The 70,607-nt window shown below is 50.4% G+C and overlaps 2 protein-coding genes and 1 pseudogene across 3 annotated transcripts; 2 read left to right on the top strand and 1 right to left on the bottom strand.

The window, feature by feature from the left end:
* The first annotated feature begins 29,368 nt into the window (after positions 1-29,368).
* SFRP5 (secreted frizzled related protein 5) lies at positions 29,369-35,527 on the top strand. The gene is made up of 3 exons (XM_042908860.1): positions 29,369-29,888; positions 32,001-32,078; positions 34,052-35,527. The coding sequence occupies exons 1-3, from the start codon at positions 29,369-29,371 to the stop codon at positions 34,396-34,398; spliced, it is 945 nt and encodes a 314-aa protein (XP_042764794.1). The 3' UTR covers positions 34,399-35,527.
* A 2,106-nt stretch (positions 35,528-37,633) lies between these two features.
* On the top strand, positions 37,634-37,744 carry LOC122202935 (annotated as a pseudogene).
* A 3,845-nt stretch (positions 37,745-41,589) lies between these two features.
* Positions 41,590-63,195, bottom strand: ZFYVE27 (zinc finger FYVE-type containing 27). Of its 2 annotated transcripts, none has more exons than XM_042908019.1 (12): positions 63,020-63,195; positions 61,580-61,777; positions 57,306-57,376; positions 55,529-55,715; positions 52,598-52,693; positions 52,140-52,252; positions 51,279-51,418; positions 50,623-50,694; positions 48,715-48,859; positions 44,606-44,652; positions 44,217-44,298; positions 41,590-43,215 (listed from the first exon to the last, which is right to left on the bottom strand). In XM_042908019.1, exons 2-12 carry the CDS (start codon positions 61,774-61,776, stop codon positions 43,151-43,153), a joined length of 1,215 nt encoding a protein of 404 aa, XP_042763953.1. In that variant the 5' UTR covers position 61,777; positions 63,020-63,195; the 3' UTR covers positions 41,590-43,150. The 2 variants fall into 2 exon arrangements, with proteins under 2 accessions (XP_042763953.1, XP_042763954.1); XM_042908020.1 differs by lacking the exon at positions 41,590-43,215 and adding an exon at positions 43,222-43,627.
* Between the last annotated feature and the right edge of the window lie 7,412 nt (positions 63,196-70,607).

The raw sequence follows: 70,607 nt of genomic DNA, 5'->3' as shown, positions 1-70,607 counted from the left end.
GTGGTAATGGTCACATAACATTATAAATGTACTTAATGCCTGAATCGTACAGTTAAAATAGTTTAAATGGGTGCCTGAGTGGCTCGGTTGGTTAAGCATCCAATTTTGGCTTAGGTCATGATCTCAAAGTTCGTGGGTTCAAGCTCTGCACCGGGTTCTGCACTGGTGGTGCGGAGTCTGCTTGGGATTCTCTCTCTCTCTCTCTCTCTGCCCCTTCCCCACTTGTGCTCTCTCTCACTCTCTCTCAACATAAATTAATAAACTTTAAAAAAATTTATATTATGTATACTTTACCATAATTTTAAAAATTAAAAATTAAAAAGCATTTTTTAACCCACTCACCAGTGCCCATCTCCCCTGCCACCACGCTGGCACAAGTGACTTCGATTTCTGGCCTCTTATAACTAGCCTCCTGGTGTTCCCTCCTGTCCCCTGCACTGCATTCCCCAGAACCACAGAAGTTAGGTAACCACTTTCTTACTTGAAGCTCTCCAGTGGTGTCTCCCCATGCTCTTCAAAGTGCGGGCAACAGACCCGCCGCCACACAGGCCTCTCAGGGCCACAGCCCAGAACATCTTGTGCCTGCCAGCAACTGAGAAGTGGCCGTGTGGCGGACGCAGCCGGCTCCCCCCGCCACCACCCTACACCAGCCTCCCTCGCAGCTCTCCTTTCTTCGTCCGCTCCCCGGACCAGAAGAGCTCATTCCTGCCCTGGACTCCTTTCTGGCCTCCTTTGCAGCCAAGAGCGATCTGATTAATAAGGAGTAAGCAGAGTCTGTTTATATGTAGATGTGATGCCTGGAGTGGCTGCAGCCACTGACAAGCAGCAGGCACAGGCCCGAGAATGTCAGGCCAAACATCACTGAGCATGGAACTTGCTGCAGGCTTCTTTCCAAGTAAGAAAAATAAAAATAAACTTCTATTTGTTTAAGCCATTGGTGGTCTAGTTTTCTGCAACAATATGTATTTCTAACCAATACAACCAGGTCCCCCATGGCCCTGAGAGTAAAGTCCAAACTCCCTGCTGATTTCCACAAGACTCCTGCGCCCTGCTCCTTCCTGGCTCTGTCTCCGTCTCATACTGCTTGCCCCTCGCCTCACCATGCCCTGCCTCCAGCCAGCCCCTCCTCACTGCCCCTCACCCATAACTCTGCATGGCTGGCTCATTATGTTAGCGAGTGTCACCTGCTCAGATGGCCCCTCTCTGCCAGCTCCATCACCTGTCTTACTGTATTTGGAAAACTGAGCACCATGAGAAATGACCATGCTTGTTCATTCGTTGACTTGGTTATTATATGTCTCCCTGCCCCGCCCCACACTACAGCTTAGATCCCACAAGGGGGACCAACACAGAGAACTTGCCTGCTCTGTTCATTGTTGTATCTCTGGTCCGTGGAAGAGTGACCAGCACAAAATAGGGGCTCAATAAATCACTGTTGATTGAACAATGGATGAATTTACAAATACTTGTATGTCTCTTATTCAGTTCATTCTAACCACAACCCTGTGATGTAATCAGGACGAAAGCATTTAAAACCATTTTGCCAATGAGCAAAAGGAAGTCCAGAGTGGTAAAGTGGTTTCCAGCTACTAAACGGCATGCACACCCATGCAGTGGACACAATGGGATGCAGTCCCAGACGGGACCCTTTGCCTGCTGCATGACCTTGAACAAGTCACTTAAGCCCTCCCAGTGCAGTTTCCTCTTTGAAAACAGGACTGATGTTTCCTTCCTCATGAGATGAAAGGAGATAGTTCATAGAGAACATTTGGTTCAAAGCCTGGCACACAGAGTAAGCACTGAAAACAAATAGTTATTCTCACTGTTAATTCATCTTCATTAATCACTGATGTCTACAATGATAGTGCCATAATTATTACGTTAGCTTAAATGTTACTCTCGGTGATAAGGAATGCCACAACCCGGACGGGTGCTTGGGTCTGCCACCAGCCCCCACTGCCCCCTAGCCACACTCCCCACTCTCCCTCTCTACACCCCAGCAGCCCATGAGCTGAGGGCAGGCAGGGGCAGTGCTGTGGTGGGGAGTCAGACATATCCCGAATAGTGGTTCTGTTGGCTTCACTTTGGGCCTTCCGGGCCCAGCCCCACCTGCCTGGTTCTGGGGACTCACTCCATTCACACCATGTGCAACCCTCCCCAGCAACAAGTGAGTCAGGCCTTGAATGCTGGCTAACTCAGGGGAGCCTGCTCACGGGCCCCTCAAAGCCTCCCTGCCTGTGGCCGAGGTGACTCCAAGAATGCTTCACTTCAGACTGGGGCGACTCCTCCCTTGGGCCCCCAGCACGTGTCCCAAGATGCAGCTGAAGGCAACACTCATAACACCGCATGCAAGCCCACATCTGCGTCTCTGTCCGCACAGGGCAGGCGGCAGGGAGGTGGCTCTCTGAGCTCTGGAACTACGACGGGCACGGCTGAAGGCAGCCGGGGCTCGAGTGCCCACTCTGAGTAGAGCCAGTTTGGCCCTGCTTGCCATGTGGCCTCAGCTGGCCCACTCTCCGTTCCCTCGGGGGAACGTCTCTCTTCACCTAGGGTGAAGCACAAGCTTTGGCCAACTGCAGAACCTTGGGCAAGCTGCTTAAACCCCGGAAGCCACAGAGTATGCCTCAGAATCCCCTGGCCGGGAACCAAGACAGAGGCAGGCCTCCACCCAGAAGCACAAGGAGTGCCACTTCCTGAGCGCCAACTGCATGCCGGGCACCACTCCCCATGCCCTGCCTGGACTGGGCCACACTGCGCAATATGTACTATTATTATCTGCTTTGTGAAGATGCGGGAACAAACAAGACAAAAAGGTCTTGTTCAATGTCACACAATTAAATAAGTGTGGGAATCAGGTTTGAGCCCAGGCAACATGGTGCTCAAGCCTCACCCCTCCTCCCTCTGGCTCCATCAGAACCCACTGGGGTGAGCACACCATGATCTCCCTAACTGCCACCCCCTGGCAGGGACCAGAGGCAGAAAGGGGCTGGGCCCGGGTTCTTTGATCAGCCCTGCCAGACGAAGCATCTGCTGCCCCAAAGGTCAGATGGGCCCCACTTATGAGGTCCCGCCAATGGACACGGGAACCGCTAATGAGGGCATCATGACAGACAGAGGCCCGCGTGCCAGCTTCTCAGGAGATGGCTCTCACGTCAGGGGCACAGTGCAGGGCCTTGGGGAGGGGCAGGGGCCCCTGTGAGGACCAGGTGTTCTGGGTCCCTGCCTCACCTCTCTCATTCCTTGGAAAGGTCTCTCCTGTCCCCTTTTCCTTCTGTCCCTTCTCCTTCTCTGGCTACCTAGAGGCCAATGACCTTGACTCTAGCTGTATAGTGATTCCCTCTAAAGTCAGAGAGGATTGAAGAAGCAGACATTTGCATTCCCATCCTTTCCCCTCTGTTTGCCCATTTGACAGATGAAGTTACTGAGACCCAAGCATCATAGAATCACAGGCTCTCACAGAATGCCACTCTTAGAAAGGACTTCAGAATCTTCTCGTCCAGGGGTACCCAACAGGGAGTAGTAGTATCGTCCCCTCAGGGCAGGTAGAAAAGAGTGGAGTTTTTTGGGTGGCCACATGCCTAGAGATACTACGGGCATGGCGCAAGGATGTTAAATGCCCTGCATTGCATTAGAACAATTTTGCACAGTGAAGAATTGTACCACCCAAAATACAAACAGTGCCCCCTGCCCACCACCATCCATTTCTATAGAAGAGGAAACTGAAGTTCAATGAGGAAAAGTGATTCAAGGTCAAGGTCAAGTCAAGGTCACTGTGGCAGAAGCTGCCAGTTGCCTACCAACCTCCCTTTTCCTTGTCTTCCTTAGAAAAAGAACCCTTCAGGGGCGCCGGGGTGGCTCAGTCAGTTAAGCGTCTGACTTTGGTTCAGGTCATGATCTCATAGGTCGTGGGTTTGAGCCCCGCATCGGGCTCTGTGCTGAGAGCTCAGACTCTGGAGCCTGCTTCAAATTCTGTGTCTCCCTCTCTCTGCCCCTTCCCCACTTGCATTCTATCTCTCTCTCTCTCAGAAATAAATAAACATTTAAAAAAATTAAAAAGAAAAAGAACCCTACAAACAGCCAAGTGCCAGCCAGCTCAGAAATTCCATCTCCCCACTTCCCCGGCATCTCCCTGTGAGCCATATGCAGTCAGGCCCACCAGATTAAACAGGTGTACTGGGCGGGACCACCGAGAAGCCTCCTTGAACAGGAGGGGTGCCTTTTTCCTGCTCCCCACTCCTCCTCCTGCCTAAACCTCAGATGGAGCCGTGAGGCAATGCACAAAGGACGGAGAAGCAGCAAAACAGAAGGCATCCCAGGTCCTAAAAAAATGTGGAGCCAACACCCAGGACCCAGCCCCCCTGCCTTCAGATGTCTGCTTTAAACTCTTTTAAAAAACTACTGTTATTGGGGAGATTTTCCTAGTGTTTACAACTAAATTGACATAGTCATGTAACTTGCTCAGATTACTATTCCTCATAGTTTGAGCATCTAAAAATTTTCTTAACATTTATTCATTTTTGAGAGACAGAGTGTGAGTGGGGTAGGGGCAGAGAGAGAGGGAGGCACACAGAATTGGAAGCAGGCTCCAGGCTCTGAGCTGCCCGCCCAGAGCCTGACACGCGGCTCGAATCCATGAACCGTGAGATCATGACCTGAGCTGAAGGCAGACACTTAACCAACTGAGCCACCGAGACGCCCCTGAGCATCTTAAATGTGTCAAGCAGTATTGTGGGAGTTTTCTGTCATTATCTTGGGGGATAATCTTAGGAGATCTGATTTTTAATCCCCTAATACGTACAGACCATTTAGAAACCAAAGGCCTAAAAGAGGAAATAACTTCCTTACCCACGGCAAGGAATAAGCAAAGCCAAGACTGAAACCAAGTCTACTGACTCCTTTACTCTTGCTACTTCTGCTGCTAGCATGAGAAAAATTGGGGCCAGGACAGTAACTCGTAAGGATGCCACTGCTCATCCTCCGTGACTAACACAGAAGTGTTCTTGGCCAGTACAGGCTCTTTGTGATGAAAATAAGCCCAGGAAGGTAGCAAAGCCTCCTTTAGTGAATAAGGCCAGGTTTGCTGTTTCTTAAGCAGGAAGGTCACAGTCACTCATTCTTCATGTGAACTCCTGGTCACAGTGGACAGAGTAATTCAGGCCAGTTCTTCACTGAGGACAATGAACAGCAGGTGGGCCAAAACACCGGACAAACGTCTTCTTGAAAACACCAAAGATTACAAACTACCGAGGAATTGCGGGGCTAAGATCTGGGAGAAGACAAGAATTCAGAGATGTGCATAGCCTACAAAGCTGCTTTTGTGCAGACGACATTTGCTACCCTGGAAGAAATAGGTACTGGAACAGGAGCTGGGCTTGGAATAACCTCAGTCCTAGAAGTTATTTCCTCTTTTAGGCCTTTGGTTTCTAAATGGTCTGTACATATAATGGGATTAAAAATCAGATCTCCTGAGATTATCTCCCAAGATAATGACAGAAAACTCCCAAAATACTGCTTGACACAATTAAGATGCTCAGGGGCACCTTGAAAGTGAAAACAAGGGCTTGTCATAGGTGGTAACTCTGAAAACCCCTGCCCTGCACAAAATTGGGACTAAAAACCCTAGATGGGGCGCAGAACAGGTGAAGAATGAACTTGACATAAACCAGCCCTCACACAGATTTATATACCCTGATTTCTTACTCAGCAGCATCAAGCAATGAAGTTGAATTGTAGTGGTCCCAGAATGATAACACCCCCAAGCTCTTGGCTGAAGCAAATAAAACTACTCTCTGGATTTTGAATCCAAGACTTCAACACACTATTTCAACCCCCATGAGAAGAACCAAAGAAATAAGAGACCATAGAAAGAGACCCAAAAGTACACAAAGTATTGGTATCATCAGACACACACTGAAAACAATTTTGCTTACTGTGTTCAAAGAAAGAAAAAAAAAACTTGAAAAATCTGGCAGAGAACTAAAAACTATAAAAAGTGACAGAGCAGATTTGAAAAGAACCCAATAGAAATTCCAACTCTGAAAAAAAAAATTAAATTGGGATCTCAAGGGACAGGGCTGACAGCAGATAAGACACAGTTAAAAAGAGAAACAGTGAATTGGAATGTAGATGGAAAGAAATGACCCAAAATGTAGCCCGCAGAGATTAAAGATGGAAAATACAATAATGAGAGTGGGAGACATAGAAAAGAGAGCAAGAAGGAGTATCATACTTTTAATAGAAGTCCAAGAAGGAGAGAACAAAAAGCATATGACAAGGTATTCCTCACGTGAATTTATTCTGTGCGAGTTCGCTATGGTGATGAAAGTTTTTGCCCTTAAGTAAGCAGAACACTGGTCACAAGCCCCGGAGAAAAAGCCTAAAGTTTGTCAAAGCCCTCTGCTAATTTTCAACCAACCAAATCCTGAGCAGAGAGAATCCCCCCTGACATCTGACTGAAACCTGAGATGGGAGAGTTTTGCAAGACACGGAAAGGAGACTGGAGTCGGGACTCTGTTCTCCTGAGGTGGGGAAGACACCTACAGAAACCAGGGTGGATGCCAGACAGGGAGCAGGTTGAGAGGTACCAGGGGTTGGAAGGAGCCTGAGGGAGTCTGGGAAAACAGAGTGAAGTCCTGAGAGGGGTCTCCAGGAACACCTCTGAAGGGTTAAGTGGCCCTTAACTCCCTAAGCATCTGGTTTCCAGTGGTCTAGTCATACTGATCCTTGGGTGGGGGCCTATCACCAGGGTGGGCCTCTCAAGCCCAATCTAAAGCAGCTCCAGGCCCCCTTTCCCTCATGCACAGCCCTCAGGGGTCCACAGGGAACACACACACACACACACACACACACACACACACACACACAACCATAGATAGGTGGACCATCCCAAAGCAGACCTTTGTTTCCTACTCTTCACTCTGCCTTCTCAAGCTGAAAGCCACAGATTCACCTTTAGAGTCCTTAGATTTATATCAGACATGGCCTCCTGGGCCCCCCACCAGACCCCAGGAGATACATATCACATTCCCCTATCAGTCTCCTTGAAGCTCACTTACAAGGTTTGAGGTAAGGGAATCCCTCCCTCTGGGGTTGGGCCCTCAATTGTCCTAGGGATTGGGACTCATAACACAGCTTTCTACAAAGAACTCCTCTCAAGGGATGTCTGGGTGGCTCAGTCTGTTAAACATCAGACTTCAGGTCAGGTCGTGATCTCCCAGTTCATGAGTTCTAGCCCCACATCGTGCTTTGTGCTGACAGCTCAGAGCCTGGAGCCTGCTCTGAATTCTGTGTCTCTCTCTCTCTCTGCCCCTCCCCTGCTAGTACTCTGTCTCTCTCTCTCAAAAATAAAATAAACATTACAGGGCACCTGGGTGGCTCAGTCAGTTAAGCATCCAAATTCAGCTCAAGTCATGATCTCAAGGTTTGTGGGTTTGAGCCCAGAGTCAGGCTCTGTGCTGACAGCTCAGAGCCTGGAGTCTGCTTCAGATTCTGTTTCCATCTCTCTGCCCCTCACCTGTTCGGGCTGTCTTTCTCAATCTCTCTCTCTCTCTCTCTCTCTCTCTCTCTCTCTCTCTCTCTCTTTCTCTCTCTCTCATATAAAATAAAACATAAAAAAATAATAAAATAAATAAAATAAAATAAAATAAACATTAAAAAAAGAAATCCTCTCAAAAGTCCCCCAAATCTCCAGTTCCTAATCCTCTTTTGCCCTCAGTATAGATGAGCCATCTCACTGGTTCTCAACCACAGTGTCTGCCCTGCAAGTCCTTCTGTACGGGAATCTTTGTCTTCACGCCTCAGCCAGAACTGCTGAGTTCTGCAGTAGGAAGAGTACTGGTTTTGTTTCTCATTATGTGTATCTACAACTAAATAGAAAATTCTGGAAGGAGACATAATACAACACTAACAACAGTAATCACCGGAATTTGGAGTTGTGGGCGAATTTAGTTTTATTTCACTTTTATGCATATTTCAGATTTTCTAGACAAATTGTTTTTCAGAGAGAAAAGACATCTTATAGAAGAAGGAAGGGGGGGGGGGAGGAGAGAAAGGGGGAAGAGGAGGAGGAAGAAAATGTGGTTCCTGAAGCAAACATTGTTGGTTACCCACCAGCCACTATTTCCCCATTCCATCCTCACTAAATAACCCTTCAAAAATTTTTTTTCATGTATCAGGCAGCCTGAGCTTCAGAGGAGGCTGGACTCTCTCTTCTGCTCCAAAACTGACACTTGTCCAGCACTTGTCAGTCACTTTCCCCTTGCCTTAGGAAGGAACATGTGACACAAAGGGATAAATTGTGACACATCCATGCAATGGAATATTATTCAACAAGAGAAAGAAATAAGCTATCAAGCCATGAAAAGACATGGAAAAAATTGAAATGTATATTAATGAGTGAAAGAAGCCAACCTGATTCTAATTCTATGACATTCCGGAAAAGCAAAACTATGGAGATGATAAAAAGATCAGTGGTTGCGGGAAGTCAGGGAGGAAGGAGGTGAATAGTTGTGAGTCGTTGGCACACAGAGGATTTTAGGGCAGTGCAACCATTCCGCACGTTACCACAACGGTGGAGACGTCATTAAACGTCTCTCCAAACCCACAGAACTACAGCACCAAGAGTGAACCCTAATGTAAACTACTACGGATTTTCGAGTGACGATGTGTCGACATAAGTACATCAATTGTAACAGATGTACCACTGTGGTGGGGGATGTTCATAGCGAGAAAGACTGCGGTGGGGGAAGGGGGGGCGGAATCTGGGAACTCTGTACTTTCCCCTCAGTTTTGCTGTGAAACTAAAACTGCTTTAAAAATAGCCTATTTTGGGGGCGCCTGGGTGGATCAGTCAGTTAAGTGTCCGACTTCAGTTCAGGTCATGGTCTTGCAGTTCGTGAGTTCAAGCCCCGTGTCGGGCTCTGTGCTGACAGCTCAGAGCCTGAAGCCTGCTCCGGATTCTGTGTCTCCCTCTCTCTCTGCCCCTCCCCTGCTAATGCTGTCTCCCTCCCTCCCTCCCTCCCTCCCTCCCTCTCTCTCTCTCTCTCTCTCTCAAAAGTAAAAAAACATGAAAAAATTTCATAAAAAAAACAACAGTGTATTGAAAATAAAAAGTTTTGAAAAGATACGAGAAAAGAAATAGTTCCCTTCCTGCCTGTTGGCAAGTCCCTGTGAGATGCAATACAGCACCCAGTGCCACGCAATGGAAAGACAGAGAATACCTGGCTTGTTGGCAGTGGGGGACCAAGGGCAGCAGCGCAAGGGGTCCCCCCAGTGCAGGCAACAGGGGTGCAATGACAGAGAATTTTAAAACATTAGTAAAACAAATCAAAAGTCAGTCGCCTCATTATTATCACCAAACAGCAATTTTACGCTGTATTAGTGACAATTCTTCCCTAAAAAAAAAAAAAAAAATCTCTTGTCGGTCTAAGTTCTAAACAAGTGCTACAGTTCCTGCTGGGCTTTAATACACTGGCACTTCACACACTTTCATTACTTAGTCTTTAAAAAGCACCATATTCCACGTGACCGCTAATTCAGAAAGCTCCCAGGTATTCGGCCAGCCCTTCATACAGGCAGACCTAGCTACACATGTGATTTTTTTTTTTTAATTAATAGCCTTCATTTTCCAAAGCAGTTTTAGGTTTACAGAAAAACTGAATGCACATAGTCTCCCCTATCACTAGCATCTTGCATGAATGTGGTACATTTGTTGAATTGATGAACCAGTGTTGATACACTGTTATTAACTCAAATCCACAGTTTACATTAGGGCTCACTCTTTGCATTATACCTTCTGTGGATTTTAACAAATGTACAAATTGTATTCACCATTTCAGTATCATATGTGATAAAAAAAATATCACTACCCTAAAAATCCCCTGTGCTCCACCTATCCCTCCCGGAACCCCCAGCAACCAGTGAGCTTTACTGTCTCCATAGTTTGGCCTTTTCCAGAATGTCACCGAGTTGGAATCATACAGCATGCAGCCTCTTCAGACTGGCTTCTTTCCTTTAGCAACATGCATTTCAGGTTCCTCCATGTCTTTTCATGGCTCAATAGATCATTTCTTTTTCTAGCTGAGTAATATTCCATTGTCTTGGGGCGCCTGGGTGGCTCCGTTGGTTGAGCATCCAACTCTTGATTTCAGCTCAGGTCATGATCCCAGAGTTGTGGGATTAAGCCCCACATTAGGCTCTGCACTGAGTGAGGAGCTTGCTTAAGATTCTCTCTTCCTCCCCCTCTGCCCCTCCCCCCCATAAAAAAATTCCATTGTCTGGATGCGCCATAGTTCATCCATCCACCTGCTGAAGGACATCTTGCCTGCTTCCCACCTGTGTGTTTCTAGGGTGAGTTCCTAACTGGTAAGAATCATTCAGATGCAATCTGTGTCCCCAAACACTATGATATTAGACGTTCCTGCCTTTTAACAATAAATTCAAAATACAGAATGACTGGGGTGCCTGGGTGGCTCAGTCAGTTAGGTGTCTGACTTCGGCTCAGGTCATGATCTCATGGTTCATGAGTTTGAGCCCTACTTTGGGTGTACACATTACTTAAATAAATAAATAAATAAAACATTTTTTTGGTAGCGGGGCAAACATTTTTTGGTAGCGGGGCAACTGGGGTGGCTCAGTTGGTTAAACGTCTGACTTCAGCTCAGGTCATGATCTCGCAGTCCGTGAGTTCAAGCCCCGTGTCGGGCTCTGTGCTGACAGCTCAGAGCCTGGAGCCTGCTCCGGATTCTGTGTCTCCCTCTCTCTCTTCCCCTCCTCTGTTCATGCTGTTTCTCTCTCTCTCAAAAATAAACAAACGTTAAAAAAAAATTTTTTTTTTAAACGAAGAATGACAGCCAACCGAGTATGAAAACAAACAAAACAAAAAAATAGAAATTGAGTTCCTTCAATTCTGTTTTTTCTCCAGAACAACTTGGAGGTTTGTGTTTAAAATCCAAAACAGTGTTGCAGAGCGAGAACTGACAAGTGGAATGCTTTTGTTTGGTTAAGCACAGCATTTGTTTATATGTGAAATACATTACTGAATTTGAACAGTATCTTTAAAAATGAAATTCCTTCCTTTTGCTTGTTCCAAAATTGTGGAACAAATTAAGAAAATAATTATTGCTGATTATGACATGTTTGTTAGCCAAAAGAACTTCATTATGTTCATATTCTAAGATGGCCTCTTAAGCTTCCTGCCACCTGGTGTACATGGTCTGAATAATCCCCTCGCCCTGAGTGCAAGTGGTACTGGTGAATATAGTAGAATATTACAATCAGTTGACTTTGAGTTCATCAAAAGGGAAATTATCCTGGGTGGGCTGACCTAATCAGGTGAGTCCTTTTTAAATTTTTTTTTTCAACGTTTTTAATTTATTTTTGGGACAGAGAGACAGAGCATGAACGGGGGAGGGGCAGAGAGAGAGGGAGACACAGAATCGGAAACAGGCTCCGAGCCATCAGCCCAGAGCCTGACGCGGGGCTCGAACTCACGGACCGCGAGATCGTGACCTGGCTGAAGTCGGAAGCTTAACCGACTGCGCCACCCAGGCGCCCCAGGTGAGTCCTTTTTAAAGCAGGTAACGAATCATTTTAAAGAAAGGTCTCTCAGGGCACCTGGGTGGCTCAGTCGGTTGAGCAGTTAAGCATCCGACTCTTGATTTTGGTTCAGGTCATGATCCCAGGGTTGTGGGATCAAGCCCCACGTGGGGCTCCGTGCTGAGCTTGGAGCCTGCTTGAGATCTCTCTCTCTCTCTCTCTCTCTCTCTCTCTCTCTCTCTCTTTCTCTCTCTCTCTCTGCCCCTCTCCCCCGCTCACATGCATGCTCTCTCTCCCTCAAATAAAAATAAATAGAAAGGAAGGAAGGAAGGAAGGAAGGGAGGGAGGGAGGGAGGGAGGAAGGAAGGAAGGAAGGAAGGAAGGAAGGAAGGAAGGAAGGAAGGAAGGAAAGTCTCTCCTGCTGGCCTTGAAGATATGGTCTCCATAAATTCCATAACTACAAGGAAATTAATTCTGCTAAATACTACATATGCTTGAAAGAGGATCCCAAGCCTCAGAAGACCCCACTGCCAGCTGACACCCTGACTGCAACTTTGTGAGACCCTGAGCATTAGCAGATGACCCAGCTAACCCATGCTGGGCCCTCCTGACCAACAGAAACTGGGATAATAAATATGTGTTGTTTTAAGCTGCTAAGTCTTGGAAATCTGTTCCAGCAGCAATAGAAAACCAATACATGTGCCTAAGGCCTCCCAGCGGGCCAAAGATTCACACTGTGCAGGAATCTTTCTCTCTGCTTGCAGGTGCCAAAACAGAGAAGTTAGGTGTCGTAGCCAAGATCACAGAGAGAGTGAGTGACCAAGCCAGGCTGGGAGCCAGGCCTGTTGACTCCAGGGCCCGTGGTGGGTTTGCTCCACGGATGCTCCTGCAGGTGGCTGATGGACTAAACGCCCTCCCCGCTGTCACTGTCCGGTTGTTATGGTGACTTGCAGCGGTTTCTGGTGATGACAGGAGCCCGCCGCCAGGAAGGGTGTTGTGCAGGAGGCAGTTCCACTCACAGACTCACACACTGCTCCCCTCAATCCCCCCTGGTCTCTGGGTGAGTGGAGAGGCGGGCGCCCAGCCGTTGCCTGTCTCAGCCGTCTGCTCATTTCCTTTGCAGCACATTTGCAATTACTCCATGTGTACATCCAACCTCGTCCCAGGCTCCCCACTGGAAGGTCAGTGCTGTGAGAGTCCACATCAGACTTGGGCCCCCAGTGCCTACCAGGGTTCTGGGCACACAGTAGGCTCTCAATGACATCTGCTGAAAGGATCACAGAGTGAAAAATGAAAACTTCTGTTCCTCCTCTGGAGCCCAAGGGCTGCAGGGGTTGAGATACACTGGCACACAGAGGTCCAGGAAACTCCATCCTTTCTCTTCCTTTCCCACGGCCATATCTCCTGGGCTCTAGGGCTTTGGACATTGCTCCCTTGCAGGGGGTGGGGGGGGAATGAAGCCCCCACCCTTGACAGCTCTGCTCCAACCCACTCCTCTCCACTGAACCACCCACCCTACTGAGGGGCTTCCTGGACAGAAGCAGCCCCTGCCAGGCGACCTGAAACTTCCCAGGTTCCCAGACACGGCACCTGCTCCCTCTGCTGGCAGAAGTGGGCAAGTGTCTGGAGATCCCACCAAAGGGGAGATGTGGGGGAAGCGCTGGGAACACCTGAGCCCAGAAAGACCCCGCGTAGGAAGGGGCTGGGGGAAGTCAGTAGCCCGGCCTGAGTCAGGCCAGGCCCGCAAGCCTGAAGCACCCCCTTAGCTCAGTCCCACTCCCAGGGCTGGGAAAGCAGCAACATGCCTCCGATGTGCTTTGCCAAGCAGGGGCTGGACAGGGGACTCCACACCAGGAAGGGGAACATTGCTGCCACCAGGAAAGCACATCATTCACAGGAGAGGCAGCCCTCTAGCAGCCCAGCCCTGAGAGTTACCTGGGCCCACCCCTTGATCATAACTATACACACACCCAGCATACCCCCCCCCCCCAAACTATGCTTGCAGCAGTCTTGCCGGGGGAATGCTACTACTTCTACCATAGGGATGAGGAAACTGAGGCACAAAGTAAGCGGCAGAGTCAGAATTCAAGCCCAGGTCAAGGTCTAAAAGTCCATGTTCTTCTCATGTCCTGTCCATGTGTGCCTCGTATATTATCTCTAGTCCTAATCCAAGAAGCCCTCATTACCCTAGATGTCTCATGTGTGGCTTCAAAGCCAAGGCTGACTGGGGTACGGCTGAAGCTGGGAGGGTGCCTGCAGTGGGGAACGGCCTGGTCCCAGGACCAGACAGTGCTACGGGCATCTCCTGGCTGGGTGACCTTGGGCAAATCACTTAACTTCTCTGAACCACTATATTCTCATCTGCAAAAGGAACCTAATTCCTGACTTAGAAAGCGGTTGTGGGGATTAGAGATCAAATGTGTCAAGTTCCCAGCACAGAGCACCTAGGCACAGAACTCCCCCCTTCCCTTGAAGGGGATACTCCCTTCCCCCTTCCCTTGAAGGCGTGCCAGGCTTAGTCACTTGCTGCTAATGAACGGGATCAAGTGGAAGTGATGCTGTGTGCTTCGGAGAGCAGGTAGTAAAAGGCGCATTCCCTCCATGCTTGCTTCTACTTCATTTGCTCCAGAGAAGCCAGCTGCCATGTTGTAAGGACACTCAGGCTGTCCACACGTCCAGCCCCAGCCAACACCTTGATCGTAACCTCATCAGAGATCCTGAGTCACGACTACCCATCCAAGCCACTGGTGAGTTCCTAACCCACAGAAGCCGTCTGTGGGGATTCATAAATGTTTGCCGTTCTAAGTGTGTTGTTTACTCGTTAAAAAGATACAAGCAATACGCCCTAGAATCAGCATCCTTGGATAGCAATTGCTTTGGGGTCAAGCTGCCCCGGGCTCCTTCATAGCTGTGGTCACAGGAAACCTGCCCTGAAGAGGTTCCTAGCCGTGAACGAAAGAATGATAGCTCATATTTACCGAGCGCTGGCCATCTGCCAGGCCTGGAGCCAAGTACTTTCCATTTATCCTCCTAACAAAACCCCAAGAGGCAAATACTATCACCCTCGTTGTACAGATGGGGAAACTGAGGTGCCAAAAGGTTGGGTAACCCACTCGAGATCGCACAGGGCAGGATTTGAATCAAACTCCAAGTGTTTAACCAGTATACTGTGTGCCCCCCCCCCCCCGAAGGCCCATCCCCTGCTCCTGTCCCACCGCACCCTCCCCCAACCACTGCTCCCAGACACGTGCTCTCTCCTGTGTGACTAACACAGGTTCTGGGATGAATCCCACCCAGCCTGCTGTCCCTTAGCCACGGCAGTGCTTCTGCCCTCTCCCTGCTATCAGGGGAACCCACCCCTCGCTCCGTGCTTGGTCACTGAGCATGCTCACGGAGAAAGAGCCCCCGCCACATCATCTCGTCCAGCACCCCCTGCCCCTCCTCCAGACGTAGAAACAGGCCCAGAGAGGTGCCGTGGCTTACCTAAGGAAACAGAGGCACTCGAGGAAGCAGTGAGCTGGAACCCAGGTCTCCCAGCTCCTCTCAGTCCAGCCTGCACATAGGGGCTGCCTTTCCCAGTATCGCCTACCCCAGTGCCCACTGTGCGCCCCGGCCACCCATCTGACACCTGGGGTTGGAACCACAGGCCAAACTTCCCAGCATCCTCCACTGCCCCGGCCCCTGAGGGAGCCAGGAGGAGGGGGCTTATCTCCACCTGTGAGGTGATGTTGTCTCACCCCACCCCCACCCTCCCTGCCAGGCTGCCTTGATTAATGGGCTGGTGCTATCTTATCTCCCAGCTGCAGCAGTTAGGGATTAATGGGTAGTGGCAGGGCCCCAGGAGGACAGATTCTGCCCCCCAGATCAACCTGAGAGGTCTGCAAGAGGGCGGGAAGCAGGAGGAGAGGGCACCAAGGGGTCTGTTCTCCAGCTGCCATCTTGCTTTCCTGCTTGAACTGGCTGAGTCACTGCAAAATGTGTAAAGCACTCAAAGCTGTGCCTAACACTTAATAGGAGTTCAATAAATGGTAACCATTATTCCATTCTCCTACTGTCAGCTCTTGGAGTCCTTGGACCTGTGCCTGCCCTGGGGCTGATCTGCCCCACTTTGCTAGTCAAAGTCTCCACCACTGGACAGCCCATGAGCGAACTTGGAAGTCATCCCCCACTCCAGCCTCAGGTGCCCCATCTATAAAATGGGCCTAGGTTTGGGGTTTGGGAACAGGGTTCTAGGTCTGATATTATTTTATTGAGTGACCTCAGAGTGGATTTAGGGATTTATTTATCCAGCTATAAGGCTTTAGAAAACCCCTTTACACTCAGCCTCAATTTCTTCATCTGTGAAAGCAATATTATAATCTCTGCATTGGCCTCCACACAACATTGCTGGGATGAAACTTCTGGAAAGCTGTTGGGACTATTCCATGTCATACTGGAATGTGGGCTTTGGGCTCCCAAAGGGGTTCAGATACCACACTCTGACCAAGGGGTTCAAGTTGACATATGTTGCTGCTCACAGAACCAATCCCCAAATCCAGGCTCTGCTCTCGAGGAGAAAGACACCTGAGTCACAGACCCTCTCTGGCTAGGACTGAGGAGGAGGGACCAGATGCTCTGCTGTGCCCAGGGAAGTCTCAGGTTACTCCACTGCCTAGATGTGATTGCTAATGGCACCCCCTTCACTCCCCAAGCTGTCCCCCCTTGGACAATCAGTTATGCGGTCCCTAGGCTGGAAGAACAAGGTTCTATCCTCCCAGAGGGACAGAGAGACTCCATCCAACCTTGAGCACATCTGAAGTCAGGCAGTTAACTCCACCAAGGCCATGCAGGGGTCCAGAGGCTCAGAGGACTCCCACCTACCTCTTCCCTAGCTGTCTCAAGAAACATATGGTCACTATGCAGGGGGGAGGAGGGATATGAAGATGAGGGAGGGGTGGGGGGAGGGAGAGTGGACTTTCAGATGAATAGATAGAATAAAGGGAAAATGAATGGAATGAGAAAGAGGGGGAAAAAACAGCTGGGTAAAAGCGGGGAGTGGACAAATAGAAGAAAGGAAGGATAGAAGGATGGAGGGATGAAGAGATACATGGATGGATAGATGGAGAGAGGGATGGACGGACAGATGGATGAGGGGTGGGATAAAGAGAGATGGATGTCAGAGTCTCACTGGTCCCCGTCCCCCATCGCTATGAAAGTACAGCAAACAAGGAGCCCAGAAGAGGATTTCATTTCCAGAAGGACATACAGATGGACTCTCAGGGGCCCCAGAAACTCAGTCTTCCCTCCCCCACTCCAAAGACATTCTTAGGACCACTCCTTTCCCCTGAATGTCTGCCTCTTCCCACTGCCCCTTCCCAAAGGGCAAAGGGCAGCACAGCCAAGGAAAGCTATCTACTATCAGCCCCATTTATCCCAGCCCTGTTTACTCTGGGTCTGCAATTAACAGAGTCTCTTTCCCAGATCAATTAATAGTGGGGGGCCCAAAGAGGGCACTGGGAGCCCCGACAGGTCAGGCTACTCACGCACGAACAATGGGGAATTGATGGAGCCTACTCCCTAATCCTGTTCTGAGGTGTCCCATCAGCCACTCCTTCCTGACTCTCAAAGAGGCAGTTCTTAGCTCAGAAAAGCTGACATGGGATGGTGCTAGAAAGCCCTGCCTCAAGCTGTGCAGGTGCAGGTGGGGTCCTGGATCTGCCTTCATCTGGGCAGCTCCCAGGGTCAGGGTAAAAAGGCTGGACAGTCTCATGAAGATCATCGGCCTAGAAAGGGACCAGACCTGGGTTCATAGACCCATCTCTTCCCACTTAGCAGCTGTGTGACCTTGGGCAAGTGACTTAATCACTCTGAGCCTCTGTCTTCCCCTCTGTGAAATGGGCATGATGGAAAGACAGAGCTCTATCAAGGGAGCTGCAAGGATGGAAAGAGTTAATGGAGCATGTCAGTCACTGGCCACAGCTTTGAGCTCCTTTAGGGAGCCTGGGGCACCCATCCCAGCCTGTGCATCCTCCCAGCTCCGTCTATGCTCCTCTGGGGTCCCTTCAGGTACCAGCAGACATTTGGAGGTTCTATCTCCTCCCTTGCCCAGAAGGATTCAAGAGGTTTCCTGGTTGTCCAGGGCAGTAGCCACCAGCCACATGTGGCTATTTAAATTTAGATGAAATAACATTAATATTCCCCAGCCATTAGAAAGGACCGCAACACTGACGCATGATACAAGCTGAGCGCAAAAGGGCACGCACTGTATGATTTCATTTATGTGAAATGTCCAGAGTAGGCAAATCCATGGAGACAGAGAAAACGGAGAGTAGCGTGGTGGTTTCCAGGAGCTGCGGCAGGGGGAATGGGGAGAAACGGCCTAATGTGTACAGTGTCTCCTTTCGGAGAGACAAAAATGCTTCAGAACCCGAAGCGGCGGCTGCAGAATGCTGTGGATGGGCTGTGTGTGCCGCTGAATTGTTCACTTTAGCAAAACGGCTGATTTCATGTTATGTGAATTTCATCGCACCAAAAATGTTAAATTAAATTAAAAACTCGGTTCCTCGGTAGCACTAGCCAGATTTCAAGTGCCCAGCGGCCACATGTGGCCAGTGGCACCGAACTGGAGAGCACAGATCCAGAACATTTCCATCCAGGAAAAACTGCTGTTTTTTTAAACAATCTTCACCTTCAGGGAGTCAAATCAAGGTGATAACACCTCTTCACATCCCTTCTCTGATCCTGTCGCCAGGATGGCATTATTTCCATTAAGAGATGGGGCAACCCAGCGAGGGGCTGTGCGACCCCATGGCTGCACAGGAAGTGGCAGGCCAGGCACTTGCTCTGGGGTCTTCGGGCATCGGGTCTGGGATGCTCTCTGCCTCCCTCAGAGCTGGGCCCCGGAAGCAACAACTAAAGTGTCTGGCCATCTGGCTGTCCTGCTCACACAGCAGCCTCAGCTTCCTCTCGATCTGCTTTCTCCCAAAGGGGCCCTGGCACCAGTTTCAAACGGGAAAGGGTGTGAAAGTGTGCAGTCTGGAAGATGAAGGGTGTTTGGTTCCTGTTTGCAAAAACTGTGGGGAAGAGGACTGACTTATTGCCAAGTGATTTGGAATTTTAACAAAAATTCCAGGAAGCCAGAGGCCGGGTAATGTGAGTGGAGGGAAAGAATGCACCTTTCCCTGACCCCAAGTTGCCTGGCCACAGAACTCGGTCAAGAGGGCACAGACCTCCGTCTCTAGCGGACCCTGAGCTGTCTTCAGAGTCCCCCCGGGTGGGCTGGGGAGGGGCACATCTCAGGCTAAAAAGGCCTGAATGTTTTCCTGACCATGGCACGGTCTGGACTCCTGGGGAGGCAGAAAGCTGGGAATGTAGGGAGAGTCAAGAGTTTTGTTCAATTCCAACTCCTCACTTTACTGCCTCGGTGACCTGGACTCAGTTTACTTACTCAGTTTACCTACTTACTTACTTACTCAGTTTACTTCCCCTAACCTCTCTGGGCCTCAGTTTACTCATTGGCAAAATGGGGACTGATTGCTCATGTCTCCCTCAGTTGCTGCAAGGATGAAGCAAGATAAGAGACGTGACTCCCAGACACCCAGTAAAGACGAATTATCCCCACCAGGACCCCAGCTGTCCTCTACTACTGTTCCCATGAGGATCTCCCCTTAAGCACAAACCTCTGGAAAGTCGAAACCAAGTCACTGCTGATAATAATACTAATAACAGCACCATGCCAGACTCACTGAAGGGTGATTATGAAATCCCAGACGGAGGGATAGGATGGCTGCCCCATCTGTATTAGAATGTATGTGGTGGAGTCCCATCCGTCTGGAAGATTCCCAGCTGTGTGACCTCAGGCAAGTTCCCCAGTCACCTTTGATTTCTCATCTGTAAACGGCGGTGATAAGAACATCTGCCTCTTGGCATCATTGAGAGGTTTAAATGAGATGATAAAGCACTTAGCACAGCACTGGCCGGCCGAGGAACCGTCTGCTGATGCTGTTATTAATCAGAGCATCAGACCCCTGCGCTGCACGCTGGAGAAGGTAAGGTGGACAGGAACCCAACCCAAGTTCCTCCCCAGGCAGAGGAAGCAGGCTGTGTGAAGCTTCCAGATGGGAGAGTTTTTACATTTCCGCCTCAAGGGGGCCCATGAGCCTTGGAGTGAGGCTGCAACAAGCGGGGAGGGGGGGGGGGTGGAAGAGGGGAGCAGGCAAGGTCCCCTCTGAGTGTCCTCTCTGAGGCCAGCGTTTCTCATCCTGGTCCCCAGGCCACTGCCTCAGAACCACCTGGGGTGGTCCAGTCGGTTTAGCGTCCAACTCTTGACTTCAGCTCAGGTCATGATCTCATGGTTCATGGTTCACAAAGCCTGCTTGGGATTCTGTCTCCCTCTCTCTCTGCCCCTCCCTGCTTGCTCTCTATCTCTCTCTCAAAATAAATAAAAATAAACTTAAAAAAAAAAAAGGACCACCTGGGGTGATGTGTATTGAACTGAAATCTGTAGGTAACTCAGCAACAATCTGAACGTGTATTTTAACCAGCTTCCAAGGTGATTGCTTCCCACTGCAAATTTGGGAACCTCTCTCCTCTCCTGGCTGTGGGTGTGCCCTGCGATGGCCCAAATCGTCCAGCCTAGTCCAGGTAGACCAAGGAAGCCAAGGACAATTTACAACCATAGGAAGTTAACCCCAAATCTCATCTGCCTGCCCACCGTACCTCTCTATCAATTAAACAAAATCAAACAAACCATGGTGCATATGCAGAGGTAAGGCATAATGACAGGCACAGTGCAGACACTGCCTGATCTTAGCAGATGTCCAATGGCTGAGAATAGATGCCCACCAATCAGTCAGAACACCCAGAGCAGCCAAATCGGGCCTAGCCTACACATGAGGCCCTGGAGAGAATTCACACTGGACAGGAGCCACTGTGGGGTCTGGGAATGCTCTGTGGGTAGGCTCTGGGCCCCGCCCCAGCCCTCATCTGTTTTATCTGCTGAGTTCCCACAAGCCACATCGTTTGAAAACAGAGTTGCCTTACTTTAAAAACACCAACGATGAAAAGCATTGATTTATGAGCACTTCTCCACAGGGTCTCTATCAGCCTTTGGGGCAGGACAACTCTTGGTCATGAAGGGCTGGGCTGGACACTGCAGGAGTTAGGCATCCCTGGCCCCTGCCCATTTAAATGCCGGTATCAGCCCCGGGGTTCCTGATAACCAAACCCAGGCAGGGTGGGGCAGGTTCTCCATGCAGCTGCGTACTTTGAGCCTAATGCTCCCCAGCTTTATAGGTGAAACAATTGAGACCTGAGAAGTCAAGCAACCAGCCCAAGGCCACAGTGCAGCACACAAGTGGAGAACAGGAGAGCCACAAAACCTGGGCTGAGCCTCAGACCGACCTAGTCAGGCCTCAGTATTCCAGAAGTGGGCAGGAGGGAAGCAGGGGCCCTTTTTCAGAGAGCCTTGTACGAGCACCTGCACCCTGAACCACCAGCTGGAAGCACTAGGACCAGGTAGCCTGAAGCTAAGCATTGAGCACAGAGGAGCCATTCTGAATCCAGGCAAAGAGGCTGGGACCACCTCAGTGGCCCTCAGGGCAAGCACCCAGCAGTTCCCAGGCCCAGGCCCCAGCTCCCTCCTAACAGAGGACAATTGCTCCATTGGCCAGGGTAGGGGATTGGAGATTCTCTGGCCCTGCTGGGCTCCTCCCCACCAACACCCTCTCCTTAATGAGGCCATTGTTTGCCCAGGGTGCCCCAACAGCTGGCCCCCACCCCTACCACTCCTGCCCTGGGTTTCCCCTCTGCAGTCCTGCCCTCCAGCACCTCCTGGGGGCTTCCTGACTTCCTTTCCTACACCCTGAGCACAAAGGCCCCTGGGGCCTCTCTGACCTACAGTTCCCCTTGCTTGGCCACTCACTTCCCTCACCCAGTCTCTGTTTTTTAAATTAATCAAAGATGCATGGACTGCCAATCTACTCCTGTTCAGCGAGAGAAGGCCTTCCATCCTGAGAGCCTGTAATTCCAGCCCAAAGCAAAGCAATCCGTTGTTTTATTTACGGTTAAATGAGCCGTTCTGTGTTGATTTGGGGAAACGTGGAGAACAGTTTATGAACCTTCAATAGTGCCTTCACAGACCCTGATGGTCAGGAACCACAGGAATAGTGAATAGCTTTCAACTGAAACGTTTTCTAAACCTGGGGTCCTGAGGGCCCGTATAGCCACAGCTGGAGCCGAGAGAGCGGGGGGCCACGCGCAGGCTCCCTCCCGTGATTGCACAAACTCTGACCACTTTCACCCCAGCAGTTTTCAGCACCTTCAGGTACTTCTCATGTAATCTTACCACGCATCTGCAGTAGAAAGTCCTTGTTTGCAGAGGGGGAAACTAAAGCACGGGTAGTCGTGTCTCACCCGAATCCCACAGTCCATAAATGGTAGAGGCGAAGCCTAATAATAGGTGCCTTTGACTCTGTGTCCAGTGCTCATTCTCCTTCCCACAAAGAGGAGGCTTTGGGGTACCTCTCTACATCCCAACCAAGAAGTCGCTGTAGTTGTGATTATAAACTATTCGTGAATTTTGTTCGTTGCCTGGCGGCCCCTCTAGATCTTGAGCTCCCCAAGGGCAGTGGCCTGGCCAGCAGGGTCAAACCTAAGGCAGCCTCAGTTACCTGAGTCCCGTGGAAGCCTCACTCTGGCCCTAGCGCCCTCCTCCTCTGCAAGACAGTTGGGGTCAGTGCTCAACAAGATGCAACTCCCCCCAGCCACTTCTCACATGCAGCCACAAAGGGAAGTCCAGTCTTCAAGTTTTGACTTCTTGGCTGTGTGATTAGAAGCGAGTTACTGAACCTCTCTGGGTCTCAGTTTTCTCATATTAATTGGGGGTAATAATACCTACCTCGCAGTGTATAATTAAATGAGATAATGTATGGGAAAGCACAGAGCCTAATACCAGGCACCCAGGATGCCCTAAACAAGTGCTCAGGAGAGGACAGGGAAAGAGGGAGGGAGGGAAGTCAACATGAGCGTAAGTGCTCGTCCATCACCCCCAATCCCTCAGCAAGCATGAAATGCTTCTCAATTTACTCCACTCGTCCACAGTCACCCTATAGCCCTGCTGATCTTCCCTGAGCCCCCCAAGAATTCTAACAGAGACCAAAACAGCTTAAAGGAAGCTGGCTCCAGCCTGAGCCCGGCTGGCTCCGAAGACTCCCTTCTTCAGCCACGTCCTCCCACCAAGTATTCATCCACCCGTTCAGTCATTCATTCATGCAACATTTACTGAGCACCTACTACATGACTGGCGGTGTACGAGGAACTAGAGAAATGGAGACGAACAAGACAAGCTCTTGCCCTTGTGCAGCACTCTGTCTCTGGGGATGCCCGAAATTGAGAAAATAAACCCAGTACTATGATGACCAGTGTGAGGAGGCCGCCGGAGGAGGGAGGGTGGGGGGGTGGGGGGGGCGCCGGGGTTCAGGTTCTATGTGCAAGCCCAAGGAGGAGGCCTGGCCCACTAAAGTCTTGGGAAGAAGTTTATGCTAAAGGCAACTGGAGCAACTAAGGGTCCTGAGCGTAAGGGAGAGGCCAGCAGGTTAGCAGTGTGAAATGGTCAGTTCTCTCCTGCAGCAAGGAAAACAACGGGACCAGAGGACAGCCCTCAGCAGTGAGGAAAGACAAGTCAGGAGGAGGGAGAGCACAGGCGGATTTAAGAGAAATTGAGGAGCGAGGAGCCACATAATTTGGTGACAGCCTCTGAAGACCATTGTCATGTCAATGTTCAATAGTATTCACTAGCAGCTATATAGACAGCTCTTCCAGTCTGCACTGCTGTGAGCAATTGTTAAATGAGTTCTAATCCTCTATGTACTCCAAAAAGGAATTCTTGTTATTATCCTTACTTTACAGATGAGAAAGCTGAAGCCCAGAGAGGTTAAATAACCTGCCCAAGGTCAGGCAGCATTACTGAAATCAGAATCCAGTCTCATTTCAGAGTTCATGGTCTTAACCGGAACATCTGGCTGCCTCTCTAGCCAGGGTTACCCACTAGCCAGACCCTGGGGGTCCCAGGTGTGCTGGGAACCCAGGGAGAAAAGAAGAGCCTTCTCTCTGTCCCCAGCCCTGTCCTGAGAATGTTAGCAAAGCCCACCTGCATGCTTTCTTTTGCATTTCAGGCATTCTTAGAGCCAGACATGCCCCAGGTCCAAGACGTGCTTGGTCTCTGCTTTTGTTCCCCCGAGGTCCAGGACAACCAGTGTGCCTGCTGGTGTCCAGGGTCATAGAAGGAAGGACTGCGACTTGTCTCCCTGGCCATTTGATTCAATGACAGCGGGCCCAGATCCAGCCCCTCTGCAACCAGGCCCCCACTGCTAGAAGGCACCCAGAGATCCCAGATAGGCCCTTCTGAACTGCTTCCCAGAGCATAGGTTGTGCAGCAGGAAGACTCTGCAGAGCTGGGACTCTGCAACAGATGTTGACTTTGCAGTCAACAAAGCTAAATGATGGAAAGTAAAACAGTGTTATAGGTGTGGTAGGAAGAGCACTGGGCTGGGAGCCAGGAAGGCCAAGTTCTAGTTTCCTCTTCTAGGCAATGGGAGGGGAGGAGACGCTGGGGGACAACAATGGGTCCCTGCTAGCTCTGTCTCAATGCTTTGGGCATCCCAGCCCTCCCGGGAGGCAGGCAAGCCTGTGCCAGCAGGACCTCCTCACAGACCGGGACAGAAGAGGTCCTTGGCCTTGAGCCAAGGACAAAGCCAGCCTCACCTCCATCATCATCTCAACTCTCTTCCTCTTCATTATCTCATTTGATCATCAAGATGGCCCCATGGAGAATGTAAAGCAGAGGTGATCCTCCCCATTTCCCAGATGAGGACACTGGGTGTCTCCCCAGATGAGACTCAGGGTGTGTGGGGGGAGGGGACTTCCTACTGAGTTGAAAACACACAACTGAATCTTCTGAATCCAAGCTTGGTGCACTCCCCACTGTCATGCACTGCCTCTCCCTGGGGGCCTTGTAAGAGACATGAGAGGGGCAGACCTCTCGCTCATGGCTCCATTATAGTACTGATCACAGAGCTACCGGATGCCAGGCACTATGCTGGGTGCTCCTCTCCTCCCTTCCCTCAGTAGGTCTTCACTAACACCCAGGAAATAAACGTTCTTCACCTCATCCTACACGTGAAGAAATTAAGGTTCAAAGCTCAAGAGACGTATGCCCAAGGACACACAGCTAGCAAGTGCTCAGAATTCACCACCAGTCAGTCTGACTCAAAGCCCAGATTCTTCCTGCCACACTACGTTGCCTTTGTGTGTCCACATTCTCCACATGGACAGGGACTGAGACTATTTCATGTATATGCCCAGCCCACAGCAGGCTCTAGTTAAATGTTGGTTCCTGGAATTATTATTCCCAAGACCAAAGCATTAAAAGGAATGAAGAAGGCTATCTCATACAGATGGAAATTATAATCCAACCAGAACATATAGTTGTCATGAAACTTTATGCTCCCAACATAGCTTCAAAGTATATAAAGCAAAATTGATTAAAAAAAAAAAAGGAAAACCCACAATCAAAGTAGATTTTATACACCTCTATCAGAAATGAATAGAATAGGGGTGCCTGGCTGGCTCAGTCAGTAGAGTATGCAACTCTTGAGCTCAGGGTTTTGGGTTCCAGTCCCACCCTGGGTGTAGGGATTATGAAAGAGAGAGACGGAGGGAGGGAGGGAGGGTGGGAGGAAGGAAGGAAGGAAGGAAGGAAGGAAGGAAGGAAGGAAGGAAGAAGGAGGGAAAGGAAGGAAGGTAGGGAGGAAGGTAGGGAGGAAGGAAGGGAGGGAGGGAGGGAGGAAGGGAGGGAGGAAGGAAGGAAGGGAGGGAGGAAGGAAGGAAGGGAGGAAGGAGGGAAGGAGGAAGGAGGGGAAGGAAGGGAGGAAGGAAGGGAGGGAGGGAGGAAGGAAGGGAGGGAGGGAGGGAGGGAGGATGGAAGGAAGGAAGGGAGGGAGGAAGGAAAGAAGGGAGGAAGGAGGGAAGGAGGAAGGAGGGAAAGGAAGGAGGGAATGGAGGAAGGAAGGGAGGGAGGAATGAGGGAAAGGAAAGTAGGAAGGGAGGGAGGGAGGGAGGGAGGGAGGGAGGGAGGGAGGAAGGAGGGAAAGAGGAAGGAAGGAAGGAAATATGTAAACTGGCAGTTCTTAAATTTTTGGTCTTAGGAACCCTTTATACTCTTAAAAGTGATTGAGGTTTTTAGATTAATTAAAGACCTTTTGTTTATATGCTTTTATACCTACCAATATTTACACGTTTAAAATTAAAACTGAGGGAAATTTTATTTATTAGCCCATTTAAAATAACAAAAATAAACCTCTTATATGTTAACATAAATAACAAATTCTGTGGAAAATAATTATATTTCACAAAACAAAAAAAAAATAGTGAAAAGAGTGACATTGTCTTGATTTTTACAAATCTCTCTCATGTCTGGTTTAATAGATTTAGATTCTCATACCTCTTCCTGCATTCAATCTGTTGTTACGTGTTGTTTTGCTTGAAGCATATGAAGAAAATTTGGCCTCACATAGAAATGTAGCTGCAAAATAGAATATTTCAACAGCCTTTTCAGATATTGTACATATTCTTCTTTGATACTACTAAAAACCTGCCATGTGACAGTTCCTTAAATGTTGGTTGTAATGTAGCATCCGAATCCATATCAATAAACTTTTCTTACCCTGTTACCTTAAGATCCATTAGTCTATCTTGTTTAGAGTGAATCTCTGAATTGCATACAATTCTGACAGTTGTAGATTCCCTTAAAGGGACTTGGGGCCCCTCAGGAGAACCCTGACCACACTTGGAGAATCACTGAAGTAGGCAATAAAAAAGTAGAAAAACATAGATTTGCTAACATAACTAACAAGTTTGATCTAACAGGCATCTATGTAGACCTTTGCTCACGACAAACCACAGATATGCTTTTTTTTTTGAACGAACGGTCCCTCAATCACCTCGGGGAAACGTGCACCTGGACAGACTGCAGAAGCTCCAAGATGGACAGATGCCCAGCACGCCAAGCGTTCCCCACAGCTGCCTAGGCCCTGGAACAGGCTCATCAGGAAAAGACATGACATCAGAGTGCAGCCTCCTCCCTGCCCGGGCCACAGAGCCAGGGTGACCCATTGACCTGGCTGGAGAGAGGGCTCTTCCTGACAGCCCCCACCTAGGCTTCATTCCTGCGAAGGCCTTCCCTCCTTAATCTCACATGTCAGGGAGTCTTGGGAGTCCCCAAGGCAGAGTTGTCGGGCAAAGACTGCCCATCTTCCCCTTCCAGGAGGCTCCCAGCTCGGCCCCTCTGCCCTTAGAAGCCTGTGAGCTGCCGGGTACAGACTCACCTGGCTCTTAGGCCTTGCACAGTTCTTACGTAACCAGCAACAGGAACAGGCCGGGCACTGGGACGCCAAGAACAGCACAGGCGACCAGCTGCCCAGGGAGCCTGCACCTTGCACGACCACTTGGGGGGCGCCAACACTCCCTGCCAGTGCCCAGGACCACACCTCCCTGACGTGCAGAAACCCTGCCAAGCCTGAATCAGGGATGAGAGCGAACTGGAGCACAGAGAACAGCATCGCTGCTCAGAGCCCCAGACCAGAGCCAAGGCCAAGGAAGCCTTCAGAACACACATCACATTCTTACCCTAAAGTCATACATTTCTTAGAGATCTAACATTCCTAGGTGCCTATTATACGCTGGCATTATGCAGGGGGCTTTCTTTCCATGCGTCATTTTCTTGGCCCCTCGCAATAACTACTGAGAATGTTCCATTTACAAACAAGAAAATGGATGGTCAGAATGGCTAAGTCGTTGCCCAAGGTCACTCAGCAAAAGTGCACTTGGACTTCAACCTGGCTCATTTTGTCTGCAAAGTCCTGGTTCTTGTACCATTACTACACTCCGCTGCCTGGGCCTGCAGGGAGAGGTCCTGTACCTTCTGGCTTTTCATCCACAGAACCTCTTCATGCTGGGGGTTGGGAGAGGAAGAAAGGAGGGCAAAGGTCCTCTGCCTGTTTCACCTGAACCCAACTAGGTCGTCCTGGACATCAAAAGCCATCATTTCCCACCCTGGGCTCCATCTGCTGAATTGCTTCTGTTTCTTCTGTCCTGCCTTTTGTCTTTTTTTCACAACCAGATCAGATAAAGCATCCCATCTGTGGTGTGTACACCACACCCCAAGCCTTGCACATAGTAGGGGCTTCATGTGTGTCTGCTGAACATTAGGAAGAGTGGCCCCTCACCCGTCTCCACTACCACAGGAAGGACAGATCCATGGGAAGACAGGAGCCCTGGAAACAGTCAGGAGGATGGGGGTAGGAGGTATAAGGGCAAGAGTGGAAGGGGCAAGCACAGACCCAAGCCCCAGACTTCCCCAAGCCTTCCTACGAGACACATTCCCAGGGGACCTCCCCACCAAAGACCGGGGAGGTCAGGTCTCAGGTCAGGCTCTCAAGAAGAAGCTTCCCCACCCCCAAGCCTCCCTCCAAAGGCTCCTCCCACACGAAAGCCAATGGAAGGCAGGGGGCAAACATGGGGTTCCTGAATGCCTCCTCTCTGATGCCTCCTTGGATATCCTCAATTCCTTCCTCCTCCCACAGCCATTCCTGTCCTGGGTTGGAAATTACCTTCGGGCAGAGTACTTAAGCCCCGGCCTCTTTGGAGCCCAAGCCTGGATTCAAATTCTGGCTCCTTCACCTATTAGCTATGTGACTGAGGGCCAGTTACTTCACCCTAAGCACCCCATAGCCAGTAGGCCTGCAGACTCCGAATCCAGACCTCCTGGTTGTGCCCTGGCTCTGACTCTGGAACCAGACCACCAGGGTTCAAGTCCTGGCCCCTATCCTTACTTAACTTCTCTTTGCCTGGATACTTTTATCTGTAAAGTGGGGATAATAACTACCCACTCGCCTTATTATAGCATTGCTCTGAGAATTAAACAGGGTAACCTATGCGATGTGCTTAGAACAGACACAGTAAGGATCCAATAAGCATTAACTAGCAATAGAAATAGTAGGTGATAAAGCCGTGAAGTACTGCGCCGTGTGTACGGCCCTGGGAGCTCCATGAATGGCAGTTATGATTACCTGCGCCCCCACTAGGCTACGATGTCCCTGGAGGTGGGAAGTCCTGGGTCAGATCCATCTCTGATTCCCCGGCAGCCAGCACAGTGCCGGGCACCAGGGGGAGTTCAGACAAATGCTCGAGATCGGACGGGTGAAGAACTGCCCTCCTGGAGCAGGAGGGTGTGGGCAGCCAGGAGCCTCCCGCCAGGAGAAAGGAGAACCGAGGTGTCAGGGAAGAGAAAACAGAGCGGAGGGGGAAAGGCCGAGACGGACAGATAAGCAAGTGAAGTGAGTGAGAAAAGGAACAGGAGAGGCTGTGGCGGAGGGAGATAAGGAGGAAGGATGGAGAACTCGACCTGCGACGTAATGCCCAGGGAGGCGAGGGACGTGAGGACGCCCCGGGAGCGGCGCGAGGCCGGCCCCGCGCTGAGGCCGGGGAGCCGGTGCGCGAGAGAGGGGCGCGCGAGCCGGCGCGGGGCGGGACGCGCGGGAGCCGGCGGGAGGGGCCGAGGGGGCTCCACCTCGACTCCCCGCCGGGGCCGGGGGGCCGGGCGGCCGGAGATTGGCTGGGGCGCGCGGCGAGGCCGGGCCCGGAGCCCCGAGGTGGGAGGCGCCAGGATCACTCGGTGCGCCCGGGAGCCGAGCACTCGGGCCACCTCGGCGGCGGCTGCAGGGGAGCGGCGGGGCGGCGGGCGCGCGCCGGGGCAGCTGGGGGCGCCGCGCACCGAGAGGCCGGGGTGTGCGCAGCCATGCGGGCGGCGGCGGGGGGCGCGCGGGCGGCCGCGCTGGCGCTGCTGCTGGGGGCGCTTCACGGGGCGCCGGCGCGCGGCGAGGAGTACTACTACGGCTGGCAGGCCGAGCCGCTGCACGGGCGCTCGTACTCCAAGCCGCCGCAGTGCCTCGACATCCCCGCCGACCTGCCGCTCTGCCACACCGTGGGCTACAAGCGCATGCGGCTGCCCAACCTGCTGGAGCACGAGAGCCTGGCCGAGGTGAAGCAGCAGGCGAGCAGCTGGCTGCCGCTGCTGGCCAAGCGCTGCCACTCGGACACGCAGGTCTTCCTCTGCTCGCTCTTCGCGCCCGTCTGCCTCGACCGGCCCATCTACCCGTGCCGCTCGCTGTGCGAGGCCGTGCGCGCCGGCTGCGCGCCGCTCATGGAGGCCTACGGCTTCCCCTGGCCCGAGATGCTGCACTGCCACAAGTTCCCCCTGGACAACGACCTCTGCATCGCTGTGCAGTTCGGACACCTGCCTGCCACCGCGCCTCCAGGTAGCGCCGCCGCCGCCCTCGCCCCCGCGCGCTCCGACAGCCCCGGGCGCCCGCGAGCTGGGCCCTTAGCCTCCCGGAGATGGCACCCCACCACACACACACACACACACACACACACACACACACACACACACACCGCCTTCGCTCAGCCCTGCGTACCCCGGGAACTGTCCCCCACAGCCTTCCAGCCTTCCCACCTCCCACACACTGCCAGACTAGTGCCTTCCCAGGCTCTGGACAAAGCTCGCGGGTTCTCCCCATTCCAACTCCGTTCCTGAAGACGCCCCTGGGGTCCCTGGCAGCGCCCACCTTCCTAAACCTCTGGAATCCCTGGGTAGCCCCAATGCTGTCCCCCCATCCTGGGGCATCCCCATAAATGCCTTGTGGCCTAAGCCCAAGAATGCCCAGGGTCGCTAAACAATGCCCAAGCCCGTTCACCTCCTCCACAGCTCTGGACCCCAGGGCACCAAAACAAGCATCACTCCCATCCCGTGTTGGGACCTCGGGAAGGGAGAAGGGCGGGGGGAAGGGGTTTAGCGAAGACTGGGGTAAGCACGCTCCTGGGCTATGGTTTCCACCCCCCAACACTCACACCCCCCATTTTCTGCACCTGGGAACCCCAAATTCTCCCACTCTCTTCCCCAATCCCCCAGGTTGGGAGGCCTTGGGGTAAAAGCTCAATGCAGGAAGAAAGAGCAGATTGCCAGCATCTGCCACTGACAAGGAGCCCTTGGGAGAGCTGCTGAACTTGGAGCTTCGGTTTTCCCATAAGTAATATAGGAAGCCAGCTCAGGTTCCAGAAACCCGTGAGATCCTACGTGCCACCTCCCAACCGCCCCCAGTCCCATTACCCCTAATCTCTCCCTGGCCTCAGCCTCCCTTCCCTGTGCGCCCCATGGCCCACCCCAAACGCCAAACTCCTTCCAAGCAGAGTAAGCCTGGGCTGGGCACCAGACCGGGGAATAAACAGCGGCATGAGCAGGAGAGCTGTGTCTGGGCAGTTTGTCAGGAGTCTAAGGAGCCCCTGATGCTGCAACTTCCCCAGGAGGCAGCACTGCTTTCCCCTCTGACCACCCTACCCACCCCCTCAGGGCTCGCCTCACCCACACAGCCCTTGGTCCTGCACCCCCACGTCCCCTCCTGAGAGTCAGGTAGGGGTCCTGAGACTGGGTGTGGAGTGTGTGGAGAGAAGGGAAATACCCTGTGCTGGGGTCAGGAAGCAGGGGAGAGACAGCCAGCTCAAGCAGAGACAGTGCAGTCCCTAACAGGGATCCTGGCATGATTCCTTTTTCTGGTTTCCTTGGAACCCCAATATTAACAGCCTGTAAGGCAGGGAAATCCCAGGCTCGGAACCCCACCTGGCCCCGCTCGCACAGTCCTGCCCTCTTTGAAGCCCACCTTCCCCTGTGATGGGGCACCTACCTGGAGGCAGAGACATGGGACAGAGGTCAGGTGCTGTGTGGTGGCCTGAGAACCAGAGGCAGCCCAAAGCGTGTGTGTGGCCAATAAAACAAAATATTTCATATAAAAATTAAGAGTTGTGGCTTCCCTGGAAAAATCAGAAGTTCTGGCCACGCTAAGCCACCCACCTTAGAGGGTGGTCCCCTCAGTTTACCACAGTCCCTGTCCTGGCAGTGTCACTGTCCCCCACCTTCCTGGACCTGTGTTCCTAGAAAGCCCCTGCAGATTACCCCTACTGCAGCACTAGCCTGGGAGCCTCAAATCCTGAGTCCTACACTCACTTCTCAATAGTTTTGCAGAGTGGGTAGCCACTCTGGACCTCAGTTTTCTTTTCTTGAAGAGTAATACTTCATAGTCTGAGGATTAAATGAAACAAAGTTTAGAAGACAGCCCACGTCATGGTTGCAGTTGCCAGGGCCATGGAGCAGTGGTGCCCACTGGGACAGTTTTGTCCCCATGCAACCTTATCTCTTTTGAACCTCACAACCCCTCAGTGACCATCGGTACCGTCATCCCAGTTCCTGATGACAGAGTGGAGGCTTGGCAGGGGGAGGTGGCTCTTCAGTCATTAGCCTGGGCTCTAAGTGGTTTATTGAACTCTGATCCCCTCATGAGCCTCCCTCGTCTCCACCCCTGCTTCTCTCTTCACAGTGACCAAGATCTGTGCCCAGTGTGAAATGGAGCACAGTGCCGATGGCCTCATGGAACAGATGTGTTCCAGCGACTTCGGTGAGTGTGGAGCCCACATGGCCACTGCCCCAGTGCCTCTCCTTGACACACACACACACACACACACACACACGTCCACAACCATCACACTGAATACTAACAGTTTCTGCATCGTGGATTCCTCTTAGAATCTGATCAGGGCCATGAACCCTCTCCCCAGAGAAATGCAGCTCTTTTTGCAGGTTATCTCAGGGGCTTCAGAAGCCCCTCAAGGCCATGGTCCATGGGCCCAGAAACCATCCCTGGCCAGGGCTCCTCCAGTCCTCCCTTGGCACTGGCCCACAGAGGGGCCTCCAGGGCTAGATTCCCTTTAGGAGAAGCAGGCTAAGCCCAGAGATGGATGGGGGCACCCGGGGGAGAGATGGGCCCCAGGGTGGAAGTACAGCACCCTCGTCCCTGGGGCACCTCGGCCTGGTACCCGATGCACCGCTGGCCAGGCGAGCTGCAGTCACTTGTCCCACGGCTTCGTCCTGGGGCCTCTCCACTCCTGGGACAGTGAGCAAAGTCTAGTCAGGCCCACACGACCCAGCATGTGGCCTTTGCCAAGTTGACTCCTGTTTTGTGTCTTAGCCTCCCTGTCTGTAAAAAAGAGATAGCAATGAAATCCTTAGTTCAGCAAGTCTTTTATGTTGTTAGTCTGTTTGTAAAGAGATTACTACTATTGCAAGGTATGTGTGTATCCGAGAGAGGGAAAGAGAGGGGGTAAGGGGAGAAAGAGAGAGATAGAAAGATTTTATAAGTTTCCTTCCCTGGGTGGACAGAATCATTCTCTGGCATCTCCCTGGCTCCTCACAGAGATGGGGGATCCAGATGCCTGTAGAAGGGGAGACTAGCCCAAGTGACCCCCATGTTCCAGACTCCCAGTCCCCAACTGTATGAAGCTCTCTGCAGCCACCCTGAATGTCCTGATCACCCCGACCACTCAGGCCTTCAACCACCTCCCCGACGCTCACCCCTACATTCACACTCCAGACACACCACAGAAATACTCTCATACTTAAAATACACAGCACCAGGGGCGCCTGGGTGGCTCCGTCGGTTAAGCGTCCGACTTCAGCTCAGGTCACGATCTCGCGGTCCGTGAGTTCGAGCCCCGCGTCAGGCTCTGGGCTGATGGCTCAGAGCCTGGAGCCTGCTTCCGATTCTGTGTCTCCCTCTCTCTCTGCCCCTCCCCCATTCATGCTCTGTCTCTCTCTGTCCCAAAAATAAATAAACGTTAAAAAAAAAAAAAATTAAAAAAATAAAAAAAAATAAAAAAAAAAAAATAAATAAAATACACAGCACCACACATCACACTCCGAACCCATTCTACAGTCACACAGATTACAGTGGTGTGTTTGCACCAGCAAGAGCTGGTTGTGCACACTTCCCGACCTAGTGCTCTGTGATGCGGTGGGCCATGGTGGGGGGATTTACCCCATGGGAACCAGCACATGCTACAGAGCGGGCCCCCTCCCTAGGGCCAGCTGTTAAACATTTATCAGCCCATCATTGCTCCAAACACACACACACACACACACACACACACACACACACACACACACAGAGCCAGAAATCACATTTCAAAGCACCCCCAGAGATCATGAAGTCCAGCCTCCCTCTGTCACAAGGACCCCGCCCCCCACCAAACCTCCCCTTCCAGTTGGGCAGCTCCACCTGCGGTATTTCCTGGGGACCCCAACACCCTACTCCACTCCCCACCAGGAGCTGTCCACCCTGCACTTGGTTCATGGAAAGGCAGGGGCTCTGGGGTTAACCTCATTCCCCCCCACCATAGCTCAAGGCTGAAACATGATAGTGCCGGTGAAAGTCTAGCACATGATAGGAGCTTCAAAAATGTACCCATATAAGCCCACCTTCCCAAGACCCAGGCTTGGAACTTCAGGCTTGAGCACCAACTGTGGGGCCACCAGCAGCCGGAGCAAACCTGCCCATTCTCACACGGTCCCTCTGTCTACCCACCCCACACACAGTGGTTAAGATGCGCATCAAGGAGATCAAGATAGAGAATGGGGACCGGAAGCTGATTGGAGCCCAGAAAAAAAAGAAGCTGCTCAAGCCAGGCCCACTGAAGCGCAAGGACACCAAGAGGCTGGTGCTGCACATGAAGAATGGTGCCAGCTGCCCCTGTCCACAGCTGGACAGCCTGGCCGGCAGCTTCCTGGTCATGGGCCGTAAGGTGGACGGACAGCTGCTGCTGATGGCCGTCTACCGCTGGGACAAGAAGAATAAGGAGATGAAATTCGCAGTCAAGTTCATGTTCTCCTACCCCTGCTCCCTCTACTACCCCTTCTTCTATGGGGCTGCTGAACCCCACTGAAGGACGCTCCTCCCTGCCCCATCCACCCAGCTGTGCCTTGCTCTCTGTCCCCACCCCTGGGGCATTCTCTCTCTTCCTGCCCATCTGGCCTCACCTCTATTCCCAGGCTGACCCAGCCCTGACAGAGAGCGGTTCCATGCAGAGCAGAGCTCTTACCAGCACAGGCCCTAAGGAATGGGCATGGAACCTGAGCTGTCCTTGACTGAGGGGTTCTGGAGTCCCTGGGGACTTCTCTTAGGAGCAGAGCTTTCTCATTTGAAAGCTCAGGGTTTCAGAAAGTAGGTGGTGGGAGGAGAGAGCAAGGGAAGCATAGAGGGGCTCTGAGCAGCCTCACGAGGTGGCTTCCAGAACAGACCATGCTGTCAGCTCCACTCTGTTGGTGGGGAGGCCTCGCCTCAGAAAGTCTATTAGGCTGAGCTACTTGGGGGCCAGTCCCCCACCCCCACTGCTCCCTCGTGTCATCATAGCCCCCCCAAAGGAGGGGCATTAGGGTCGTAGCACCTTCCAGCTACAGTTCCCCCACCTTCCCCATCTCTTCCCCTCTCCCTTCCAGCTAGACTGGAGAAGCCCAGCCCAGACCCCCTCCCACAGGCTGCTTTTTGGGATTCATCCCTCAGCCTCCGCATGTCCCTTTTACCCTGATGATGAGTAAATTATTGCTACGCAGCAAGGCCATAGGTACTAGATTAGTTGCAGGCAAGGTTTGGTTTTTAATTTTTTTTTAAGTTTTTAATTAAATCAAAGAAAAATAAGTTGGTTTTGACTAAGTTATTTCTTTGTCAGCTGGTCCCCAGAGGTGGAGAGAGGGAGGGTCAGAAGGGACTTTTAGGAAGAGGCCCTTGTCATAACCCATGGCCTGTCCACACAGGCATACTTGGAACGCCTAAGAGCAATGCCCATGTTCTTGTAAGATCCCTTGAGAGCACCCTTCTCATCCGCATCACTAAGTGAGGGATGGAGATGGCCCTCCTTTTGTTCCTGAAGAGGTAGATGCCAAGATCCCCAGCCTTCTCCCATGGTCAAAAGGCTCTCACAATCCTGCCACATCTCCCTGACAATGTCTGCCCTCAGATCCCAAGAAGGTTGGAGCACAGGAAACTACTCTGAAGAGCCAGGGGTCTAAACATGTCTCTCCTACCCCTTCAGCACTCAGACCCCCTGCTCCCCACCACCCACCCCCCCCCCCCCCCACACACACACACACACTGGGCACTGATCCTGAACTGTAGGGATAATGGTATAGACTTGTGCTACAGGGACCAGAGAATCTGTATCCCCTGGGAGCTGGTTAGAAATACAAGCTGGGGGGGAGGGGGGGCACCCCAGGCCTGCTGTATCAGAATCTGCATTTTGACACATAAACCTTCAAATCTAGAGAGCTTTTGCAAAACACTGGGCCCCACTCTATGCAATTAAATCTGGATCTCTGGAGGGTGCTCGGAAATCTGAATCTCTAGATGCTCTCCAGGGTGGGATGCCGCCTGTGTTGAAAACCTTGATCTAGATAAGCCAGCCGCTGAGGCAGGAGGGTGAGGGGCTGAGGTTACCTCAGGCTTGGAGCTTCTTGGTCCTGCGTGTGGGAAGGAAGTGGCTATAACAACCGAGGGGCTTCTTCAGTGACTTCAGAGCACACGCGGGCCGCTACCGTGAACTGAATGGGGCAGGGAGGGGAGAAGGCTTAAAATGGAGGCAACGGGCTCCTGCTACTCAGGGAAGGGGTGGTGTGAGGAAATCCCGGGGGTTTGTCAGAAAAGCCGAGCGACGAGGCAGAGGTACCCAGGGCAGGGGGCCGGGACACCCCAGAGCAGCTTTCCTCACCAGCGACAGTGTGTACAGCTGCCAAGTCCAGTCCAGGCTCCCCGCTCCTCCAAGACAATGGGGCGCGTCCTGTGAGGAGAACCTTGGCTTCCAGGGCTCTCAGAGAAGCAGGCTGCCACAGAGAAGTGAGGCAGGCCAAAGGGCCCACATTCTGCTGTGGGGCCAGGGGAAGCTAACAGGTGGTCTGACAGCCTGCCCGTAAATCACCTCCCCGGGCAGTCAGGTGGCCTCACCACAGGTCAGGAGCAGCAGAGGCCTGCTTGTTTGTCCTCAGCTCTGAGGAAGCCGCTGCCGCCCACCCTCACCCAGAGCCCTCCAGCTCCCTGAATCTGCCCCTTGTCTCCCAAACTCCTACCCCGACCAAATATTTACGGACACTTCTATGGTCAACCAGGACCAGGGATTATTTTTCCACTGAACACACAGGACTCAAAGCAACTTCTGGCTAGAGCACAATAGCGACCTCTGTCAGGTGCTGGCAGCCAGTGAGAGGCGGCGGTTGGGGAGAGGCTCCCTTAGCCCATCCTGGGAAGCCCCAGTAAAGCACTCCTCCCCCGCCCCCCACACAGGGGTCAAGCCCTGCTCTCTGCTCTGCTCCCGACATCTGCTGTGGGACCCTCCCGGCAGTCTCTCCCCTGGGACCAAGAAGAATCCTTCCAAAGACCGGGCAAAGCCCCACGCGGCTTGAGCCCACCCTTCATTTCCTTCAGTCACAACATGCTCCCTCCTGGCCGGCCTGGAGACAGACAGCTGGTGCTGCCCGGCGAGCATCTGGGCTGTGTGTCGGTGAACGGCTGCCTCTGACAGAAACCCCAAGAAACGGTGGGGCTGCTCCACACGAGAGGTCTGGAGATGGGCTGGTGGGAGGTCCATGTCCCTGGCTCATTCTGTCTTCCTGCCCTGCCAGGGGTGGCTTCTGTTCTCGTGGTTGCCTCCTCCTCCCCACTTCTCGACCACATTCCAGGCAGCAGGGCAGGGAAGGGCTTCAAGCAAAAGCAGCCCGTCAGCTGCCCCTGGCCCTTTTGATCAGGAAAACAGTAATTTCCCAAGTCCCACCTGGTAGATTTCCACTACGTAGCTCCTCGGCCAGAACGGAGTCACGTGGCCATCCCTAGTTGCAAGGGAGCAGAGGAAGTCAAGTGTTTCGGCCGGGTGCAAACTCAGAGTTCCGATAAAGAACAGGAAGGATTTGGGGCAGGCTGCTAAATGCTCAGGATCAGGTGAAAAGAGGTAGGAGAGCCCAGTTCTGGGTTCCAATCCTGTGACTTAGATACCATGTGACATTGGGAACACCGTAAAATGGAGCAATAATGTCTACTTCACAGGGTGGCTGAAAAAATAGGGAAATATATGAAAAGCTCCTGGAGCCAGTGCCCAGCATTTGGAAAGTGTTCATTAAATGATAATATTTGTTATAATCGCTTCTCGGCCTTTTGGCTAAGATCAAGTGTAGTATCTGTTCTTATCAGTTTAATATTTGTTATTAACCAAAGGCCTTGACCTAGCTAGCACAGTGCCTACACATCATAGGTGCTCAGTACATTCCTGATTGGTTAACTAAGAAACGCTACTGGCAAAAAGGCAGGGAAAAGACAGGAACATCTTACCTACCTGGAGTTGTTACTTTCAGGAGGACAGAACCTACACTTGGGAGTTTGCTTCAGAAAATACACACCCAGGTGCGATGTAAGCCAATGGAGGGGAGAAGACATAATACTAGCAATCAAAAAATGTCAAGTCCATGCTGGGTGGCAGGCACTACCCCAGGCACTTTGGTATTATAATTTAATCCTGCCAACACCCTTTGGAAGTAGGTACTATTATTATCCCCATTTTAATGATGAGGTTCAAAGGCTGAGGTTCAAAGAAGTTAATTAACTTACTGAAGGACACACAGCTGGTACATAGTGGTGGCACTAGGATTTGACTCCCTGCTCTTAACCACTATACTACTGGGGGCGAAGCCCAGCGGGGGTGGGGTACAATGCCTCTGCTGCCCTGCCTTACAGGAAGATTTCTGGGAGCCCTGCTCAGATCCCCCTCCAGGGGCCATGACAGCGGCAGAGAAGCCTGCCTCAGACGGCGGCGGCTTTTCTCCTGACTCCTAAAGCAGCCCACCCCCAACCCCTCCTCCCCTCTCAGCCCCATCAGCATCCAGCCTCTTGAGCCCCACAAAGGAAGCTCACATCCCACAACTGTTTAGTCGGCTGTAATCCTGGCTAAAGTTCACTCCTTGGCAAATCCAACGTGGGGGGTGGTTGCTGCTGGAATGTGTGTGGCTGGGACCCAGTGTCCCAGCCCAGACAGCAGGCTCTGCTGGGGCCCTGAAGAAAGCAGGCGGCCAGGGGAATCCGGAATCCCCAGCCCCCAGCTGTGCTACAGAATGGAATGTGCTGCTCTGGGGTGTTGAAACAGACCCAACCAAGGGGGAGTGGTGCTGGCAGTTGCGGGGAGCTCCCACCACAAGGCTGCCTCTGTTCCCCTGGAGGCTGAGCCCCCTTTGCTAGGGCTAGGGATGGGCAGGCCCCTCCAGTTAGCTCAGGGGTGGCTCAGAAGATCCTGGAGCTGGTGGGGGCAAGGCAGAACAGAGGGGAGGGTGAGAGCCAGGACTGTTACGTTCACCCAAACTTTCTCTGATGAGGCATCTGCAAGCACCTGTGGCACGATCCACACCCTGGCTCCATGGCTTACTACCTATGTGACCTTGTGCAGGTTACTTGACCTCTCCAGGCCTCCGTTTTACTCATCAGTTAAATGGAGTTCATAATCGAGCCTAGCTTCTAGGGTTGTCATGAGGTTTAAGTAACAGTCGTGTTCAGCACATTGCCTGGTACGGTGCTCTACAAACGTAGGTGTTCTCATGATCTCAGAGCCAGCTGTAGGGGAGATGCTAGAACCACGGCCTCTCAAAAGGGGTGCCTTGAAGGTTCCATGGAGATAAGGGCATGAAAATGGAACTTCGTTTGGCTTCAGCTCTGAGGGCCAGGTGATAAATGACTACAAATTCTGAAGACCCCAGAAACCAGGGCCAGTTCAAAGTCTGCCAGGGCTCACGGGAGACTGCTCCCCACCCCCACCAAACCACAAAAAGATGACAGAACCTTCAACTCAAGCCAGGCTGTGGGAGGTATCTGTCTGTCCCAGGTCTGTCCCAACGGGCACCAGAGCCGGAGTAGAACCTGGCTGCTGTCCCTCCCGATGGGTGCCTGAGAACAAATTGGGGACATCTTTTAAACCAGGCATCCAGGAGCACCTGGGTGGCTCAGTCAGTTGCGCATCGGACTTTGGCTCAGGTCACAATCTTGTGGTTCATGAGTCTGAGTCCCACATCGGGCTGTCAGCGTGGAGCCCGCTATGGATCCTCTGCCCCCCCCCCCCCGTTCCTCCCCTGCTCACGCTCTCTCAAAAATAAATAAACATTAAAAATAAATAAATAAAAATAATAATAAACCAGGCATCCAATTCTCTGATGGCCAGTCCGTCCTCCAAGCCACCTCACATTCGGTCCTCTCCATGCTGTGGACCCCCGCCAGCTGGAAGACACAGTCCAATCCTGGCAAATCCCTCCATGGCTCCATCTTCCCAGCGGTACCTGCACTTGAAAGTTGTCTATCCCTGGCTTCCCTTCTGTGAAGATCCAGACCCCGGATGGTGAAACCCACGTTTCCCAAGCCCCAGTATCCCATGTCCCAGACGCTACTCATGCTACAGACTATTTCATCAACGTTAGGCATTGTTTTTCTTTTCCCAAAATATTGACTCTGCTTTTTCAAACTACACGCTGGCCCGATTCTTTCCTGAATAATCATCTAAGATTATTCTCTGATTAAAAAAATAAAATAAAATAAAACACCACTGTTCCAAGCCACCCAGGCCATCTAGAACAGAGTTATCTTCACTGTAAGATTGCCAGGACGGTAGTAACAGACTGGTGTTTATGGAGCATTCAGCCTGCGCCAGGCACCGTGCTCCATGCCTTGCTCCACGCTCACTGACTCCTCACAGCTGCCCTAAAAGGTAGCGGTCACTATCATGACCATTTTACAAAGGAAAGCAGCACAGAAAGAAAGGCCCAGAGGCAATGCCCCTGTGGCAACTCACTCCAGCATGGCCGCCGCCGATGGGAGAGCAGGGCCACGTGTGGGGCCGGCCATAGCAGCGCCTGCTCCTTACTGCCACCAGACTGTCCCTGGGTAACACAGGCTGCTCTTGCTCTGAGAAAGGCCCTTCTGGTTCCATCCTCTAATGCTGTGGGGAACACGTATCTTCAAATGGATGTGGTGTCCCTCCCAGACGGGCTGGTCTGGATGATCTCTGAACAGGCTGCCAACTGAGCTACCACCCGCGACACACGCCATCCACGAGAGCATAGGCACAGCACCAGCAGTCTCTCCCCTGGGCCTGCACGATCACTGCTGTCCCCTTTGGTTCCAAGGCCCTATTTTCCGCTCCTCCAACATCTTTACTGTTCCTATGGACCACCAGGCTGCTGAGGCCACTCTGATGCTTTTTAAAGTGAACACGGTCTTCTGTAAAAACTGCCAGGAAGGGGTCCTGGCTGCTTCCCTGCCTCTCAAGGCCCCTCAGAGCTGCCAGGGCTCTCCCATGCGGAAGTTCCTGAGTTAGGAAGAATCGCCACAGACCAAGGCCTCTGTGAGCTGCATATGCAGGGGGCCGTGACAATGTGGCTGCAACCTAACCTCAACTCTGAGGCAGGGTCTCTCCTCCCCTGTTCTCTGCCCCAGGCCTCCGTCTGGAAGACCCAGCTCAAACTCAGCTCTGGTCTGCAAAGTGCCAGGTGAAACCTTTCACTACCACTACCTAACTTCCCTGGGCCTCAATGTCCTTACCTATAAAATGGGGAGAACAGTGCCTACCTCACAGGGCCATCCTAAGGATAAAGAGAATAATGTGTGTAAAGCACTTACCACTGAGACTGGCACCCAGTAAACACCCCACAAACCCTGCTTTCAGAGAACTGCTAATCCGTCCCATCTCACAGCCAATCCTCTTTCGGCCGCCCCCAGCCTGAGGGCCAATCCTTTTCTGCTTTCTAAGAGGGATTAGCTGAAATCTTTCCATTCTAAAGCCTGCATTGCTTAGTGCTGGCCAAGCCCTGGTCCTAACCCCAACCCCTCACAATTTGGTCACAAGACGGAGCCTCAAGTCAATCCGACACACATGTGCTGAGCCCCACCTGCACAAGGCACGGCTTTCCTCCCCCGCCCCGGCAAACACCCAGACTTCAGCGTCCACACCCCCTCCAGCCCTGTCCTGCAGGCACAGCTCAAGCCTGCAGACTCCGCCACGGCAGGGGGAGTCTGGCTCTCCAGCCTCAGGAGGAGGGTTAGTTCAAGGACCAGGACAAAAACATAAGAAGCTTGAGGCCTTTTTATTGACAATTCTCCATACACACAGAGATCCTTTCCGTTCCTCTCCAGTGTAAATGAAGCACAGGGTACTTCACTCTCATCTGTTAACAAAGGAGCCCGAGGAAGGGGGTATACCAAGGCCTGCCCACTTCCCCAGGGACTTGCACCTCCCTGGCCTGGAGCAGGCCCGACTGCCGGCCCTAGTTACACTGGTTGGCCTGGCGAGAAAGCTGGCCTCAGATGGCCTCTGTCTCCCCAGCCCGTCTCCTTGGATCCCTGCTCAGCCTCCCATGGGTCCTGGGTCCCCGGCAGCCCGTGGCTCCGGGGAAGCATCCTAGAACAGAAGCACCCCACTCTTCTTCATTCCATTCCTTGTGCCACCTGCTCCCAGGAACCATGCAATAAATAAATAAATACTTCAAAAAGGCAGGGCAGCTCCAAGGGAGGGAAATGGTGCCTGAGCCCGCTCAAGGCTTAGGGAGAGACACTGACGGCCTAAAAGTCCAGAGTGAACATAAAACTGTTGGAGAGGATGGGGACCTCAAGTGGCCTTAACCCGTAAGTGAGACTGTCCTGCTGGGGAACAGTGCCAGAGTCTAGGACCCAGCCCAGAGAGATCCTACACTTCCCAGGCCCCCAAGGGTCAAGGGCTTCAGGACCTCTGCTCTGCTTGCCTATCTCACACTCCATGGGACAAGGGGCCAGGGAGAGAAATGCAGCTCTGTGCCAGAGGAGGGATGCCCAAGGCTCCGAGCAAAAGAAACAAGAGTGATCTGAATGCCTGGCATCTACCCAATGGAGCTGTCACCAGGGTAATATGTGGCCTGAGATTCTGCTAGTGAAGGTTTCTGCAAGGTAAGGCTGAGGCCCTTTGAGCTGCTGGGGATCCCTGTGTTTTTTCCCACTTAATACTAAAGAACTCTGACAGGCCCTCCTAGACACATCCTCCTCTGGGAGAACATGGAAATTTCAACCCTGTTTCTAGAAGGACTTTCGGTCTGGTGAGCCCTGGCCATACCCTCTGGTGGAGAAACAAGGAGATGCTGATGCCTGAAGGAATGTTCGCATAGCAGAGTGGGGTCACGGCACGTCCAGGCCCTTCTGCAGGCTCTCAGAGGCCAAGGGCTTGGACCAGCAACAAGCAGAGGAAGAATCTCTTTTCCCAGTCTCTGATCTCTGGTCTCCTAGAACTGTCAGGTGTGGACAGATGCCCTGACGCTCAGAGACCCTACAGAGACCAGGCCTAGCTCACTCCTGCCCTCTAGTTTATATTCCCTGCCCAGCTCTGAGTCCACTGATCAGTCCAGGGCAGAGGAGGGCACACATGCCAGGCCCTCCAGGGGCTCCTCTTCCCTCTGGTTTTCAAGAACTGCCGCTTACTAGCCCTCCGCAGGAGTGGGGAACAGCTCCAGAATCCAGCTGGAGACAGCGAGGACAGGAAGGGGACGCCTACCTAGCGTTCAGGCCACATTTGCCCAGCACACACCACATGCGGCTAGGGAGGGTAAGGCCCGCTGCTGGCCCCAGGAACCGACGCCCACTTTGGACCCCAGCCCCTCTTCTCACTTGCTCAAGGTCTGGTTACACGAGGCACACACAAACACAGTCTCTCTCTGGGCTTCGGGGGCTGAAAAGGAGGAAGAACTTGGTGAGACACTTCCTCATGCCCCTTGGTTACGGCCCCAATACTACAACCACCTCCCCAACCCCCAAAGTCCCACAAGAGCTGCCCACCAGCCAGCCCACATCTTCACTAACCCAGCTCACTAGCCTGCCCTCAGACTTCTCTTTCCATGGGGACAGGGGACTGTAGGAGTGACCATACCAACAGCAGGCCTCTCCCAGGTGCTCTACATTAGAAATTATTTTGGCACCAACAAAACCCCATTGAAAATATTTTTTAAATACAACACCAGAAGTTCATTTTCCAAAATGTTTTAACAGTGGTTATCTCTAGGTAATAAAATTACAGGATTATTTTTTTCTTCCTTCTTCTTCTGTATTGTAATCTCCAAATCTTCTAGAATAACCATATGTTACTTGCATGACCGGAAAGAAAACCAAAAAACCTCGATTTGTGATTATAACATATTTCAGGCAGTATGAAAAATATGCTCCCAATTTTTTTAGAAGATGCATATGCATTTATCCTACGTGCACACTGGTGCTCTCCCTTTATCTGTATCTTTTGTTTACAATGAGTATGTACAGCTTCTATAGAAGGAAAAGAAATTATTTTTGTTGTTGTTGTTAAGTATTACCAAGGTAATGAGAACAAGAATAAAAATTAGGACGGTGGCTTCCTCTGGGGAAGGCAGGGTGGTACCAGGGAGGCTCGGCAGTGTTGCTAATGCTCTCTTTTTTTAACTTCAGTGAAGCAGCCACAGGTATTTAGATTACACCTTATAATTCAGATATGTTAAATAGGTTCCTTTGCACGCATCAAATACTTCAGTGTTTTGTGTGTTAAAGAATGGAAAATGTTTCTATGGGCCAGACAGGATCCCGAGTTCCCCTGCCTTCTCACTGAGCCCCTACTCCCTTCCCACACTGCAGCACCCCTTGGAGGAAGCGGGAACCCGCCAAGCCCTACCAACAGCCTGACCCCCGGCCACTTGCATCACTCACCTGTGGCCCCCATGGAGGACTTAGGCACCTTGAAGGAGCAGCACCGGGAGCAGAAGCTGTTTCCACAGTTACTGCAGCTTCGCTGCAGAGAAGAGCCAAGGTCAGTATCAGATGTGTCCCCCACGCCCAGAGCCCACCTCCTTTCCACCAGGTGATCCCACCCAAGGAACCAGAGACTACCGTGGGACTAGGGAGGTGCCCAAGTGGGGCAGGACAAAGCAAACACAACATCCAACGGGAGGGCTGGTGAAGGCGTGGGCATGGGGGCAGGGAAGCCCTGCTCATTTGAGCAAACCTCGGACCCCAGGACCAATGTGGCCCAGCGACTCCCCACTACTCCCCTGCATCTCATCCCAAGCCCCTGAAAACACACCGTCAACGAGACTTACCCTCTTCTTCAGCACTGAGAAGGTGGCCGAGCAGCCCGTACAGTTCCCTGACAAACAGAGGTAGCAGCTCAGCCCTGACCCAACCCAGGCCTCAACTCTCACCTGCCCCTGGCTCTTCTAAACAGGCCCACTCAGGACACAAGCCCAGCCCAGACACCGTGCTAGGAGCGGTGCGCAAGGGAGCACCAGACAGATCCAGATCTGCAGACAGAAGGGAGGACTCAAGCTGACAGTCCCTGGGAGTCCATGTCTCCAGACCATACACAGCTGCCGGTCCACAGGCCTTCCCAGGACTTAAAGACTCCACCTGTAGGTCCAGCCAAAACCGAAGAACATCCAGCAGAATCTGCTCCCTGGAAATCACACCAAGCCGGGGAGGACCTGACAACAGGCATCCTTCAGAGAAGGCAGCTCCAAAGAGCACAAACCAAACCTGCCTGACACAACCCCTTCTCAAGTGTCTCCTTACAAATACTCCTTGCAAATACTCTGCCCACAGGTAAATTCAGAAACATCTCCTAAAACCCAACTCCTGCTTCCTGCCATCTAAAGATTCTAGGAGAGGACCTCAGAACCAGGCATCTTCCAAGAAGTCACGCAGGGCAGAGGCACAGACACTGTGAGAGGTGGGCAGGAGGGAGCACGACAGAGCCGCGAGACAGACCCACCTAAACCACCACACAGGATGACAATTTGCGACCGCGACCACGACCACGGTGGCAGAGGAGCAACAGCAGCTTAGCAAACGCACAGGAGGAGGGGAGGGGGTGTAAGAAGAGATGAGAGACAGGGAGGAGGGAAACGAAAGTTTTTTCAGAGGCCGCTGCGCTCACCACCCACTCATGCTTCCAGGAAAGTTGAGGATGGAAAAGGTGGACCAAGGCAAAGGCAGTCTGCTGAAGAGGGGGCCTGCAAGTGAATGATGAGAACCAAAAGGGAGGCGACCTGAGAAGGAGGAAAAGCCACACTGGCTTCTCCAAGCTCCAGAAACAAAAGCAAACCCTGAAGAGAACAAAGAAGATTCCAAGGGCTACCCCCAGGATCACAGACTGTGGTTTGAGGCAGAAATCTCCGTGCAGGCCCGGGGCACTGACCCAGGGGAGAAAGGCACGAGGGTGCTCCCGGCAGGGGCTACAGAGCCCAGCAGGAGGCTGAGTTGAGTCCTGGAAAAACTTGAAAGCAGATAATAAGGCTACTGGAGTAAGTGTCTACAACTTGGGGCCCAGAGGCCTCCTGTGATCTGGCCAGAGCAATCGGCAGCTTCAGGAAGCACTGCTGAGCCTCTCGAACCACCTGTGTGACCAGGTACAGGAACCCAGGCCTCATCTTCATGCAAAGGCCCAAAGCTGTATTGACAGCTACCTGTGGTCCCTTCCTCTGTTCTGCCAGAACCCCGCGCAGCTCTTGCTAAAGGACACTCCCTGTGTTCAAGGAAAGGAGGGCCCAAGCTAGAGCAAGGAGAAACCTGAGGCCAAGGTGTATGAGGTGAATGCCACTGCTGCCAGTCGGCTCATGGCCCAGCAGAGGACAGGATAGGGAAAGGCATAGCAGGTGCCGCTGCCTTGATGCCAAACAAAGAATCGGGCCACGCTAAGACTTTGGCCCCCACACTAAGAATGTGGGCAAAGCAACCCATCCGTGCTCCTCCTCGGCAAGGGGAGCAGGGGCATGGGCATGGGGCAGGGGACCGGAGCCACTCAAAGACTGACACTCACACCCACGTCCAGGATGGAGTGCCAAGGCCAAGCCACCCAGGGCTGCCATGTGGTCCCCCAAGTAGCCGTGCACAAGCCTGGGCCAAGGAGGGCTTAGGGTGCTGACACCGGCTCAAGACAGGTGTATGGAGGAAGCACCCCTGTTCTCTTCCAGCATCTACCAACTTTCCCTGCCCTCATTCTCAGCGAAGGGCCTGACTCACCATGTGATGATGCCAGGGGAGCAGGCAGAGCAGGGAGGAGCCCAGGACTGCATGGGCCCTGCAACGGTAATGGTCACAGAGCCTCTGGGACACAGGGGGGCCACAGAGAAGCTCCTGAGCAGCCTGTCCTCATTTTTCCCAGGCACCCCCATCATCCACTGGCATCCGGAACGGAGTGGCCCTGAAAGTGGCTCACCCCATGCTGGCCTGCAGGAGCCAGACCCAGAAGCGGAGCTGCTACGGCTGACCTCATGGCAAAGACCCTGAGAGCATCTCAAGGAAGCGACAGAGAGCAGTTTCGAAAAATGTAAAATTAAGAGGGGAAAAAGAAGCATTTTCTGCCCTTGCCATCTTCATGTGAACCTAAAAGGCCTTCACCCATCCCAGCAGGGATTATCTGAACTGAAAATCAAATATTGAAATGGGACAGACGTAAAACGAGAGGACTTCGGACACTACAGCAAAAGGAGGAAGATGAGTTAGAAAAACAAGAACACAGGGGCACGTGGGTGGCTCAGTCGGTTAAGCGTCCGACTTCGGCTCAGGTCATGATCTCACAGTTTGTGGGTTCGAGCCCCGCATCAGGCTCTGTGCTGACAGCTCAGAGCCTGGAGCCTGTTTCAGCTTCTGTGTCTCCCTCTCTCTCTGCCCCTCCCCAACTTGCACTGTGTCTCCCTCTGTCTCAAAAATAAATAAACATTAAGAAAAAAAATTTTTTTTAAAAAGAAAGAAAAACAAGAACACAGGAGCCAGAGCAGATGGCTTGGATTTGAGTCACAGCTCGACCATTTACTGGCTGAGAACATGGGCAGAATCACTCTTCTCACCCGAGGTTACTCACCTGCGAATGAGAACACCTAAGGCCCTTTACTTAAAACTCAGATACAAATGAATCACATGCTACAGCAAGAGTACTAATTCTTCTGTAACGTCACTTGGGACTTCTGGAACCCAGGCTGCTTCTAAGCCCTAAGAACTGCCTGTCCCTATCACATCTCCCATTGGAACTAAATGAGACCATGTACATGCAAGTGCGCTGAACACAGAGCTCCAGAGAAGCCGGTGATCATCACGAATAAAACGGAACTTGAAATGACTGGGGGACACTCACACGGCTGAAAGACACAGCATGTGGAGGACCTCTAATCCTGAAAAACAACTGCGCTGGGTGCTACAAGGGCAGGAAGGGAGGTCCCCGGATGCTCTGGGTCAAATTCCTCAAAACAAATCCCAGGGCTTCTCCCAGGGTGCAGGCTGTAGAAGTCACTCCCACCAGAACACACAGTATAGCCACCCCACCCTCTTCCCTGTCAGCTGACACTAGGTACAAGTAAGGCTCTTCCTCAATCATAGCACCCAAGTCACCCACGCTCTTCAGCCAGAACTCTATGTGGCTCATTAATCGCTGTTCTGGCCTGAGTCAGGTTTCCCACAGAGCTAACAGTCAAGTCCACCCTTCTCCAAAGCTGGCATCCTTGACCCACACCCACCTCCCAGTAAAGTAAGCACTTGGCTGAGGAGAAGGGACCTCAAGGTTCTATCACAGGCAGAGGAAGATACAAAAGTATCTTTGCTTCAACTTGTTTCAACTTGGATAGGAAAGATCCAGACAAGCTCCTCGGCACCTGCAGAATGGACCAAGCCCTCTCATAGTAACAGCACCCCTTATTAAGCATTTACCATGACCCAGCCAGCATTGTGCTAACACTTAATAAGCATCATCTTATTAGAGACCTATAAGAGTCCTGTGAGCTAAGAACTATTCTTACTGCCCTTTTACAGAAGGGGAAACCGAGGCACGGAGAGATTAAGTAATTTGCTCAAAGACACCCAGCAGAGCTGGAATTTATACCAGGCAATCAAGACTCCACATTCTATTCTCAATCATTAGGCTCCACTGCCTTCTGAGGCTCTGTCTCAGGGTTACATCTCTCTCTACAGTCCTGGAGCGGCATTTCTCAAACTGAGTGCCTCAACTGCCCACAAGCTATTACTCAGTAAGGACAGAGGGACACGAAGGAACCTACACTTGCTCCCTTGGCAGTCCTACTGTGTGTCTGCTACCTTCCCAGGGGCCTGGGGACATAGCTTCACTCCTTGCTCTGGTCACAAACCAGAACCCACAATTCCAAGACTCTGGCCCTGTGGCCACGGTGCCCACGGTGCCCCCGTCCCTCAGCCCCGGCCATACCAAAGTTGTTAGTAGGGTAGCGTTTGCGGAGCCGCTCCGTGAGCCGGGACACCTTGCTGCGCAGCACCTCGTTCTTGCTCAGGAACCCGTTGTCCTGCAGAACCAGCTCATCCTCTGCTGGGCACGGGGCACCCTCGTCATCCTCCTGCGGGAACAGCTCCTTCCAGTCCTGCCCACCTCGTGGCGGGGCTCCGGGACCCACGTGCAGAGGCACCCAGCACAGACCCCAGGAGGCATGGTGATGGCTGGCTCAGTCGCCCTCCCCCCTGCCCAGCCCCTGCCCAGCTCACCGAGGCTCCTACTTACCAGCACCACCAAGTGGGTCTCCTGCCTCCCGAGGTGCAGGGGAGAAGGAGAGAAAAGAGAGAGATAGCAAGAAGAAGGAAGCTGCTGGGAGGGGGCCCCCAGGCAAAAGGAAACACAGAAGTGCCACCCTGAGTTCTGTCTGAGCACGTCCCAAAGGGTGACCCATTCACAGAGGCCCCCAGAGAAGGATCCCAGGACTGGGAGCAGCAGTATACTACTGTTTTTCAAATTGGGTGAAATTAAGTGGATTGTTATTTTAACAGAGCAGAAATTTATAATGTATTTTCAGAAAACTTGCTTCATTTAAGTTTTACATATTTTACAGACATAAGTGTGAATTAGACTAAGATATAAAATGTGTTCACTACTGTGGGTTATGAACAAAAACACTTGAAAGTGCTGGCTGTATATATCCTCCACCACCACCACCACCACCCCCACCAAGATGCACAGTCTGCAATCACGTATTAACGTCTTGGAGAAATCTTTCCGTAGCTGAAAATTTAACTGCCTACGTGGATGGGACTAAAACGAGAGAGGTGAGCTAGGGCAACTCACAGGCCCAGGGGCAACTCACAAAACCCCATTTCTTATACCTCAATTTCCCACTTACAAAGGAACATAGAAATGACTTTCTGGTATACAGAAATACAATAGGACAGCTGTGACAATAAACAGTAACCACCATAAGGACTCAGTGACTGGGGACAAGGGGAGTGGGGGCAGTGGTGGGGACTAGGTGATTTTTCTAAAGGGGACAGTCACTCCTCAGCTACACTGACCACTGAAGACTCAGGGCTACCAGAGCTTCTGATTTTTCAGAGACACTGAAAATCCAGACTTTTCCTTAAGATCTCCCCATTTGTAAATTTTTTAAGTCTTGCATGCCAAATAAAACACTTCTGTGAACTACCAGTTTGAACCACTGTCTTAAAATGAGGAAGACTCGGGGTGCCTGGGTGGCTCAGTCGGTTTGGTGTCCAGCTTTGGCTCAGGTCATGATCTCACGGTTCGTGGGTTCAAGCCCCACATCAGGTCTGACAGCTTGGAGCCTGGAGCCTGCTTCGGATTCTGTGTCTCCCTCTTTCTCTGCCCCTTGCCTGCTCACACTCTGTCTCTCTCAAAAATAAAACATTTAAAAAAATTAAAATCAGGAAGACTCTTTGACCTATTACTTGACCTGCAACCACTTTCTCCAGCTTCCCCTTCCTGCCTCCAAGAGATATCTTTCTAATCTCATTCTGCATAAGGGCAGTCAGAGGCCCAGGGCAATGCCCTCCCTCGAATCTGCCTTCCCCACATCAAAGGCACCAAGCCCAGAGTCCCCAGTCTAGGTGGGAAGTGACCCCCCCCCCCCCCCCCAATGCAGAGTGTTTCCCAGAGGCTTCCCTGCCCTGGGCACCCTGAGAGATGTAGGTCAGCTACAGTATGAGTGGAAGTTCACAGGTACCCTTTCATGCAGTGAGTTCTAGCTCAGAACCAGTTCTGGCTGCTGATCTGGATAGAAGAGAACTGAAAAAACCTACATTTGGGACACAAAAAGCCAGCTGGCTCCCGGACCATCTGTCTGGTGGGTAGGGGGCGTAGGGAAGGACCACCCACCTCAATCGCATCTTTAAACTCCTCATCAGGCTCAGCCTCCTCGGCCTCCTCCACACTTCCGGGCGTGAGGTCCTGGGAAAAGAGAGGATTACAGAAGGGGAGGGACGCGGCCCTGCCCACTTAGGCAGAGGCCACCAGCAGCAGAGCCAGCACCCAGGTTCCCCAGAACATCTGTCCCTGCCCAGAAGAGGTGGCACACCTGCAAGAAAGAAGTCATGAGAAGGAGGGCGCCCTCTGACCTCCAAGGACAGGGGGATGGGCCCAACACCACAGGTGGCCCTACGGTGGCTGCAGAGCACAGTGACCGACAGCATGGGTTCTAGAACCACAGGGCCTGGTCTGAGTCCTGGCCGCACCATGTGCAGGCAACTACTCTGGGCCCCGGCCACCTCCTCTGCAGAAAAGGATCCTCTCATTCTCAGAGACAACCTACACCTCCAAGGGTTGACACCTACAGCAGGATAAGCAGTCAACAAAGCGCCCAGTTGCTACTACGGTTACTATTATTATTATTAAACACTTCAGAGGAAATGAGGCCGGGGAAGCAGCGGGAACCAGAACAAGGCCAGGAGCTGTGCGGTATAAATAAGCTGGGAACGGGAAGGCCCCACAACCTGCCCACAGCAGGCTCTGCCCTGACAGTGGGGGGCGCTCACCTCCGTGGGTGTGGGCGCAGGCGTGCAGTCCAGCAGGGCGCACTTTCCCCCAGCATCTGGCAGCGGGAGGCTCTCAAAGACACCGTCTTCCTGCTTGGGGTTCATCCGCCGCTGCAGACATGCCCTGTACTCAGATACCACTACTCAGGGCAAGAACCAGGGGAGGCAGAAACAGGATGGAATGAGCGGTGCCCTGGGGGACCCCCTTCTGCAGGTGGCTGGCCTGTTCCACCAGCGGCCCACTCTCCACAGCAAGAAAGTCCCCTTCCTAACTCTGAACAAGTCACCCAACCTAAGCTTCGTAAACAAAACAGAGATACTACCACCCACCCCATGTGATTGCAATACAGAGATTAAATGTAGTAAGTGCTTGACGAATTACAGCTTCTGTAATTAATTACTCAACCACAGGGAGGAGGAAAAATACAGCAATCACCCAAACATATGCATAGGCCCAGACTTCTGTGACTGAGGGCCTCTCCAGACTGCCTGACTGCTTTAGAAGCAAGACAGCCGACAAGAACTCTGGGACCACAGAGTACTGGCAGCATCTCAGGAGGCGGATGGCAGCACTGGGAAAACATCCCTCCCTCACTTCCTAGAAGCCACCACATCATGTAAACAGGGATTCACCTGCTTTGGGAAGGGAGAGGGACCCTACAGCAGCAGCTTCGCCTGTTTCCCTGTATCCCACCTGACATCTGAGAGATGCACATCCCGGGGACCCTCTGAGAAACTACTCTGGCGTGGTGCTGCCCCCTTGTGGATGGCACAGCAAACAGACGATTAACTGTAGAGACTTAAGCCTAACCTAGCCCTCAGAGCCTGGGCCCCAACTCTGTCAAGCTGTCCAGGGCTTACCTCGGAAGAACTCCACATTCCCCAGAAAGAGCGTGCTGTTTAAAAGGGCAAGGACCCAGCACAGGGGCAGCAGGTACAGCATGCACACTGTGCCCAGAAGAGCCCCATAGAACCTGCATGGACAGAGAGGAACCACAGGGTCAGAAATTCTTAAGATCAGAAGGAAACCAATTTGGAGCAGACCCACATGGCAACAGGCACGCTTAAGAATAAACCAACGAGATCTGCTCATCAAACAAGTGGGTGAGAGATTACAGGGAGGGACATGTTTCTGCTACTATGATTATTTGTACCACCCCCGAGAGTGTCTAAACAAAAGCAGTACATTCCAGCTCACAGGTTTATGTGCAGGTTTACACACAAGAGTCTCAGAGGCTCTCTGCCCCTGAGCTAGGCGAGCAGGGACTCCAGCGGCAAATCCCAGCAGAACAGCAGTGGGGGGAACGAGGGCCACTCACTGCGAGGACGCGGCAGGGTTCTCCCAGTGCAGCACGCGGTAGGCAGCTTCGCAGGTACGGCACAGGCGGCTCAGGAAGGCCTCCAGCTGGATCAGGCTGCGGGCACACAGGGCTTCTGTGAGCCGCGCGCACCGGGGCCGGCCGGAGCTCAGGGCCACAGAGCCCAGGACTTCACCGCGACGGCTAGCTAGGCACAGCTGGTCTCTTCAAACCCACGAGAGGGGCCAGAGAGCTCAGGAGAAACTGCATACATTTCAGTCCCCTTTTCAGGACCCCTCCTGAGGTGTGAACAGGACACAGGTTCCTGGGTCTCTTCCAGGCTGTTGATGTTGGGCTACTTGACGTTCCCAGGGCTGAAGTTTCCTCATTCATAAAATGAGGAGCAAGGTACCCACCTCCCAACACACTGCAGCTACGGGATAAATGGCAGGATGGATATCAGTGTGTCTCCACCTGGGCTGTGAGGCAGACTCACTTGGGAGGGTTTTTTTAATGGCTGCACCCCCAGAAGCAATGAACGCATGCTGCACCCAGATCTTGGTTTCTGAAGGGCTCTGGGGAGAAATGGCTGATTCAAGAGTGGGGGCAGCACAAGCGTGAGATAAATCTGAACATCACATGTACTCAAAAATAATGGGGACATACTGAAAGGACACAAGAGCCATTTCAAAAGAGCTCCTAGTGCCAAACCTAGGACAGTCTGAGATCAAAATAGTGACAGTAATGGATTATAACCCATTAAATAAAACTAAGAATCTTGAGTTCGTATTGGTAAAAGGAAGAGCTCTTTCTTACAGTGGAATACCAGCTAACAATGACAATTAGAAAATCACCTTTGTAACTATCACAGTAATAAACTGATCAAGGCAAGACCCAGCAATGGCCGCCGTCTGATAGAGAAACCTTAACTAACTGATCAAAGTTAGTATCTCCCATAACAAGACAGACTGACATCACGTACCTCCTGACAGGATACACTGACAACAACACACACACTGTTTGTGGCATTCCCGCCGAAAATGTATAACCTTAATCTAATTACAAAGAAACAAACAAACCCCAATTAAGGGATATTCTACAAAATAATAATCTTGTTTTTACTTAAAAACGTCAAGGTGTGGGGTGCCTGGGTGGCTCAGTCGGTTGAGCATCCAACTTCATTCAGCTCAGGTCATGATCTCACCGTTCATGGGCTCAGGCTCTGTGCTGACAGCTCAGAGCCTGAAGCCTGCTTCCGATTCTGTGTCTCCCTCTCTCTCTGCTCCTCCCCCACTCACACTCTGTCTCTCTCTCTCGAAAATAAACAAACATAAAAAAAATATACCAGGGTGCCTGGGTGGCTCAGTCAGGTAAGCATCTGACTTCAGCTCAGGTCATGATCTCACGGTTCATGGGTTCAAGCCCCGCATCAGGCTTCGTGCCGACAGCTCGGAGCCTGGAGCCTGCTTCGGATTCTGTGTCTCCTTCCGTCTTTGCCCCTCCCCCACTTGAGCTCTATCTCTCAAAAAGGAATAAATGTCAAAAAAAGTTTTCTTTTCATTTAAAAATGTCACGGTCATAGGGCACCTGGGTGGCTCAACCGGCTAAGTGTCTGACTCTTGATTTCAGCTCAGGTCATGATCTCACAGTTTGTGAGTACGAGCCCTGCATTGGGCTCTGCACTCAATGTGCAGCCTGCCTGGGATTCTCTCTCTCTCTCCTGCTCTCTCTCTCTCAAAAATAAACAAACTTAAAAATTAAAAAAAAAAAAAAAAAGTCAAGGTCATGAGAAACAAAGACTAAGGAACTACTCCAGGATACAGGAGACTAAGACGACATAAAAACTAAATGTAATGTATGACTCAGGACTGGATCCTGGATCAGGGTAAATTCCTATAAAAGATCTTATTAGCACAACTGGTAAAATCTGATTATGAACTGTGTATTAGATAATTGCACTAATGCTGTTAGCCATGTAAAATTTCCTAATTTTGATTATAGGATTATGGACATCTAAGAGAATGTCTTTGCTCTTAGGAAAGAAGCATTTGGGGTAAACAAGGCATGATGTTTGCAACTTACTTTCAAATGGTTCAGGAAGAAAAAAAATAATGTGCAAGGATACAGCAACAGATGAAGCCAATGTCGCAAACTGTTAATAATTGTTTTATCTGGGTAAAGGGCATAGGGGAGTTCTTTGTATTATTCTTGCAACTCCCATTTAAGTTTAAAGTCATTTCAAAATAAAAAGGTTTTTTGTTGTTGTTGTTTTTTTTTTTTTTTTTAAAAAAAACACAGATACCCAGACCCACTCCAGATAACTGACTCAGGCCAGGCCCAGGCTCCGTCTGTTTGTAACTCTTGTCTGCAGCTTTGCAGATGCTATGGTTACTGTTATTCACCAGTCGTAAGGTGCTTCTTCAGAAGTACCAGCTCTGTCACATTTAGGAAGCCTCTCAACAGCACAGTGATGGTGACCGGTATTTACTGAACACTTCCTGGGTACCAGACACTCATTTACTCTTCACACCCACCTATGAGGTAAGTCTATTACTATCCCATTTAATGGATGAAGAACCCGAGGCACAGGGAGGCTGAGCAGCTTGCCCGACGTCACGCAGCAAGTAAAGGGAAGAGCTGGCATTTGAACCCTGGCTCCTGTGCGCACATGCTTAGTCAAGACCCTAAATTGGGTCTCTGGTGGAAAGAACACAAACTGTTGTGAAATCAGCTAGATCTGGATTCTCGTCCCACCATGGTCCCCTTTTAGCTGTGTGCGCCTCTTTCCTAACCATAAATGGAAGATAATAATAGCAGCTACCTCCCAGAACTGGTGGAAAGACGAAAGGAAATAACATCTGTGGTTTGCCTAACACAATGCCCGGCACAGAGCAAGTACTCAGTGCGGCGGTCGTGACTGCCTCCCACCTCCCCGGCCCCTTTCATACTCACAAGCTCTTCACCTCAGCCACAGCCTCGGGGCGAGACAGGCGAACTCTCTGGAGGTCCTCCTGCCTCACGCTGTGATACTTCCTCCGCATCAACTCAGACTCAGGCAGCCGTGCCCGGCAGACCTCCTGAAGGTAGCCCAGAAGGGCGGGCACTGAAATCATCAGGGCACCCACCGAGTACCACGCACCTGTGGGATCGACGATACTGCAGGTGAACGGGTAGCGAGGACCAGCAGCCTCTGCCCACCAGATGCCCACGTGTTAGCTCCCTCACCTCCTCCAGGGCTCCGTCCAGAAGGCCTTCCCTGATCACCTCGCATGACACAGTATCTGCCCTGCTCCCTCTCCAGCCCTTTAACTCAGCTTTAGTCTTCCTCATAGAATTCCTATCGCCCTCCAATAGGATTCCTATAGCCACACAACTGACGATATGTATAGTTGTCTCCTTCACAATATAGGCTCTTGAGGGCTGGGACTTCATTTGCTTGGTCACTATAGCCCCAGACCCTTTTTTTTTTTTTAATATTAAAAAACTCATGCTAGCACACAGTAGGTGGCTCGTGCCTGGAGTCTGGCCGCTGGAGCACCCCGTGACTGACGTGCTGACCTTTGGGCCCCTGGGACAGATTAGAAGTCTTTCTTTTGGCTTTTGGAATACCACAGACCAGACCACTGTGGACTAAGAAAAGGGAATGCTGAGAGAAAATCCAAAGAAGAAACTTGGTCCATGCAGTACGGTGCCCCTAAAGCAAGCTAACAGAGCACTGAGCACAGAGTAAATGCTTGTTAAGTATCTGTCATATGATTTACTTTGGAAATATGTTAAGAAAAATCTTAGCCTGAGAAGGATATCTGAGTTTAGAACAGGCAAAGAGTCCTACTAAGAAACAAAAAACAAGGTCTTCTGTGAACTGGGTTTATTTTTAACCCATCAAATCCATATCTCCATAGAAAACAAAGGAGAAACTTGAGAAATGCAAGTTCAAAAGAGGAGTGAAAATGTGAATAAAGGTCCCAGCTCCTCAGAACATTCTGTCCCAGGCCCTTCACACATTCACCCTAGGGATTCAGCTTTTTCTGCAGCCATCTGCCAGTTCCAAACAGGAAAACGGCTGGGTCCTGGTATATCTCGTCACAAAAGGTCCCCAGGAGACATCACTACCCAAGACCCCTAGAGCCACCCACCTGTCCACCCGTCTCCCTCAAAGGCTCCACACCACAGACCCCTCATTGCTGGTGACCTCCCAGCAGCCCCCCTCCAGGCTCACTTGCTGAGCCAGAGAAAATCCAGAGATATGGCAAAAATCTCTACAAAAATCTATTCACCTTCCTGGTACGCTGACCCCATGTCATGCCCCAATGACCCCAGAATCAGCTTGAAAGTCAAAATGGAAAAAGGTCAATCCGCCAGCATTCAGTCAAGAAGGAAACAAAAATAATAATAATAGCTATCATACATCGGCTGCTTACTCTGTCAGACACTGTGCTAAACGTTATACATAGGCGGTCTCACTCCGCACAACCACCCTCGGAGGAAAGCACCCTCCTTTTAGAGATGAGGAAAATTAGGCCTTAACAAACAGATTCAAGAACTTGCCCAAAATCATCCAAACCACCCAGCCAGGATTCTAGCCCAGAGTGTCTCTCCAGAGCCAGTTTTCTGACATCAAGCAGACATGGAAGGAAGCCACCTCCAGGGCAAGACAGGCAGCCACTTCTTGAAATTCTTTCCCACATTCATTCACAAAAACCCCCTGGCCCCTGGAAGCAGTTCTTACCTTCATTCAAAGTGAGGAACAAGATGTTGAGGCCCAGGCAGGTCAGCAAGGAACACAAAGGTGTCTGCCACCTACAACACAAGAAAGGCCTGGTCACCAAAGACGGCCACTCCTCCAGTGGGAAGGGGAGATGGCTACCACGGGTGGGTCATCAAAACCAGGAGCAAGAGGAGGGGGCCTGGAGCTCACAGTGTCAAGGAGAAATGAAAAGTGGGCTCCTCATGTGGACAGGCGCCTGGGGGAGGAGTTAAGGTCACACATTAGGCCCTGCGATGAGAAAAGGTATCCTGTCAGAACTAGAATACCTATGGAACTTTCTCCCAGAAGAAGAATTTATAAAATATCTGTTGAGAAACCCAGTTTATACTGTTTAACCTCTGTTTTATAAGGTTCTGGTCTCTTTAAGAGGTGACAATGACAAACTTTCTTCTTTAAAATTTTCCCTTAGAAAAATACATGAACCATATATTCACTGTGCAAAATTCATCTAATACAGAAATCAAAGGACAAAACATGAAGGATTTCTGTGACCCCAGTTGTGACTTTCTTATTTCTCAAATTTTGTGAATTTATTTTAACATACGTTAATCCAAAAGGAGAAAAAAATAGGGGTGTGCCTGGGTGGCTCAGTTAGCTAAGGGTCCAACTCTTGATTCCGACCCAAGTCATGATCTCACGGCCGTGAGACGGAGCGCTGGGTCAGGCTCCACACTGGACACTGAGCCTGCTTAAGATTCTCTCTCTCCCTGTGCCTCTCTCTGGCTTGCACGAGAGTGCGTGCTTGCCCTCTCTCAAAAAATAAAAATAAGTCAGGGCGCCCGGGTGGCTCAGTCGGTGAAGTGTCTGACTCTTGGTTTCAGCTCAGGTCATGATCTCGTGGTCATGAGCTTCCTGCTGGGCATGGCACCTGCTTAAGATTCCCTCTCCCCCTCTGCGCCTCCCCGACTCGAGTGAGATCGCATGCTCTCCCTCTCTCGAGACATAAAAATAAAAACTAAATAAATAAGGAGAAAGAATCATGTTTTGTTTTAATCTATCAAAACCGAACTTGAAACCAGCACACAGCATCCTTTCAGCAGCCACGCCCTAAGTGAACCGGCAGCGCTGGGGGCCCACGCAGGCCCAGCCCACCACCACCACCAAAGAGCAGTGCACAAGCCCCCAAAGAGGAAAGAAAGAAGACCAGAGGCTCGAGCTGACAGAGACCAGCAAAGGCTGCTGGCTCCGCCCCTCATAAAGGACATTTAACAGGGAAAAAGGAGCAGAGATGTGGCAGTGAAGCCCGACACCCACATTCGAAAGAGCCAGTATAGCATTTCTAAGGTCAGCCATCAGAGGAAGAGTCAAAGAAAAATAAACAGGTAAGTTGCTGGTAAGCAACATATTCAGAACTCCAATGTATTTTCTTTCGCTGTGATTGAGATATTTCAGTTGCTAAATGAGATTCATTAACTTATGTGCTGTTTTTACTTTGAGTAAGGGAATAAAATGACCTTTCTCTACCTTTCTCTAAAAATTCAGCATACTCCCTCTATACCATCCTAATGAGGCCTCAGAACCATCCAGTGGCAGGTACCAGCGTAAAAGCAAATTAAAAATCAGGTCTAAGGCCGATCTCATTTCAGAAATAAAAACATCATACAGTCACTAAAGTCGCTTTCATTGTAAAGCCTCTCCCATTCTGTCTCATATCTTCACTGACACTTTGGTCATGGAGACCCACCCACTAGAGTAGCTGATCCCAGAAGAGGAGTCTTTTAAAAATCTAACGCAGCTCTAGGCTTCAGACGTAACAGACAAAGCTCAAGATTAGGTCCCTCCTGAAAGTCAAATCCTCTTTACTAAGAAAAGAACAATCAAAAGCACAAATTAATCTGACAGCCATTTTCACAGACCAGTGCTCTGTCTTCCCCTGGCACAGAAGACAAGCTCCTGGGGGCTTTTTAGACCAAATGCTGCTCCCCCCATCTGGCTTTAATCAATCCCATCACATCTTCAGATTTCTAATTTCATAAAATGGAAAAACCCTAATACGAGTTCCAAGAAGCACTAAGAGACCAGTGGTAGAAAAGGAGAAGGACAGGATATATTTACTTTTGCACTTTGCCACAAAAGGGTAAAACACATACACATACACACGCATGCTTGCATGTGTGCACAGAAAACACCAGGGCCCACCCCCTGCCCTAAGGAAGACTAAAATTCATTTCAGCTGGACAATCGTGGTGGGATTATAAAACAAGCCCCTAGTCCATTCTCCCCTCTCTCTCGTGACAAGAGTACAGTGATCTAATAGAGAACATTCCTCTGGAACACAAACTAGCTCATCTCTAGGGTTAATGCCATAAATGAAGGGGGTTCTGGGGTGAACAAGAAAAATTTAGGGGGCCTTGTTCAGAGAGTTAAAAACAAACCTTGCAGGGTGCCTGGGTGGCACAGTTAACTATCTGACACTTGGTTCTGACACAGGTCATGACTGCAGGGTTGTGAGAGCGAGCCCCACATCAGGCTCTGTGCTGAGCGTGGAGCCTGCTTGGGATTCTCTCTCTCTCCCTCTGCCCCCTCCCCCAACAAGTATGTTCTCTCGCTCTCTCTCTAAAATTAAAAAACAAACCTCCCCCACTACTTCCAGATTGAGGTAAGAATGAATACTCAACGGCACTCTTAGAGATTAACCCAACTGTACTAACCCTGCCTCCTACCTGTCTCTCTCAGGCATCTTAGAGGGTTGGAGATCTGTATGAGAATCTGGTGAAAATTAGAAGCTTCTTCCTTAGAAATACACATGTGTGCACAAAGATATATATATATAGTTTCAAGAGATTCACTGACCCCATAAAGTCCCATTCAGGCCCCAGGTTATGAACGTCTGCTGTGTAGGACAACCAGATTTTATGTGGCTCCCAATATTAGCAATACATAACCTTTGGGGTTTCACTTGAATCTGATCTAGCCTTTAAATCTAACTTCCAATTTGCACCATGAGGAAGCAACCAGACAAATCTAAGTAGGAAATTCTCCAGAACAGTCAGCTCAGTCTCCAGCAAGTCAGTATCATGAAAAAGAAACCATTTTAGATTGAAAGAGACTTAAGGGACACAATAACCACATAGAATGCACAGTCCTGGATTGGAATCTGATTTGGCCAAAACATGACATTCCTGCAACAACTGAGGAAATCTGAACGTGAACTGAATATAAAATGATATCAGGGAATTATTGTTAACTTTGTTAGGTGTGATGTTGCTTTTTCTTATTAAAAAAAAAAAATGTCCGAAGGCACCTGGGTGGCTCAGTGGGTTGAGCATCCAACTTCGGCTCAGGTCATGATCTCACAGCTCATGAGTTCGAGCCCCATATTGGGCTCTATGCTGACAGCTCAGAGCCTGGAGCCTGCTTCAGATTCTGTGTCTCCCTCTCTCTGCCTCTTTCCAGTTCATACTCTCTCTCTCTCAAAAATACATAAACATTAAAAAAAATTTTTTTTTTAATGTCCAGGGGGCACCGGGGTGGCTCAGTCAGATGAGCGTCTGACATCGGCTCAGGACATGATCTTGTGGTTTGTGTTGGAGTCCCCATGTCAGGCTCACTGCGGTAAGCACCCCTGATCCTCTGTCTCCCTCCCTCTGGGCCCCTCCCTCGCTTGCACTCTCGCTCTGAAAAACAAATAAAACATTTTTTTAAATGTCCTTATTACTTGGAAATAAATTGACATATTTATGGAGTGAAATAGTACATATCTGTAATTAAAATTCTTTAAGAAAGTGAGTTGAAAAGGGAAAAAATAAAACTATAGAGAATGAAAATCAAAGCAAAATAAGGACAAAAAATTTTGAGATCCATAATCTCAAAAGATTATTGAAAAAAAAGGTTAGTGGAAACGGTACCTGCTAATTCATAGGTATTTACATTTAACTTCTGTTAAAAATTATATTCTAATTCTAATATTAATTATGCTGATACTGAGAAAGGAAAAAAAACCTGCTTTAAAGATTTAGAAGGCCCGATGTTCAAGGCTAGTTAGCAGTCCTGAGGTATGATCTTACTGAACCACAAAGAAACTCTGGTGAAAGGCCATATGGTTTCCAGGGCCTGCCTCTCCAGGGGTGGGCCTGGAATAAGCCCGGGGAACCAATGGACCTCCCAGAACTGCTCTTCACTAGGGCAGAAAGGACAGCCCGGCCACTGCCTAAATGGCTAGCACAACTATGGAGCAGGAAAGCAGAAGGCCCAGATGGTCAGAGCAATCAGAGCAACTCTACAAAGTCTATTACCTGAGCAAGTATCGGACACCGTCACCTGCATCCTTTAGGGGTTCCAGGTAGATCTCCAGCCTCTTGTAGGACAGAACCAAGTTGAAAAGATCAAACGCCGGGGACTTGGTAGGGGCAGGTGGAGACTCCAGGGGAGCCTCAGGCATCGCGCTGGGGCTTACCTCTGGCCCACTCCCCTCACGCTCTGATGTCTGCATCCTGTAACCATAATAATTCCTGACATTTGCATTGCACTTCCAATCCCAACACACTATCTCATGTGGTGCATGAGGTTTATTACAGGATAAACCTGTCAAAGTAGCAAGGGTTACAGATGGAATACCCGTTTCACAGAGAGGAAACACCATTCAGCAGGGTGAACCGAATTACCCAGATATAAAACCCGGCTCATCTGACTCTCCATCTAATGTCTTTTCCCCACAGATCCATCAAGAGTACAAACCATAAAGACCAAGAACACATGGTTGCTGGGAAGAGGCAATCTGTTGTCTAAAAAGAAATGATGACCTGGAATATTTTTCACCCACTCTTTACCTGGTTAATTCCTACTCATCCTTCAGGTATTGGCTGAAACATTGCAACACCGTCAGTCTGGAATGGGCGCCCATCCCCAATGATCCTAAAGGATCATGAACTTGCCCTAACAGTATTTATCACACCAAAGTAAAACTCCCTGCTTTCTTGCCGGTCTACACTTCTTAACTTTAGTAGGAGTTCCACCAAGTCAAAAAAATATGTCTTCCATTTACCACTACTTCTGCACATAGTGGACGGTTAATTTATGATCAGTGAATTAGTGAATGAACTGAATGAGTGAATGAACTGCCCATCCTCCAGGACTCCAGTGCTTTCTCCTGCCCTGTCACATCTTCTAACCCTTTCTTCTCCCTTCTGTTCCCAACCACTTCCTGTACCATTCCTGCCCATTACCCTCTCTTTTCCCTTGAACCCGGAGAGGCAGTCACCTCCTTCCATAAGGCCCCGTTCCCATCTCCCCTCTCCGATGGGGAGAACCGCAGGAACCCTCACCCTCTTTCCTAATTTCAAAGTCCTACCCCAAATGCTAAGCAGAAAACAAGTGATCAAAACCTCGGAGCACAGCAACATAAGCCAGTCCCACGCAGGGGACTGCGACCTGAAGGGGGTGGGGATGTGACAAAGAGGACGCTGGGAGCCCGAGATACCCGCGGAAGGAGATCGGATAAAAGGACCCGGGGTGGGCGCGGTAAGAGCCCGTGTGGGCGGGGAGCCGGTCAGCGCAGGCAGAGGCCTGGACTACCACCACCGCAGCCCAGGGAATCTGATGGGGCCTTTCGGCCCAGACCAGGGAAGGCCACGCCCAAAGCCGCTGGGCCGCAGGTGACGGCCCCTGCGGCGTCCAGGAGCCCAACTCCGTGCCCTTGGCAGAGACAAGGGGATGGGGAGGGGGTGGCACCTCACCTGCCCGGTCGCAGGGTTGGTAGAGGAGGGGCGGGGACGGCCAGGGAGCACTGGAAGGGCCACTGGGCCCAGGAGCGTTTCCACAGGCCCGCCCCACCCCGACGACAAGCCTCTTCCAAGGGCCTCAGAAGTCGCAAATCGGAGAGCCTCCTCCACCTACCCCCGCCGCCGCCACTTCCGGGACGCGAATTGCTCAGCGGCGGCGTGCCCGTGACGTCATCGCGTCCGCCCCGCCTCCGGCCCCTGCTGCTGCGTTTAGCTCCGCCCACTCTAGCACAGGTGAGCGCCCACCTCAGCCCTGTGCCTCCGCGTCTTTCCTCCCTCAGCCTCGCCCACACTCAGCTGGGTCCCTGAGTGATCAGGATTCGCAAAATACCGCAGATCGGTGGGAGCACGTGCTTCAGGGTCACGCATCGCGCCACTCTGGTACAAATCGAACCGATTCGTATAAGGAGGAGTCAAATGTATGTACCCCTTCCTTGATTGCCCCAACTGGAAACTATCACTTTCCCTTCCAAACAGCTAGAATGTGAACAGATTCGAAATCACCGCCCGGACCAAGCTGTATTCAGAAATCCTCTCCCTTCTCAGAGGAGGCTTTGTGTCTAGGTCAGGCTTGCCGGCTGCACTCTGCCTCTGCTCCTTTAGGATGAGTCCAGAGGAAGTATAGAAAAAAATTTTTTTTCTTTAATATCTTAACTACCTGAAATTTCACCATCAGTAATTTACTCCAAAGGTAAATTTTTGTGTCTTTGCAGCTCCTCCTTGAGTGGGCCTGGATCACTGGTCTCACACTGGCTGTGGCTAGTAGTATAATTGGTTCTCTCTTCTTGCAGCTGTGCAATTGAGAGATATTATTTAAGAACTAGACATTATTCGGGGGGAACACTGGAGGATACAAGAAGGCTCTAAAGGCCAGAAAGGGACAACAGTCATGGCCAATATCGATGAACAAAGACTTCCCTTGGTAATTAGAGACTGGTCAGCTGGATTCTGCTTTTGGGAATCTACCTCTGAATTTAGTATAACGAAGTTCTCCCAGTTCCTTGTTTCCCTTCTCCAACATTCCGAGTCTTCATTCTTTGCTCCAAATCCTAGTGCCACTGATAAGTGAAAGAGACCGAAGGAGAACAAACTAGTAAAAGAAGATAAGTAATAACTTGACATTTTCCAGATGTTAGTCTTTGCATCTCTAAGCGACAGTGTGTATGACCCACATGATTGACTCATAAACCTCACTGTGGCCCTTGGAGAAATACTAGTGGGAAATGCTGGGTAGAACAAGCTGGAAAATAGGAGTGGGGAGAGAAGAGAATGTCTAAGCAGCTTACCTCCACCAGATGGCTCCCTCACCCACTCTTACATAAACCTTGGGGTTTCAGAGCTGCCTTTGAATTTGGGAGTTTCTGTCTGTGGCCTTTCCTGCCACCATTTCCACCGCACGCCAGATTTTGTCATGCTTTGAGCGGTACCCGTTATTTCATTCTGTGTAACAAATTATTTCAAAACTTACTGGTTTACAACAATAATAAATATATATTTTCTCACTCTGGTGTTTGGCTTTTGGGTGATTTTGGTCAGGAAATGGAGAGTGGCTTCGTGGGTGGTTTTGGCTCCAGCTTTCGTGAGACTGCAGTCAGATGTTGGATAGGGCTGCTATCATCTGAAGGCTTGATGAGGCTGGGGGATTGGCTTCCACAGTGGCTTCTTTGCACTGCTGACAAGTTGATGCTGGCATTCTTTTTTTTTTTTTTTTTTTTTAAACATTTATTTCTGAGACAGAGAGAGACAGAGCATGAACGGGGGAGGGTCAGAGAGAGGGAGACACAGAATCCGAAACAGGCTCCAGGCTCTGAGCTGTCAGCACAGAGCCCGACGCGGGGCTCCAACTCACGGACCTGAGAGATCATGACCCGAGCAGAAGTCGGCCGCCCAACCCAACCGACAGAGCCACCCAGGGGCCCCAATGCTGGCATTCTTATGCTGATAGGCTGGGAAGAGGTTTCAGTTCCAGGCTTGGCACTCTCCAGAAGGCCTCTTCAGCGTCCTCTTGGCATGGTGGCTGACTTCCTCCAGAGCAAGAGATCCAAGAGGGAGCCACAAGATCTATGATATATCCTCAGAAGGACACACCGTCATTTTCACAATATCCTACTGGTTTTACAGGTCAGAACTATTCAATGTCCCAATGTATAATGGGAGGCTTATACAAGAGCATGACTGCCAGGAGGTAATCATTGGGGCCATCCTGGAGGCCATATTGGAGGCTAGCTGCTGCTATGTGCTGCTCTGTGGGCTTAGAATATCCTTCCTCCTCCACCTGACCTCCTCCTGCAGACCTTTGAACATCCAGCTTGAATGTCAAGTCCTTTGTGAAGCTTTCCCCAAATAATTTCTCATTTCCTCCTCTGTGTTTACACAGAACTCTGATCCATCCCTATTAAGCACCTATCACTTTGCATTTCAACCTGTGTCTATAATCCCCCCCCCCCCCACCTCTGTTCGGGAGAGCAGAGAAACTGAAACTTAAAATCCTGGCAGCCCCAGTTTCTGCCAAGTATAGAGCTTTGGCACAGTAAGTATTCAATGAATGCTTATTTTTAAATAAATGAATAAAACAGAGAAAATAACAAGTGTTGGTGAGGATGTGGAGAAACTGGACCCTTTGTGCACCATTGTTGGGAATGTAAATAGTGCAGCCTCTATGGGAAACGACATGTCATATCCTCAAAAAATTAAATGATCCAGCAATGCCACTTCTGAGTATATACCCAGGAGAACTGAAAGTAGGATCTCGAAGAGATATTTATGCACCCATGTTTATAGCAGCATTATTCACAATAACCAAGAATGTAGAAGTCACCCAAGTGTCCATTAATGAATGCACAGATAAACAAAATATGCAAGGATAAACAAATATATATATATATATGCACATATATGTATATATATACACAATAAACGATTATTCAGCCTTGAAAAAGTAGGGAAATTCTGACACATGCTACAACATGAATGAACCTTGAGGACATGAATGCTAAGTGAAAGAAGCCAGCCACAAAACAAGTTTGTACAATTCCACTTACACAAGGTCCCTAAAGCAGTCAAATTCATAGAGACAGAAAGTAGAATACAAATGCCAGGGGCTGGAGGGAGGGGAGAGCGGGGTGTTATTGTTTAATGGAAATCGATTGTCAATTTTGCAAGACGAGAAGTGTTTGGAGATGGCTGCACAATGTGAACATACGTTAATACTGCTGAACTGTACACTTAAAATACGGTTAAGATGGTACATTTTATGTTATATGTATCTGGCCACAATTAAAATTCCTTAATAATTATTTATTTATTTATTTATTTTGAGAGAGACAGTGTGCAAGCAGGGTAGGGACAGAGAGAAGGAGATAGAGGATCCCAGGCAGGGCCCACACGCTCAGCCTGACATGAGGCTTGATCCCACGCCCGTTGAGATCATGACCTGAGCCAAAATCAAAAGTCGGACACTTGACGGACTGAGCCAGCCAGGCCCCCACAATTCAAAATCTTTAAATGAAAGATTGATGTGTAAACAAAGTGGAATATATCCATTCAATGAAATATTAAATCAGCTGCAAAAAGAAATGAAGTATTCGTACGAGCTACAACAAGGATGAACTTTGAAAACGGTATGCTGCATGAAAGAAACTGACACAAAGGCCACGTGTTGTATGAATCTATTTACATGAAATGTTCACAACAGACAAACCTATGGAGACAGAAAGTATATTAGCGGCTGCCAGGCACTGGGGGCGAGAGGGAGGGGCAGGAACTGGGAGTGACTTCTAACAGTTACAGGGTTTCTTCTTGGAATGATGGAAATGTTCTGGAATTGGATAGTGGTGATGGTTGCACAACGTTGTGAGTATACTAAAACCCCTGAATTGTACACTTTAAAAATGAGACTTCTTATGTTATGTTGTGTGAAATCTTGTGTTATATGAATTATATTTCAATTAAAAAGTGAGTGAAATGAAATACTTGACTGGTATGTATTTTTTGGTTGTCTTTAATATTTGCATTTTCTCTAGTATTTACACTTAATATTTGAGTATAGTTTTTGATTAATAGCTCATCGCCATTGCTCTGAAAAGAGTTCAATAAATACATCTTTATGTTCTTGTACCTGGGAAAGAAGTACCCATGAGTAATGAGTTTTCCAGCTGTGAGACAGTGAGTTGTCAGACAAACACAGCAAGGAAATGAATGTCTGCAGTTACATTCTTACTCAATAGCTCTTGGCAGCCATGAAAACAGCCATTCATCAAACACAAGCAAAAAAAAGCTTCACAGGGCAAAGCAGTGAAAAACCTCAGCAATAAAACTTTGTGGCCTCCTGTGAAGGAGACAGTTAACTGTCCACTAAAAAGTCTCTTTCGCCACTTCATGGTATAGAGTTGCAGCTGGGCAGCCGAGGCCCAGCCAGGAACTACATTTCCCAGCCCCCCTGCTGCATATAGATTGGGTCACGTGACTCACCAAAGGACGTGAATGGAAGCATTGAGTGTCACTTCTAGACCAAGGCATTTAAAAGTCAGAAACCTACTCCTTCCTCTCTTCTCCCAAATGCCAGCTCAACGCAGAGGGAATGGCCAGGCCACATAGTGGAAGGAGCCTGAGTCCTGAATCATCACAGTGGGAAGGCTCCCACTGACCTGGGATACCCACAATGGACAGTTAGGTGAGGAATAGATTTGTACATGAATAACAAAGAGATTTTTATTAAATTAAGCTACTGAATTGTTGGGAGATATTTATTACAGCAGTTAAACATCAATATTCATTTATTCCACTGAATGGCTATTTATTTGTGCCTCTCATGGGGAATATAGAAATGAATAGCCTGGAATTCTTCCCTCAAAAAGTTCTAATTCTACAGTCACCTGGCTGGCTCAATTCGTAGAGCACACAACTCTTGATCTCAAGGTTGTAAGTTCAAGCCCCATATTAGGCGTAGACATTACTTTAAAGAAAAAAAGTTCTAATTACAAATTGGAGAATTAGATGGGAGACTACTTGAGTAAATATGCTACCAATGGACTGCAGTAGGTAACCCACCAAAAACCCTGAATAGACCATTAACCATTACAGAAATTGAAAGAATTAACAGGGGCACCTGGGTGGCTCAGTTGGTTCAGCGCCCAACTTGGGCTCAGGTCCTGATCTCACGGTTTGTGGGTTCGAGCCCCACATCGGGCTCTGTGCTGACAGTTCAGAGCCTGGAGCCTGCTTTGGATTCTGTGTCTTCCTCTCTCTCTGCCCCTCCACTGCTCTCTCTCTCTCTCTCTCTCTTTCTCTCTATCTCAAAAATAAACATTAAGACATTTTTTTAAAAAAAGAAAAAAATTAACAAATAAACTTCCTCAATGGCATCAGGCCCAGATTATTTTGTAGACAATTTTTATCAAGCCCATCAATAAAATGATATAGTTAAACTATTCCAAACAGAACAAGATGGAAACCTTCTCAATTTATTTGTGAGTCCAGAATTACCATCACTGTTACAAGAGCCAGATAATAGTGCACACACACAAACAGTATCACCTGAACATAGCCAATTTAAAAACAATAAAAGTACACCTACCATGTGACTGACCCTTCCACCGCTAGCTATGTATACAAGAGAAATGAAGTCATATGTCCACACAAAGCTTCGTACCTGAACGTTCACAGCAGCTTTACTTGCAATAACCAAAATTTGAAGCAACACAAATGTCCATCAACAGGAGGATGGATAAACAAATTATAATATATTCATACAATGGAATGATACTCAGCAATAGGAATGAATGAACTATTATTACCATAGTACCATGAATGAATCTCAAAATTATTGCGTTAAAAGGAGCCAAACACCTCCCCTTCCGCCCAGAAAAAAAAAAAAAAAAAGCATATACCATACATATATATTATGTTTATATAAACTAATCTATAGTCACATAAAGTAGATCAGTGGTTGCTTGGGGGTAGGGGAGATGGGACGGAATTATCAAGGGGCACAAGGGAGCTTTTGGGCATTATGGATATGTTTAATGTCAGGGCGCCTGGCTGGCTCAGTGGGTGGAACATGGGACTCTTGGTCTCAGGGTTGTGAGTTTTAGCCCCATGATGGGTGTAGAGATTACTTTAATAAAAAAAAAACAAAAAAAAAAAAACAGTGGATATATTTACTGTCTTAATTGTAGTGATGATTTCATGAGTGTATACGTATGTCAAAAATTATCAAAGTGTACATTTAAACTATGGGCAGTTTAATGTGCATCAAGTATATCCTAATAAACCTGTTTAAAAAAAGAAATATCTAGGCAAACACTTCACCTTTCTGAGCATCATCTACATAATGCAGTTATTTTATTTTTTTTTTTTTTAAGAGAAAGGAGGGCAAGTGAGTGAGGGGCAGACAGGGGTAAGAGAGAGAGAAGTGGGGCTCACGTGACGTGGGGCTCACGTGAAGCGGGGCTCAAGCTCACTCGATGTGGGGCTGGAACTCATCAACCGTGAGATCATGACCTGAGCCGAAGTCAGATGCTTAACTGATGGAGCCACCCAGGCGCCCCTACAAAATGCAGTTATTATCTGAACTGTTTATCTGTTCATATAAGGATGGGATGAAATAATGATGTAAAAATATTTTGCAAACTGTGAATACGAGAATACAGGGACATTGTATAATCTTTATTACTACTAATGCCATTATCGACAATAGTATTGTCATTACTATCATGGTCACTACAAAAACACTCCATCACCTAGATCTTCTGGCACCTTATTTTTAAGTAATCTCTACATCCAACAAGGAGCTTGAACTTAACAACCCCAAAATCAAGAGTCACATGCTCTACCAACTGAGCCAGCGCCCCAGGAGTTCATCATTTTAACTGAAAAGAAAAAACAAACCCTGCAGGTTCCTAGGGATGGCTGGGAGGAGAAGGTGACAAGCCAATAAATACAGCAAAGTTTACAGTTTACCAGGGAAGTGAGGAAAGACATGTTGTGAAATGCCCAGATACGAAATAGCTAGGGAAGCCAACCACTTAGAAACACCCACCGCCCCCCGCGCCTGGACAAAGTTTGATTTGACTGCAAACACATGAAGGAGCCTGCAAACATAATGAGGGGAGTCTGTGAACATCTCACTGCTGGCACTGAGAATCCATGGTCAGCTCATCTCTCTCTAGATAGACTAGAACTTAAAGAAACTAGATGAGAATAGGGAGTCCTCCTTCCAGGTCGAAAGGAGGAAGAAGGGGATACGGCTTGGAGCACAAAGCAGGCTCCCAGGACTGGAAAAAGCAATAAATAAAAAGGAAAGCAAAGAAGGCCCTTGGATCCTCGGGAAAAGACGAAGGTCCCGACCTTCACACAGATAACTAATTTTTAACACTTCTGTTCTGTCTTTCAAGAAAATTCAAATCTGAACGCAAGAAAGAACAGTAGAGGGATCAATCCATGGCTGGTGAGATTGTCATTTCTCAGGTGGGGAGAGAGCCAGGGTGGAGTCGGGGAGAAGGGAACTAACGTTTGTGAGCACTTACTGTGGCTCAGGCTCAGC

The sequence above is a fragment of the Panthera leo genome, chromosome D2 (genome assembly GCF_018350215.1).
Source record: "Panthera leo isolate Ple1 chromosome D2, P.leo_Ple1_pat1.1, whole genome shotgun sequence".
Taxonomy (NCBI): domain Eukaryota; kingdom Metazoa; phylum Chordata; class Mammalia; order Carnivora; family Felidae; genus Panthera; species Panthera leo.
This window is presented reverse-complemented; position numbering and strand designations above follow the sequence as displayed.

Bases quoted from the DNA above. Each gene is read 5' to 3' on its own strand.
- SFRP5 (XM_042908860.1), top strand. From the start codon at position 29,369: ATGCGGGCGGCGGCGGGGGGCGCGCGGGCGGCCGCGCTGGCGCTGCTG. The intron at 29,889-32,000 runs GTAGCGCCGCCG...CTCTCTTCACAG, and splicing joins GCCTGCCACCGCGCCTCCAG to TGACCAAGATCTGTGCCCAG. The intron at 32,079-34,051 runs GTGAGTGTGGAG...CCCCACACACAG, and splicing joins GATGTGTTCCAGCGACTTCG to TGGTTAAGATGCGCATCAAG.
- ZFYVE27 (XM_042908019.1), bottom strand. From the start codon at position 61,776: ATGCAGACATCAGAGCGTGAGGGGAGTGGGCCAGAGGTAAGCCCCAGC. The intron at 57,377-61,579 runs GTAATAGACTTT...CTTGTGTTGTAG, and splicing joins GGTGTCCGATACTTGCTCAG to GTGGCAGACACCTTTGTGTT. The intron at 51,419-52,139 runs GTAAGCCCTGGA...TGCCCTGAGTAG, and splicing joins GAATGTGGAGTTCTTCCGAG to TGGTATCTGAGTACAGGGCA.